The sequence below is a fragment of the Leopardus geoffroyi genome, chromosome A3 (genome assembly GCF_018350155.1).
Source record: "Leopardus geoffroyi isolate Oge1 chromosome A3, O.geoffroyi_Oge1_pat1.0, whole genome shotgun sequence".
NCBI classification, from domain to species: domain Eukaryota; kingdom Metazoa; phylum Chordata; class Mammalia; order Carnivora; family Felidae; genus Leopardus; species Leopardus geoffroyi.
Genome location: NC_059336.1, coordinates 124,096,750 through 124,168,412, shown reverse-complemented (window position 1 = coordinate 124,168,412; position 71,663 = coordinate 124,096,750). Strand labels below are relative to the sequence as shown.

Here is a 71,663-nt window from a genome sequence, read left to right as displayed (position 1 = left end):
CTCTGTCTCTCTCTGTCCCAAAAAAATAAATAAAAGTTGAAAAAAAAATTAAAAAAAAAAAACAAAAAACAAATTTGAGAAAGTTTTGAAATAAATGTGTGTCTTTCAGTGATAGCAGCATCAATATGCATTAAAAAGATAGTTAACATTTATTCAAAATAAGACATACTAAAGCTCCAGGCATTAATGTACAAACAGCCTCATGGACCTCTTGTTATAGCTCTGGGATATGATATAGAACCAGGCCCATAGGATAAGGACCACTGTTCTGCAGGAAATGAAGAACTGGCCTAATGTAGAGAGGTAGAAGCTGGAAAGAAATCATGGCCGGAAATGCCTGCCAGTGGTAATGGATATATCTGGAGGGCAAAAGAGAGTCATTAACTGAGATCCATGACAAATTTCTGTGTGTTATTTTATATTTGCATTTGAAAGTCATCATCCTGGGCTTTGACAGAGGGGTGTGTTCAATATAGAATTTCTGCTTTGCCTGAAACATTGGCTTATGGCTGTAAAAGTAACACATTGTCAATTGTCTATATTTTGGCCTTCACACTGCATTTCCTTCCCTGCTGTGACACAGTAACCAGCCACATACCTCCTCTCAGCCTGCTCTGTGCTCATCAAAAACATGCCTGTCTCTCTCTCAGAGCAATGACAACTCTACCGAGGCTGAGATCTGGCATTCAAGCCCCTCTGTCAGCCAGAGGTCTCCACCTGTGGAAAATGGCCACCAGACTTCCCAGGAGAAGTACAGAAAGTTCTGATTTGTTGAGCATCTTTGAATCATGGTGGCCCAGATCAGTGTTTGTTGTCATGGTGACAAGCTTCAGCCAGGACCCTCTGGGTATGGGGTGGCCAGGAGAGGGGTGGACAGAGAGCCCATAGACATGGCCTTTGGCAATTAAGACCGTGCCTCTTGAGGTTAGGCTTGAGTTCAAACCTCTATTGCATCCATTATTAACTATGTCTCTGGGCAATTTGCTTGACTTTATTGAGCCTCAGTTTCCTTATTCTAAAATGGGGATAATAACACCAACTTCAGATGATTGCAGTGAGCATTGAGTGAGAAAACGCCAGCAAAATGCTTCTCCCAATGATTGCTCTCTAGCATGTGCTTGGAAAACATTAGGTTTTTCAGTGTCAGCATTGCTTGTGCTATGTTTGCACGCTACCTGATTTTTAGTCTGGCGTAGGCAATGCATTGAGGCAAGGATAGCTTGTAGCATGCTTTAAATAGCATCTGGGAAGAATCTGTCACGTTTTGGAGATGCCAGCCAAAGAATATCTTATTTCTAGCCAAGAACCTTGTTTGTCCAGCTACAGAGTGTGGCTTATTTATCTGAGACAAAGTCACCCCAGCCCCGTTTTTCATATTTACTTCTCAAGAAGTGCAGCCAGAGGAGGAAATTAAGTTGTGGCTTGGTTGCAGCCCAAGATGCAGACATTTTCCTTTCTGATAGGCGCATCTGCCCTTCCAGTGGCCCCGTGAAACATGCAGGAACGGAGAATCACTTACGGTCACTGGAGGAATTGATACCCCTTGAAAGAGGGTTGAGAATAATGCAAATGTCACGTGATATCTGCTGCCGCAGAATGGAAGGAACAAACCAATTAACTGATGGAATGTGGAGCATCTAGGGGAGCTGTAGGGGCTCTGGAAGGCCACAGAAAGCAGCAGAGTGGGTCCCCATGTGCACAGGAGTCAGCTGCCAGTGCTAAGTTTGCTTAGAGCTAAAGCCAGTCCAGTGGCTTTTTGACTGGCTCTGGGTCATCCTTCCAAATTCTCAGTTTTCTTATTTTCTTTTTAGAATGGACACCCCCTCTTTGGACTCATAAGCTCCTACGTCAGGATCCAACACCAAGCCCAAATTCCTCCCTTTCTGGAATCTTAAGTTCCCACTGCCTTGTGGCTTTGCTGTTAGGCTGCCTTCTGGAGCAGCTGTGCCTGGATATGCCTCTTTTGTTGAATTGCCAGCTCAGCTGAGGACACCAAGTCCTACCAGACTTGTACTGAGTCCTTACCCGAGGCAGAAGTAGATTTTTAGGGGGTGCCTGGTGCATCAAGTGAAGGATCTTTGGGAAAGTGTGCAGCCATTGATTAGCAATGTCTACTGTGGGCAAGGGCATACACAGCATAGGATAATCAGGGACTAGTGACAATAAGTGATTGAAAAATGTTTGTAAATCAAATAGCTGAATGAAGAATAAACACAACAGACAAGTTGAAGTGTCTTCCTGAAATTCACATAGGCAGCTTGTTGTACAGCATGGACTGACAGCTTTCTTTGGATTGGCAGCTCTGAACTCCTCCTCCATGTATCATTTACTCTTGCCCTTGCCTTGAAACATGGCGGCTGTGGGAAGTCATCAATAAAAGTGGGAGAGGGGATAAAGGCCAGAGCTCTTTCTCCAGCGTCTCTTTGATCTGGTCAGAAACAGATGTACCTGGAGCCAGCCTGGGAAAGAGATAGACTCAACTGAAAAGATATAGACTTCTCTGGGGGTACACCTGGCTTTTTCTACCACTCAAACAAAATTTGATGGAACTTGCAACTGGGAATTGCTAGTCATGTGTATTCACCATCTAGAAATTATTTGTTAATCAATGAGTGTGCTTTTTTTTTTTGTATGTTGGATCACATCTGGAAATGATCTATCCCCATAAGGGGATATTGCCCATAAGGAAGATGATTAAAACTTCTGATTGTGCCCAAATGAGTATGGTAATGTTTAATAAGGACCTGGGTCTTGGGATGCCTGTGAGGCACATTCTGGAATCCTCATGGTTGGGACTTCAGTTGAGGCAAAGGGACCAAAGGGAGGATTTGGAAGGTGTTGGCTTAGTTTGTTTCCTAGCCTCGTGTGGGTGAGCAATCCCCTGCTCCCCACTTGCCTTCCACCTGTCTCTCTGGAGCCCAATTTCCCATTGCTTGATTCTCAAACACATCTCCAGCCTTGTTTCCCAGGGTGGAAGGAAGGCAGGGAGGACAATGTGGTTGTCACAGTGCTGGCAACTCAAAGGAATATGGCGAGAATCCCAGGATGTGGAGATTATCACTCATTCTCACTCTCAGAGAGTTATGATGATTTAGTCTTTATGACCCTAAAATTTCAGATGGCTCAGACAAAGTCATAGAACATGCCAGCTGCCTCAGGGCTGGTTGGCTGGACCTCTGTCCTGTAGAAGCCTGCACTGAGTAGGCAGGGCTGGGCCGTGCTAGCCAACTTCCCTCACGGAGGAGTGCAAATTGCAGGGTGAGAGAAAAGCCTAGGTGTAGCTTGGCTTGCTGTCCTGGGCAGTTTGCTACATGCGGTGACTTAGGAAGTCTGCCATGAGCCCCAGAGTTGGAAGAAAGGGCTCCTGCCTGGGCTCTCCTACCTTGTATTTCCCTGTAACCTCCATGTGGGTCTAGGGAACCTGGCTACTTGCGGGATTCCAAGGGCTGAGGAGAAGGGTTCTAGCTTCGCCCCTTAGCCAGGACAACAGCCTCACCAATTAGTCAATAGGTGGGCTCCATTTACCTCGGCATCTTCTTCCAACCGGGCAGCTCTCTGGGTCCCTCAGAGTTTTTCTGTCCTTTGGCCTCCCTCCAAAGAGACTAAGGACACTGAAGACTAGAAGGAGAAGGAGACTTTCTCAAGATCTCATGGGATTCTTGGGGCAGAACTATGACCTGAAAGAGAATTCCTGCCCATACCCCAGTTCCATATTTCCTGATACCCCTCTATCTGCCAGATGGAGATGAGTATTTTTCTTAGGCCCCCTGGACATTTGATAAATTAGATGGTGCCATGGCTTTTTCATCCCCACAAAAGTTATTGCCCTGGCATTGGAAGACAGCTGAATAAAGAGCTAGAAGCAGGAAGAACCTGAGAGAGAGAGAGAGAGCCAAGACCACAGTAACAACCAGCACCAATAGCCTTGGGAAGAGAAAGGAAGCAATGCTTACTCACCTTAGCAGATTGTGTGGCATGGGGCCCTCAGCCCAGGTTTATGTTTAGTTCTGCAGATTTCCTGTGAACCACTGAGTTCTCACTGGCCCAGGATGCCGTTCTTCTCAGCTGGTCTGAACATCTGGGGCTTTTCTTGGTGTGGCATGAACAAAACATTGTAAGGGGACTTAAGTAACAAACAAACAAAAACCCCAAACGAACCAGAAACAATATGGCTCTTGTCACTCATTAGAGAACACTAGCCAAATGATCACCTTGTTCTGGATATTGAGATCACAGGGTATGTAGTTCAGGCCTCAATGCAGTCATGTCAATGCTTTATGTTGTGTAAATTCTTAATGTTATTGAGGGGGTGCTGCTGAATTTTTCTAAGTGTGTTTTCCAGGGATGCAAGGTAATTGGGGAAATTGTAGGCGAGTCAAAGCAACATTTTGTGCTTGTTTTCTCCTCCTTGTGCTATTCCAAGTGCAGGAATGGGGGAGAGAGCAAAAAATCAATTCTGCTCAGCAGGCTTTGTAGCAGAGTTTTCTCCCACTGGCCATTCTTGAGACTCCCTCGTGTCCAGCTGGCTGTCAGGGACAGTGACTGTGGTCCAGCACATGGAGAGCCCCTGAGAACTGCAGAGTTGGGTGGTGAGGCTAGGGCAGACTCTCCCTATCCTAGAGAGGACTTGGGGGTCTGAGAGTAGCTCTAGGGTCTGCTCCATACTGGTCCTCCATCCAGTGAGGAAGGCGCTGTCAGCTTAACACCCATGGATTAGGCAACACTCTGTAAATCTCTCTCTTGGGCTGAGCATTTTTGGCCCATTTTGAGCTTTAACTTGATTTGGAAATTTGGTTTGGAGCCAACAGTGGGCCTTAGCCTGGACCTCAGGGCTACATATAGAATATCTGTCTCCTTGGGCTAGGGACAGCCGGTGTGCAGATGCTGCTTTCTCTGCTCAGAGTGGCTTGCAGCTGCATGGGGAAGTGGAGGTGAGTGGTGGGGATGACTCAATCCAGCTCCTTGGAGGCAGGAGCTATGCAGAAAACTGGCTCCCTGCCTTGACTCCTTCAGCTGATGTCCACCTGGAGAAAGCAGGCACAAGTATAGAGGTGATGGGTGGTGGGGGGAAGAACACATGAGGGTTCAGGAAAGGAAAGGGTCTGAGACAGATCTTGCCTTTGTTGAGCTGATTCTGCTGGAGACAAATACAATCAGTAGGTTTATGAGGCCATTACTCTGTGCCTGCTCCTGCCCTGGGTGTGAGGATGCCATGGGACATGACAGTGGCACACAGGGAGGGCACAGGGCTCTTTCAGGCTACAGGCAGGTGGGTGGCCCCCATTGGGAGTGGCTTGGTCCAGGGGTGGCACCTCTAGTGAACAACTGGAGAATAGAAATTTGCCTGGAAGGCTCCCCAAACAGCCCTGTTGGTCTTGGCAGTCAGGCCCTGTGCCTTCATCAGGGTCACCTCTGAAGTTCTCAGGGGCCACTCACACAGAATGAAACAGAGACAGCACATGGGCCACTAGAAGAGCACTTCCCCATGAGAGAGGACCCTTAGCCAAACTTTGGATGAAGTTCTTCAGGTTGTGTGATTTTTGTGTCAGGGCATCTTACTGAAGTGAGACACTCCCTGGAGAAACTCAAGCCTGGAACCTGTGCTGGGAGGGAGCGCTTTGTCCAGCAGAGACCACAGTTGCTGCTGTGCCCACCATACTCAGACACTGCAGGCCTTTCCTTGAAGGCTCAGTTGTTATCCTGGCCATGAGACATTAGATGTCTCTGGAAGGTATCCTGGCAAACAAATTTAAGTCAGAAGGGATATGAGAGGTTTGAAGACTCAAATACCTTGCAGAATAGAAGGGAAGTTTGCAGCCCCAGTAGAAGTCACAGAGGCCAATAACCAAAATGTCACTGTGTTACTTGGGAATAAGGGGACAGCCTTGTAGGCAGAGCTACTCCAGACAGAATCAAGAGACTTGTGTGTTCTGTTCTCTTCTAAAAGAGCAGCTGGCACATAGAAGGTGTTCACTAAGTGTTTGCTGGATGAACGAGTACAGCCCTTCTCCACTCCTGGGCCTGTCTCAGCACCATGTTGGCTCTGGCTGGAGTGGGGGGCAGGGAGCTAAGGGAGCCTCCAATTTGTGCTCAGGTCAAGAGGTGTAGGCTCACCTATACAGGAGCTCATTTGAGAGGAAAGTGCTGTGATGCATTCGTGGGGATTTCTATCACTATTACAGGAAGGCCATCCTCCCTGGGTGTCTCTGAGCACCCCATGGAGAGCATCAGGCCAAGTGGGGAATGCCCTGGACCCTCACCAAAGCCGATGCCAAGCTGGGGCTCACCTGGAGCCAGTGAAACCAAAGCCTCCTCATTCTCTTTGTGGCAAGAAGCTGAGTGTGTAGACTTACCAGAACCTTGAAGACTGCTGGCAATAGCACCTGCCTGCCTGTGACCAGGCTACTTCTCTTGTAGATGAGGTCATGTCTATCAATCAGAGCACTGGCGTGTGCTAAGAGCTGTAGGCCAGGCTGAAAAAACACTTGCTCTTGGCCCTCCTTCTCAAAGGGTCAGAGCAGTCATCTGACCATTGTCACTGAGCCCCTCTCTGCCTCCACAGATCAAGTTGCACTACCCTGGATTTCAAAGAAGGCAACATGGAGCAGGAAAGAGAATTCCAGAAGCAGAGGCTGGCAGTAAGCCTGGAAAGGGTATCCCTGGTAGCTACAGGTAGGCACCAAGAAGGATGAACCAGGGTATGTATGGGGGTGGTGCATCTGTTCGTGTGTGTATGTGTGTGTGTATGTGTGCATTCCTGCAGATGTGTGTGTGTGTGCATTCCTGCAGATGTGTGTATCTGTGTGTGTACATGTGCATGTGCCTGGTGTCTGTACATAGACACCTGGCAGAGGCCTGCTGTTAAAAGATAAACTGAGGCATATTAAACATTTTAAGGGTTTATGTGAGCAAAATCAATTCAAATTGGGCAGTGCCAAACCAGAAGTGCTTGTGAACATGCCGCTGACAGAACTAGTCACGAGACTTTTATAGAGAAGACCTGGAAGCAAAGTAAGGAAATTATTTGATTGGCTATAGCTGAAGTAGTTGCCTTGTTTGGGAAAGTCTCATTGCTTGTGATTGGTTGTCCTTAGGTTTTGATATCTTAAGCTTGAGGCATTCGTAGGCTGGTTGTGGTTTGCATATGTCAGCTGCTAAAGCATCATCACAACCACCTCCATCTGATGACTTCTGTGTTTAATTAATTTAACATAGGCATTTCTGAGTTTCCATGTCCCCTGTGCACAATGCATTGGGCCAGGTGTCAGTGTAAGGAATGTGCCCACCTGCCTGTGCATGTACATAGGTTACTGTCACCAAGGGGTGACACCCAGCCTGATGTGGGCACTGGCCAATCAGAAGGGACACTGTCAGTAACACAGCATGACTAGAGTTCAGGCGAGGCCCATGGATCCCTTTAGAAGGGGCTGCAAGGACTGGGACAGAGCGGGGAACAAATGGGGAGCTTGGGCCAGTGGCCATGTACCAACTGGTTCAGGTGTATTTCAATATTTTAATAACCAGTATAGTTTTCTTTGTGCTAATGGTTAGAACACCAGTTCTGCTGACACCAAAAATAAAGTTGGGTGAGTAATTAAGGAAATATGTTCTGGACATTAAAGGGAGTGACAGAATCAGATTTCCATGTTAGACACTGTTGGCTCTAGACAAGTTACTTAATGCCCCTGGAAAATTGGGACGACCATACATACCTACCTTTACGTAAGGTTGGTGTAAAGACAAAACGAGATAATGTCAACACAGTGTGCCTGCCACATAGAAGTTGTTAATACCACTGGTGTCATCATTGTTATTATGAAAATGACATCGTATATGTCACCAGATATGGTTTGGGAGACCATGTAGACCTGGATTTTAAGCCCACTTTTCTGTTTATAGCTTGCGAAAGTGAAGCTATTCAGCCTTTCTGAATCTCAGTTTCCCCACCTATAGTCCGCATAGAAACCACAATATGTTACTATGGGTTTGTTCTAAAACTATTAACACCGTTTTGCACAAAGTAAGTAATTAGAGATAAATTCCTGACGATGACGATGATGATGGTGGTGGTGGTGGTGGTAACAGGAGGGACCCCTCTGTAGTCGTCAGAACCCAAAGGCCTTTAGAAATCATCTGGTTCAACCGTTTCATTGTACAGATGGGAGTGTTGTGGTCTGCAGAAGTGTGACGTGTGACTGGCCTCAGGCCACCCTGGGGGTAGCAGCCTGAGGAACCAGCTGAGGCATCAGGCTAGTGGGCCTCTAGCTGGGAAGGCCTTCTTCACTTTGCTGAGCCCTGGGCTCTGACGCTGCCCCTTGGACCTTGCAAGATGGTGGTGCCACACACACCTTTCGTTATATAAAGTAAATGTGTGGATGTCTGCTCCCATTGTTCATGCACCCTCCCTGCAACCCAGGCTCCTAGTGACTTTGCGAAGAGGAGAAGAAGGAGGAGGGTGTCACTGGGCTCCTTCCCTGCTGGATGCAGCAGTGGCTTGGCTGGCTTGTGCAGGTGTGTCGGCTACACCGGCCCCATCACCTGCAAAACCTCCACTCATTATGAGGCCTGCGTAGATGCTGCCTTTAAATTAGTGGCAGAGGAAAAAACTAAGGTGAGGCCAGGCCTCCCCACATCTTGGGTGCTGAACGTTACAGAAACTTATGGCTACTTTTGGCGATTGACGAGGTAGGTAAAGGCTGCTGTCCCATGAGATGTTCAGATGGTTCTCAATGAGTAGCAAGTTTCTGAAATCAGATAATTGGATAATAAAAATAGCACGTACTTATACAACATTTCATTGTGTCAGACACTACTCTGAGCAACTGACACACAATGATATCTATCATGTTCACACGGACTCTCTGAAGTAGGTGCTATTATCATCCCCATGTTACATATGAGGAATGGAGATACAGTGACCTCAAAAGGCCACATCCCTGGCTCAGGAGGGAGCTGGAATGAGATCTGGGTGGCTGGACCCTGGAGTCTGTTTTTTTCCTGTGTCCTCTGTTAGAAGATGGGACTGGAGGACAAAGCTTCTTCTTTCCCCTGGGGGAGATCTGGGCTGAGTGCTGGGAAATTGTAAGCGTGGACATTTCTCCCAGCAGAGAGGAAAGCCCTGGAGCTCCACGGCGTGGCTGGGCTGCGCGGAAAGGCACTTGCTCTGCATTCCACGGCGGCCATGTGCAGTTGCTCGGAGAGCCTCTGGGGAGCATCATTAATCATGATGTGGCCCCTCATGGGGACCGGCTGAACCTCGCCCAGCCTCTCTCCTCTCACTTGCTAAATTCTCACTGAGAGAGGGGCCATGGCTTTCCTTTGGTGGGTAGGCTCCTAGCATTCTTGAAGGTTTGTAGTTGGGACCAATTCTGCCCCAAAGTTGATCTACAAGGTTTTGCTGCCCCACCCCCCGCCTCTGCCAAGGACCTGGGACCCAGTCACAGGCTACAGGGGGGACCAGATGTGTGAAAGCCAGGCTGGCCACACAGCCAGGAGAGGAGAGGGCTGATGGTTCAGAGGACTGGAAGGGCCCTGCAGGTTGGGGGTCTGGGGTCAGAGAAGACTTCCCGGAGGAAGAGGAAAGACAAGATGTGGCATGTCACTGGGAAAGGGGGCGGAGGCAGGCAAAGCCCTGGGAGCCACATTTGCTGAGCCCTTTTTCCTCATGTGTCAGGAGGGCTGAACACCACCCCCCAGTGCAGATTTATTTCTTCATCTCCTGTGCTCAGTTCACCCTGGCCTCTCTGTGTACCCCATGGGACAGGGCCCCAAAGCACATGGTAGGCAAGCTAAAGATAAGTAACCAGCTGGCTCCGCGCTGGGACCTTAGTGCCCGGCAGAGCACCTGGAGCAGTAGGCTGGACAAGCCTGGAGGGCTTCAGTGTGGCCTTCACCTTGTCCCGGGCAAGGCTCTCCTGAGACTGCAGAGCCTCTGGATTTGTGTCTAGGCGGGGACACTGGCCCGCCCTGGTGACGCTGCATCGTCCTTCAGGACCCCACCTGCAGCCTAGGCCTTAGGGAGCCCTCAGCCCCCTTCCCGCCCACCCCCTCCCACCACGTGGGATGGGGGAGATGCAGGGAGGTGTCAGCAGGACGTCTCAGCGCTGACCTGCATTGACCTCAGAGCAAGCACATGGCATTTCCTGGGAGCTAGGCCATGAAAATAAGAAGGCCTCTCCCTTCTCCCTAAGGAAAGACCACAGAAAATTCGGGGTGCCCTCTGTCCTCTTCCTCTTCAGAGTCTGTGAGTCCTGGGGGAGGGGCACCATCAGGAAGCACATATCCTAAGGGATTTTCAGTTTGATTTTCTGTCTGTGGGCAGCTGGAAAAGCCAGTGAGGCATTCCTGTCCCAGTGGGCGATGGATTCCCTTCTCTCTGGCCGAGAGCAGGCCTGAATCCAACCTGACGGTCCTGCCCCAGCCAGGGCGGTGACAGGGGGCGGGAGTGGCTAGATTCTCAGGGGTCCCTGGGCCTGAATCGTAACCTCTCCTGGGGCTGTTTTATATTCTCACCTCCAGGTTTTTATTTTGTTTAGAATCACTCACATTATACTTCAGCACTTAATTCAACAGCCATAGAAAATATTGCTCTTTTTACTTTTTTTCATCTTTTTGACCTAAGATCATGTTGGTGCCAATTTCCTTTAAAATAACTCATTACCTGCGGGCCATTGGCGTGAAATCCCAGCGGTAGCCCCCACTGACCCTCTCTCTGTAATTCCAAGGCCTCCCCTCGCTCACCCTCCCCTTGGGGAGCCTTGGCCTCTGTGTTTATACACTAATGTTTTTTCTCACACATTCATTGTGCGGCTTTCCTTAATTTGGTGTCCCACCGGGTGCCGGCGGGAGGCCACTCAAACATTATGTCAGTGATCTCAAAATTGAACCCCAGGGCTTTCTTCTGCCAGTGGCTGGAGCAGATGTGTGGCACACTTTATTAACTCAAGTACCCACGAGTTGAAAATTTCATTAGTTTGAGGGGAGGGCTAAGTCCCATCCAGAGACCTGGTCTGGACAGATTCTTTGTGTCAACCTGACCCCTAGCAAAACGGATTATTGTTCTAAGTGAGACAAGTGACCTAATGTTCTGCCTGTTACGCACACATGGTCTGTAACCTTTTAAAATATGAGTGTGGGAAAACAGCGCATTCTGCCACATCCCTGACCGCAAATTCCTGACAGGTGGCAGCCAGGCTCTTAGCAACCCACAAGGAGCCTGGAATTATCGAGGGGCCACAGTGGTTTCCTTAGGCCAGGTATGGGCCAGGTCAGGAGACGGACGGCTAGGGGGAAGGAGCCCATGGAGGCAGAACCTCGGCCTCCAGTGCCACCCTGTGACAGGCCAGGGCATGGCCTTAGCCTGGCGGTGGGCTGGGAAGGGCCCAGAAGCAGCCCACCTCCCATGCCCCCATGGCATGGGTCATGGGTCGGTTGTAGGCTAGGACCAGGGCTGGGAGCAGTAGCTTTCCAGTAGCACTGGCGGGGGTGGGGGTGGTTAGGGGGACGGAGAGGGGGTGTGGGGAGTTTTGCCGTGGAATACTGGAGACTGACTAATGGGGAAGCACTGGTTTGTCTCTTGTAAAAAAGATTTACCAAGGCTCCATGCCGAATGTTGGGTGCAGCCACATCCCTGCTGAGAATACTCCGTACAAACCCACCAGCCCCCCTGGGTCCCCTTCTCTCCCTCTGTTCTAAGTGACCTCATGTTCTGCCTGTTAGGCGCACATGGTCTGTAACCTTTCAAAACACCAGTGAAGGAGAATAGCATCTTCTGCCACATCCCTGACCACAAATCCCTGTCTGGTGGCAGCTGGGCTCTGTGGAGAGAAGGAAGGACATGCTCAGCTGAGTTCACCTCCTGAGGCCTCCACAGCGAGGTCCCCAGCTGGGGCCTGGGGAGGAAGGAGGGGTGCTCTGACTGTGGCCTGGGCGTATGCAATGGTAGGGGACCAAGGTGGGTGAATCACCAGCTTGGCCTGGGAGATACCATCTCCATGCAGTGTGTGGCTGGAGGAGAAAATCAGTGATAACCACAGGACTTGGGTAGGGCTCCCAAGGGAGGAAGGCCTGAAGAGGCTTCAAGAGACCAGAAGAATGGGCCAAGGAGGGTCCTGAGAAGGAAGCAGACAAGGTGTGGGTCTTGACCGGAGTTTTGGGGGGGGGTGCCAACAGGTGGCTAAGATTATCCACAGCACATTTTCTCTGGATTGTGCTTATGGTACAGACACGGCGCAGTTCTTGGGCTGAGAGAGATTTCCACTTAGGTCTCCGGTGGGGCCTGCTATGGAGATGTACCCTTTGATGATCCCAGCTCCTGTAGCTGCATAGGAGTGCCTGGAGACCTAGGGACACAGCCCCCAGGCCTGGGCTCGGCTCTCCCCAGAGTCTCTGTGACCTGGCCTCCCAGAGAGCTGAGGAGAGAGCCGCCCTGGCCCCTACCTTCTGACAGACACAAAGCAGAGCTGGTTGTAAAAACTTAATTAAATGAAATATTTTAACAAGAAATTCCAAGAACAGAATGCCCTTCTCGTCAGCAAGCCCTCACAGAAATAAAAGCTGACAGGAAGCGTGTGTTCTGTCCGACAAGAGAAAGTTTCTGCAAGAATCAAGATAGTGCAGGGAGTTGGCCTGAGCTGGACCAGCATGTGAGCCAGGCTCGTTCCTGAAGTCAGAGCCCACAAGGGGAAGGGTCACTGATCTGGGAAAGTATAGACTCCTGAGGATCCTTCTTCCATTCGACGTACCTTCACTGAGCATCTGTCACGTGCCAGGCGGTGTGCAAGCCTGAGTGTGCAGTGCTGTCAGCCCTCACCAGATGCTCCTATGCTTCTGAGAGAGGGATATTTTTATAAGATGAAGAACGGGAGTCTTGGATGTTATGTGACTTCTTAGCCTTGGGTCAGAGCTGGAATGAGAACCTGGTCCTCATGATTCTCAAGGTCCAGGCTCCTTTTGATGTGACTTGCCCTTTCTACCACAATGGAATTGCTGCCTGGCTAGAAGCAGGGCCACATCCAGGGCTGGGGAATGCCATCATGGCTTCCCTTGGGGGAGCACAACCAAAATCTGTCCCCAAAGTGGACAGAGGAACCTCATCCCCACTCTGAGGAGAGGGCCTGCAGACCAGAGTGACCCAGGCTGGGGCTGCTTGAAGTGTGGTGGCATCCCAGCCCGTGTCAGGTGGAGTGGGCCTCCGTTGTGGGCAGAGAGGTGATCAAGGCCAGAGCTGTCTGGTCTTAGAAGGCTTCCTTGAGAAAACCTTGACTATTTCCACAGAGGGTCAGGGAGGGTGTTTCAGGCACAGGGCAAGGAGTAAGAACCGCCGGAGGCAGGTGGCAAAGCATGATGCATAGCCAAGGGGGCGGGAGGAGCCTTCGCTGGAGGCGAGGGTGGAGCCTGAATCAGTGACTGACTCTCCAAGGAAAACTTGCTCTCATGTATGTGTCCGTGATGAGGAGGTGACAGTAAGCACCTCCTGCTCCTCTGTCAGTCTTGGCCTCTGTGAGGAAAATGCTCAATGCATGCATACCAAGCAACTTGCTTGATTGCCCTTGATTGGTTATTTCCCGGACTGGAAGTATTTCTGTAACAATTGAACCAAATCCTTCTTGCTACAAGGTGGGTTTACCACATATAGGCTTCCAGTAGCCTCAGTAGGACTTGGCTTGGTACCAACATGACTATGGGTGAAGCACACTCCATAAAAAATGTGAAATTGGCAACGAAGATTCATTTTAGGTACAATGGTTCACTGGAGAAGAGGAAACTGCTTTCCAAGAGCATTACCCACCAGGTTCTCATATATTGTAAATTTCAAATACACTTTGATTTATCAAAGTGAATACCCAAATCTTATTTAAGCTAGTAAATGTGTATGTAAACTGAGGCAAGGCTGTGACTGGCTCAGAAATCAGCTTACAACCTAGGTGACTTTTTTTTTTTTTTTTTGCAGCAGAAAATTCCTGCAAATTCTATCCTCTACCATCTCCCATCTGTTTTCTTTCTTTAGGCACAGAAAAGGAACAGGCAGAGAATGTTCTACCAGGAACTTGAATCCCCAGGACCCAACTCTTACAGCGAAACCAAAGACTTTACTAATTTCCCCTGAGCAGGGTTCTCATCCTGACCTCTTAGGAGGAAGCAAGTACACGGGGGCCTGCCTTTGCCAATCCACTTTGTCCCAGGAAAATTGTGTGCAGAGTTTTTGATAAGAAGATTCTTTAAAAAACATGGTAGGATGAGTCATTGCCTTGTTTTATTTGTGAAGAGTGAAAAAAATTATTTTATAGCTGGCTGCATGCACTTGGAACCTGCTGACCTAAAAGGAAGGAAAAATGTCTCCTAGTAAGAAAACTGCTTGTTTTTTTCTTAAGTGAAAATAGGTCAATGGGCCTGTTGGTTATAAAACATGACACCCCACCCCCTTCCTAGATATAACCACAGAAGAGTTGAATTATTTCTCTTTCCACAGTGACAAGAGTCTTCCTCTGCCAGGTAGGATAGACAGGGTTTGAGGACTTGGGGAAAGTTAAAGGGATGGACGGAGAGAGTGAGAGACCTAGACAGAAGCACGTGGCTCACAGGACAGCCATGTGTTAAGAAGCCTTCGGAAAGCATGTGAAATGGGGCCCAACTGGTTTATTCAGATGTTAAAGAGGGAGATCTTGAAGGCTGGGTAAGTTGGGCACATCCAGGCTGCCAACACTTGGTTGCAGAGTAAGTTTTAGGCTTGCATTCTGTGTATATAGGATTTGCTTAAAATAGGGCACACTGCGGTCATATTCAGGCCACAGTTTGTCAGTATGGGGAGGACCCTAAGGGCAGTGCCTCCAGTTCACAGAGGCAGTTAGGTCAGCAACAGAGATGGAGCAGGAGCCAGGCCCCCTGACAACCATGGAGGAACTTCTGAGTGGAGGTCTCCCCAGAAACCGCCAACTGCCCCACTGGCTGGATGGAGAACTGGGAGACTAGATTTCCACTGGGGCTTCCCAGGACATGGAGGGGTGGTCAGGAGGCAGGAGGCCAGTTCTTGGGGGGACAGGGGCAGTTCCAGGGCTGGGAGCAGTTGTAGAGGAAACAACGGGGCAGTTTTGCCTCACCACCACCCTGAGCAGCCACCGGCAGCTCAGCCTCCTTGGAGGACGTGGATAGTCTCTCTTTGAAGGACTCATGGATTCTAACTCCTTCCTCCCACCATCCAAACGCTTTTGTGAGAGGAAAATGTTAGAAATAAGCCCAATCAACCCTATCAAAGGAGGGACCCAGAGACTCATAACACACTGAAAGGAGGCTTTAATCAACATTCTTGCAAGAGTGGGTGTCAGGCACACCTGGGGCAGTTTCATCAGGCAGCCTATCTCCTAGCATGCAAGTTGCGCCCCTAGTTCCTCATTGGCTGAGTACTACAGAGGTTACAGCCTTACCCAGAGGTCCCTTATGCCCATGTAAGGCAAAAAAAGTGGTCTGACTGGAAGAGAAGTACATTCCCTGAGGCAACACAGAGACTTTCAGTCCCTCCTCCCTTTGTTCTTTGGCTCATGCTCATTGCAAAGCCCAAGAAAAACCAGCCCTCGGAAGAACCGGGAAGAGAAATGTCTAAGGGTTTGGGACTCCATTGTGGGGAATGGGGAGGGTTCGTACCTATTTCCAATAGGTTGTAAACCTATTGTTAGACAGAACAGCTTTTATTTGATATTTCTGAAAATGAATCATCTCCCTTATTTCTCACAGAAAAGCCTTCAGTGTCACTTCAGCGAGATGGTTAGTCAGTCTACAAACAGTGCATGCCAGTGCTGAGTGAGTTATTTCACAGGACTTCATAGAAGGGAATGATTGCTTCAGCACACTCGGTGGACCCCCAAGAAGGGCTGGGCCCATCTTCTCCCCAGCCAGTAAGCTAAAACTTAAACGAAAACTGACAAGGCCTTAGCGGAAGCCCATTGCAAATGGTCTGGTTGATTTCAGGGTTTGGTCTGGGGCAACAACATGGGGCAGCAAGAAATAAGAAACCAATGCAAGTACATGGCCCGGGTGTGCTTTAGAGATGATTGGAACAGCCTTTGAAGGCTAAGAGACATTGTTTACTGGGCCCTGAAGGATTTTCCCAGTATGCATAAAAGAAACAGCAATACAAGGAGATGAGAATCCAGTCCCTGGATCCTCAGGCCTTCACACTTGGCCATCACCAGCTTCCCTGGTTTTCCAGCTTGCAGATGACGGATCCTGGGACTGCTTGTTCTCCATTTACTATGTTCCCATAGTAAATTTCTCATAACCTGTTGGTTCCATTTTTCCTGGAGGACTCTAATATATGTTTCCTTTCCCCTGCCCCTCTCCACCAGGTATAACCTATCCTGAATTTGAGTTTATCATTCACTTTCTTCTGTTTTTAATGTTTATTTATTTTGAGAGAGAGAGAAAGAGAGTGCATGAATGAGAAGGATAGGGTCAGTGAGAGAGGGAGAGAGAGGATCCCAAGCAGGCTTCATGCTGTCATCACAGAGCCCAAGTGCGGGGCTCGATCCCACAAACTGTGAGATCATGACCTGAGCTGAAATCAAGAGTCAAACGCTTAACTGACTGAGTCACTCAGGTGCCCCTATTATTAACTTTCTTTAAAACTATAATCCTAGAAAACAAATTATGTGGTTTTAGTTGATTTAACTTTATTAAAGGGGTATTGTGCTGTGTTTAATCTCCTGAGACTTACCTTTCATTCCATATTGTATCTGCAAAATCCTTTTAAATAGTTGTGTATAATTATAACTACACATCATTCATTTTTACTTCTGCCAATAGGACACTATTAATTTATCCACTCTCTGTGTGCCAGCCACTTGATATACATTATCTCATTTAATCTCCATTACATCCCTCTGAATGAGAGGAAACCACTTTCTACTACTGCTCTGAATAGCTCAACCTGTTCTTCCATTTTAAAGGTGAAACTAGAAAAACCAAGTAACTTTCTTGAGGTTACAGAACTCATGAATGGTAAAGCCTGAATTTGGCTCCAGTGCTTAGGCTTTGTGTGAAAAGAGGGAAATACAGGCTGCCCCAGGATTCTCTGATTCAGCTGAGTAGAGCTATAGGCAACACTTTACCCTATTCTTGCTGTTGTTTCTATGATCATCTAGTACATCATGGAATTCCAGAATGTTCTAATGACCACAGGGCCCAGCCAACCAGCACAGCCCCACTATAAATGGCTCCTGGAGCTGTTCTGGCCTCCCCACTGCTCTAGAGGGACATACATGTCAGCCTGAGTGGATCCCACTTGATGGAAAAGCAGAGAAGCAGTGGAGTTCACTTGGGGAGCCAGGGGGAGTTGGTGAAGTTGGGTGGTTTGCTGATTACCCTTCCCCTAGTTTAGAGTCTAAACTCTAAATACCTCTTCTTAGTGCAGCTTAGTGCATGCTGCATAGCCACAGCCCTAGCCATAGCTTAAAAACAAGGGTGAGGACATGAATCTACAGGTCATGGACCAGGCCACCTCCAAGGCCTGAGTTGTTCCTCTCACCTGAAACTGGGCCTCAGTGGTGCTAGTTGAGGGTGTAAAATTGACGCAAAGGTCAGATCTTAGTGCATTAGTGTCCCTGGTATCACTGACCTGAAGCACTGCTCAGACCTAAAGAAGGTATGAGCCAGTTTGTATAGGAGGAGAAGGGCAGGGCCCTCTCCTCACAGAAACATGTGTATCTACCCTACCAACTTTTATGAGGAATTGGAATGTTTTTTTGTTGGTGACCCCCCAACCAACCCACCAACAAATGGAGTGCTATGAAGGGAGTTGTAGCTGACCTCTTAATGTGAAACAGCAAGACAGAGAGATGAGCTAAGAGGTAGGGTCTGTTTCTGCACGTTTATCTCTGGTTATTAGACATTTTTAGAGGGAACATCTGTTTGTCCACTCTGGTTCCCATATTGCAGGCTTTATTTGAGGGCCAGCTTGGTCCCTTCTCTGACTTAATGGGGACTAAGTCATCAATTAGGGCCAGGAAGGGGACCTAGAATAAGAAGTCAAGGGGGCTTTGCTCAGCTCACCAATAAAGGGCCATTGGGCTCTTCAACTAACCAGTCTTCAAGTGAAAAGCAAAAAAAAAAAAAAAAAAATGGAGTTAGCTTTAAATGCATCTGGTGGGGCCCACTCCCAGTTAACCCATTAATTACAATATTGTGGGGACAGCATGACTACTCCAAGCAGATACTGGGAGTCAAACTAAAGCACACAGCTTGATCATGCTTCCAAAGTTCCAGGGCCTCAGGCTGGGCTCCATTATTTCACTTCTCCTTTGGTTTGAAAGGTTGGTTTTACAGAAAGAATATCTGTGTTTATAGTAGGATTTTCCACATCATCTGATAGCATTTTTGTTTGTTTTTTGAGAGAAGGAGAAAGAATGCTCTCATGTGTGCTCGAAGGGGGGAGGGGCAGAGGCAGAGGGAGAGAGAGAAAATCATAAGCACACTCCACACGTAGTGTGGAGCTTGACCCAAGGATCAATTTCAGGAGTGTGAGATCATGACCTGAGCTCAAATCAAGAGTTGGATGCTTTACCAACTGAGCCACCCAGGCATCTTCATAGTATGTTTTTAAAAGATTATTACTCCATAAGTACAGAGTTTCTATTTGGGATGATGAAAAAGTTTTGGAAAGAGTGATAGCTGTGCAACATTGTGAATGTAATTAATGCTACTGAGTGTACACTTAAAAATGGTTAAAATGGCAACTTTCATGTTACATATATTTCACCACAATTAAAAAATTGCAGTAAAATATTTCATTCTTCCATAGTTTGGCTATTGTTGAAAGCGTTGCTATAAACATTGGGGTACATGTGCCTAAATGCCCACCAACTGATGAATGGATAAAGAAGATGTAGTTTATTATATACAATGGAATACTACTTGGCAATGAGAAGAATGAAATCTGGCCATTTGCAGCAACGTGGATGGAACTGGAGGGTATTATGCTAAGTGAAATAAGTCAGGCAGAGAAAGACAGATACCATATGTTTTCACTCATATGTGGATCCTGAGAAACTTAACAGAAGACCATGGGGGAGGGGAAGGGGGAAAAAGTTACAGAGAGGGAGAGGGGCAAACTATAAGAGACTCTTAAATACTGAGAACAAACTGAGGGTTGATGGGGTGGGGCAGAGGGGAAAGTGGGTGATGGGCATTGAGGAGAGCACCTGTTGGGATGAGCACTGGGTGTTTTATGGAAACCAATTTGACAAAAGATTACATTTCATAAAAAATATTTAATTCTTTTTTTTTCTTCTCACAATAAATTTAAATTACTTCTTCAGAAAAAAGTTAGATGTATATGTTGGTTCAGTCTCAAGCTAATACCTAATTAATTGCACAAGAAAAACAAACTCTGTTTTCTTGTTAAGTTTCTAAAGATACCTATAAGGTCATAAAATTAATACAATATTCAGTTAAAATTCTCCTTTGTTGCTATTCCTTTGAATATTGTCTCTCTTGCCCACATCTGCAGCTTAATATCCTGCTAGTTATTTCTGCTTAGGCACACCACTGCAACTTGAAAGTTACCACAGTTGCTTTCCAGCTGTGATAGTCTATGAGTCCATGCCTTACACCAATAATCTGCCCCCAACACATTCCTCCTGTTTCTATTGATGCCCCATGGCTCCTACAGATCATGCAGTTTCAAAACTGCATGATCCTTCTTCTTCTGGTGTCCCCTGTACCCCTTGGTACCCTCTTGGTTCCAGAGATTTGCCAAGGCAGCTCCCTTTCTTATAGCTTTTGAACCCATCCCTTCTGTTCTAAACAATGAGCCCCTTGGTTCTATCAATTAGGACTTCATGATGCTTCTCATATTCTATCCTTTCTCACCATTCCTAGAAACTATGACTTGGGTAACTAAGGCACTCAGCATCTTTCATTTGGACCCTGGCACAGCTTCATATCCGTGTTCATCCCATTACAATTTATCTTGCGTGAATTATCCTATCAGTTTTCTTAAATCACAACTCCTATCACCCTTCCTGCTCCAAAACTCTCATTGGATGCCCTTGTCCAGCAAACAAGTTACCACCTTTAACTCTGGCTTTTGAGCTCTCTGCAATACTGCCAATCTTGCCTTTCCAATCCCGCCTCCCCTTACTTTTCCTGTGCTCTGGCCACTAGATGATCCAGTGTCTCTCAAACACACCCACCTATTCTTTTTTTCCTCATGTTTTTATTCATGTAGAATACCCTCTCTCCCTTATCACTTGTCAATGTATCTTCAAGATTCATTCCAACATTCTCCATGAAAACTTCTTGATTCTCCTTCTTTCTTATTATAGACCCTCGTAGTTGCTTTGTTTATACCCATCAGGAGAGAACACATTCCACCTATGATTGATAAATGGACAGATATCTAGGAACTGCATCTTAATGACCTGTATCTCCTCTCTAGATCCTTTGTGCTTAGCGTATAGAAGCATTTAATGAATGTTTATTGAACCGGATAGGTCTCCTTCCCTCTATTCTAGCTCCTTGCCATAAACGCATTTACATTGTCACCTAATAATCATAGCACTTCTTATCTGTACAACATTAAAGGTTGCAAAGCTCTTTCATATCTATTATTTCAACTGACTTTTATGAATAGCCTTTCAAAGACAGGTAGGATAAATACTAGCCTTACTTTGTAGTTAAGAAAATAGGCTCACAGAGGGGAAATAAGTTGTACAAAGCTATAAGCAAATAAGGAATGTAGCCAGTAATTGAACCCAGAGGTGTATCCTGATTTGTAGTAGAAGACCAAAGAAGAAACAAAGCAAAGTCCAAGCCCTCCCAAGTATCTCTTATTCCACCTTTATGGATGGCATAATGAAGATATTCTAAGCCACCCAGGAGTACCTCATAAAGGGATACCAGTCAGGGAACTGAATAGGTCGCATTGTGCGATTACATGGTCATTTTGAATTTGTGTTTTTTCTTTCTCTCATGCCCTAGATACAGATATTGTTACATGAATACCAGATACCTTGGATTCCTTCTTCCCCCTCCAATTTAAGCCATAAGTCAAGACCACCTTTCAGTCTGAACTCTTAGTACATTCTTGCTACTCAGTACATTCTTGCTCATCAGGGAAACTCTCCTAGGACTATGCCTAGGACCGCTCATGTGATGCTCTGGGACCTGGGCCTAATTTTCCTCCTGCTATCACATTTGGAACTGAGCCTTCATTTACCCACTCATCAATTCTCTCAACTATCTGTCCATTCATCCATCCATCCATCCATCCATCCACCTGTCCACCCATCAGATGGACATCCATTGAATCAATGCCATCCATTGATTGACTATCCAACAGACTTTCCCTGAGTACAAGATTCATCACTACCATATATTCTACCTCTTTAGGACTCTTTCTGGCTCCTCAGTTCCAAAGAATCCTGTTAAGACAGAAATACGCGAATGTGTTTTTCTTTTACAGGTAATGCTTGTGTATTTTAACAGTGACCTTCATGAAGGGAATGTGAAAGCTTTATGAAATATGGTGGAGGTTGAAGGCGTTTTTGGATGTAGAGGGTCTTTTCCAAACAAACCTCATATAGGACTTGGAGGGGCTAGTAATCTCCAATTTCCTACTCCCCAAAGGTCACACCCTTCTTTTGTTATTCAACACTGTTGAAAGGAAAGGTATCCCAAAGATATTAGTGATGGTAGATATTAGATATTCCCAAAGATATTAGTGATACATAGGTTCTTTGTAGCTTTCCCTTAATAGATCTCAGCTTGGATGCTCTGCCTGGGGGTTGCCAGTGTTTAAAAATAGAGCTTGAGATAAGTGGATGTGGCAGGAGAAATCCTTGGGTTTTGATTATACTTTGGATTGTTAGATATTAAATGTGGAGAAATGAGGAAATTCAAGAACATAAATGTATGCTTGATCCCAGAAATATTAGGAGTACATATCCCCATGCCCCCTTTTCCACACTTACTTTCTGTGCCTTGAATGGATCCTGGCTAAGCTGCAGGGAGACATCTGAGGTCCCTATTATCATGAAGCCCTGGGGGCCAGGACTTCCTAGTCATCCTTTGTCAATTTCTGGCAGGCTAAGTGAAATAAAAAGCCTGTTGGTTGATCTCAGCCTAGCAGAGAGGCTTGCCTGGAAAGAGCAGACTGTGGGTGAGGAAGACTGTGCGGCACATGAAGACAAATGAGATGCTTCTTGGGATCAAATTATGTGAAAGCTTTTGCAAATAGTTTTTCCTTTTCAGTTGGCAAATACAATTCCTGATATCAGTTACCTTTTTATTTTTTAGGTGGCAAAATATTTCTCTCCTCAAATTCTCCCTTCCCCTTTTATTCTATTACTCTAAACTCAGTATGTATTCTTTGACAGGTTTTGAAATGCCAGACATTTGCTATCTTTCAATATGATTGAGCCAAATTGAGTGCTATGATACACAATAAAGAATTCATTTATTTGTTTTCCCTCCCCCAAGTTTAGTAAAACAACTCAGATACTGATTTTCTTTAACTTGCAAAAAAAAAGTTATTTCCCAGAGTTCAGAGACCTTTAGCGGTCTGACGCCAGCTTCAATGCAGACCCAGTTCATGTGTGCTTCTGCTTATAGTCAGCTGCTTGCCACGAGGCTGGCTCACTGTATAGTTATATTAATACATACAGTTTGAGTTTTCCCCCTACTATATTAAAGTTTAATAGGAATGGAAGAATAAATGAGAATTGCATAAGAAATTAAAAGGTGATAGTAAATTCTCCTGGAGAAACCTTTATGGAGGGGATCATGTTATTGACTGTGGCCGATTGTAGCTCTTTCAGTAATTCAGTGATATATCTCAGAAACATGTGGTATGTTTGAGTGGACAGGTCAATCAATCTTTTGGACTCAGTAATGAATTTTTCATAGTAATCAGAGAGTTGGTCTGAAAAATCCTGTAGTTTATATCTGAACTGCTGGTGGTAATCAGAAATGATTTCCTTCATTGCAGTGGCCTGGCTTTTAATTATTTCCTGAGCACTGGTAGAAAGCTCTGCAATCTTCTCTTTCCCTTTTCCATCTGCATCAGTAAGGATGCTAAGGTATTCCTGGATATCTTTCTGCACAAACTGCTCAACTTGATTTGAGAGTTGGGAAATCAAACCAGCAGTACTGATAGTGTATTTGGAATGGAAGTCCATAAGGACATCCACTAGGTTCTTGATCAAGCTGATGATATTTTCTTCAAGTTCATAATACCTTGATGTCCAGCTGACCACAGTTGGATCAACATATTCTTTGTGAAGATCCTTTATGAGCTGATGGAGCTGTTGTAACTGTTGAGAAGCTTCCTGGAGTTGGTTTTGAACAAGTTCATTAAACTTGTCAAAGTTAATTTTCAGGAATGTAAAAGCAGTTGGAATATATTTTTTGAAGATTCTATTGATCACGTGTTGAATATCATTAATGAGATAAGTAAATTTCTTTCCCTTTAAGCGTTGAATTTCTTCTTCTATCTCTTGGAAAGCTCTTTCTAAATATCTCTGAAGATGACTTAGCATCTCTGTAGTCTTGATAGACTGAAGGTTATTAAGTGCATCCTGGATCTTTTGTGATAAAGATTTCAACAGGTTCCCAAACTCCAAGACAACATCTCTTAGTTTATAGCTCTCTGAATTAAAAGGAAATTTAATCTCTACATCCTTGATTAGCTCAGATTTCTCCATCAGGTCTTGGAAATAGGAAAACAGTATTTCTAACCCACTATGGATTTTTGAATATACCTGTGACAGCACCTGCCCTACTTCCCTCATGACCATAGTGAAGAGTTCATCTCTAGAGTATGTCCCAGCTTTTCCTGGGAGCTGGAATCTGGTGAACTTTAGGAAGGCAATCAATGAGTCAACCTGATGACTGACTATGTCTTTGTATTTCTGAGTAACTTCCATTAATCTGTCAAACACCTTATTCTGGAGTCCCTGGAAATCAGCTTGGCCCTCCTGAGCCAACAGTTCACAGTACAGATCCTGGGCCTTGTCCTTCCACTGCTGGTAGGTTCTAGTGGTGGCCCTGGCTACCCTCTGGAGCCCCATATCCACCTCATCAGTTTGCCTCATGGTGCTTTGATAGGCCCACTCAGCACTGTTCTGCAGACTTCTTCTCAATTTTAAAGAAGCATCTCTCAGATTGAGTCCTGTGTACTCCTGGTGATACTTGTTGGCATAGTCATAAAGGACCCCGGTGGCCTTGGGCACATTGTCTTTGAGAGAGCTTAGTAGTTCAGACACTGCCTCTTCTTCCCAGATGACTTTGATCTGACTTTTATCATCAGATTCCTGGTACCGCCACTCAGTTTTGAATATGTTGAGTTTTTTATCCAGAGAGGACTAAAACCAGAAAAAAAAAAAGGATGATAAAAAGATGTTTTCAATTATCCTGATTACATAATATACTATAGTGAAACTTCATTAGCAGTTAAAAGTAAAGATTAGAGGATCTTTCATATTCTGAAGGGGGTTTATCTTTAATATGTCAGTTCATGTGTTTGTCTTATGGTTAAACAAGTTCACTGCTGTTAATTCCTCTTTATCATATGCCTCAAAAAGAATAAAATTATGCATGGCATTTACATAGTAACACTTAACATTAAGGCTTTCTTAGAACTGAAGATTATAAAAGGAGGAGGAGGGAGGGGAGGAAAAGGAGGAAAACGGGGAGGAGGGGGAGGGGAAGGGGGAAGAGGAGGAAAAAGTGGAGAAAGAGACAGGAGAAGTAGAAAAAAGGAAAAATCCCAGAGCTCATCTAGCAGAGCCCTAGAATACCAGTATCAGGAGCCATTCATTCTCCAAACTTATGACAAACTTTAGCAGTAGAACCTGATTGCTTCTTCTTTACTAATAGCATCTTTGATTTGGCCCAGCAGAGCTTGTAGAGTATATCAGAGAAATTTGGCATATCTCAACTAACACTTCTATTGTGGGGAAGAATTCTGAAGCCTCAGATACTTTGGAAACCACTATTTGAAAAATGTATTCAGCACATGGCAGACTTTGCTCATGATTTAGGTGATGAGACATAACCTCATCTTTCTTTTTTTTTTTAATTTAACGTTTATTTATTTTTGAGAGAGAGACACACACACAATGTGAGCAGGAGAGGGGCAGAGAGAGAGGGAGACACAGAATCTGAAGTAGGCTTCAGGCCTGCTGTCAGCACAGAGCCTGATGTGAGGCTCAAACTCACTAACCACAAGATTGTGACTTAAGCCAAAGTTGGATGCTTAACTGACAGAGCCATCCAGGTGCTCCATAACCTCATCTTTATAAATTTGCCGAAAACTAATAAAATAATTGTGGAAATAGGATTGTGTGTGCATCTAATTATAATCAATAAAATCATTGTAATACATTCTGGAGAATAGTTTCTCAGAGAAAAAGTTGAACCTGCTCATTGCTTGGTTTCATCTACTTTGGGAAAGCCTGGAGAGGCTTTCTGATCTGCCCAAATTCTCTACTCACTCTTGGGGTGAGTAATCCATTAGATGGGACTCACCTGAGGGCGGTAATACAAGTTCCATTTTAAGGTATTGTTATTGCCTTCCAAGTCCAAGGCCACAGTGCCTATGGCTGGGGAGGACACTGAGGAGGAGAGGCTATTCTTATTTAGTTGGTAGTGCAGATGGACATCAGTGAATGTTGGGCTGGTGATGTCGAGGCGAATGTCTTCTTTCCAGTCCCTGAAAGGAGAAAAGCAGATGTGCCATCATGAAAGGGGTATGGACATGGAAAAAATCAGAATGATTTGAAAAGGCATGAGATTTCCACAGAAGTTCCATACCAAAGTCCTCGATATTTGTTATCTTCTTTATATTCCGCACTGATGTCATGGTGTGTGAATGTTCCCTTTGTCCTATAGAATAACACACCATCTTCAATTTTGTGTGTTCCCACAACTGTAGAGGAGAGATGTTATATTTCGTTAGATTAGTAACCGCAGGACATAAGTATTTTCATTGTAAAAGCCAGGAGAATTCTATCTTAACTATATGCTTTACATATTTGAAACATGCAGCCCACATTTAAGAAAAAAATAGAAGGAGATATTATTGGTCCTAAAAAATCATCATAGAAAAAAATATACTTTCTTTGAATCTATTCCCCTTGAATGCCAGTAGGTTTTCTACAGGGTGGTTTTTACGTGTGGGGTATGTATCTTTCTCTCTTTTTAAAATTTTGCTATGGAGAGTAATTGTGCTTCCGGTCACATACAATATGTTCTTATTTATTCACAACTCTCATTGCAAATATATACCATCTATAAGAGGAGTCAGGACATTTTCTTACCATTTAGATCATATTCCAGGAACTGAATGGTTGAACTGCACGTGGAATTCAGGAATGTTTCAACGTATTCTACTTTGTTTTTCAAACCAGTGCTCCAAGTAGCATTATACAGGGGAGAGGCCACTCCAAAATGTGCAGTCAGTGCTCCAAAGGAGGGTATGAAAATTCCAGCAGGTACAGAGAACTTGATGGAAGGAATCTCAATAGTCTGCTCAGGCATGGTAATAACTGGCAACTCAAAGTCTGCAATCTTGCTGGCCACCTCATTTAGATACTCAACAGCACTGCCAACTGAAATACTTTTTGGAAGGGTGAATTGGGACACAGTTAACTGAGATGCAGGTATAGTTATTTCAAAAAAGGGAACTGAGGCATCTTCTGGTTCAGAATATTTTGTTAACACATCAACTTTGGGGAATTTCACTTTGGGTAGTGTTGGTATACTGAGGGCAAATGGCAAAGTGCTTAGCTTCTTGTAGATTTTTATTTCACTGAAATCAAATGTGTAGGATGGAACCTGAAGATCAGTAAATGGGACTTGGAATGTAGGTATGACAAGACCTGAACTTAGGCCATTTAATTTCAGTCTGGGAACAATGAATTTATCAGCCAATTCTTGCACAGGGACAGAGAAATGATAGCCATTGGGGTTTTTGGTGTACACGAGAGAAGTCGAAGCATGAAGATACTGTTTTCTATCAATGCTGGTGGTTACACCTAGCTTTAGGAGGTCCCATAAGCTCTTGTCATAAACTGGTAGGGCAATGTCTTTGAGGAACCACAGAGACACTTTTAAGGAACTTGCAATGTCAAGGCGTGCTTCTTCTTGGTCATTGGAAAGGTGTACATTGTTCTGGAAAAACCCAGAATGAATCTGGACCTCACTTTTCCAGCTGACCTTCTGATGCTCAGAGTTAGCATTCAGGGACACATCCTGGCCAAGGTAATTGATATCAAGGAGGGAATTGGGCTGACTTGCATGGACCTGAACAAGGGCTGACATTTTCCATGGGGAGAGTTCTAGGGTGGCTTTGCTTGTATGCTCTCCAGATGTTAAAAAGAAGCCCTCTAGCTGTAAATGGTTTTTCGTACTGTGTTCCCAGATGGCATAGATGCGTCGGATAGTGGCTTCTCCAGCAAAATTTTCTTTTACTTCAAGGTTCCAGATACCATCGACTTTGGACGCCCCTTGCAGCTTCGCTAAAGACCTAGTACTCTTGGAATTCAAGTAAGTGCTGGCCTCACTGGCAATAGTTCCTGAATATTCCCGTGAAAGGACTGAACCCTTGATGTCTCCTTTGGTAGATGACTCAACGGAAAAGTAAGAGGTAAGGCTTTCTAAAATGAGCTTGTGGTCAACTGCCCCAGTAGCAGTAGAGTAAAGTTTGGGAGAATTGAAATCATATGTTAACTCAATGGATGAAGAGATAGTAGGCTTTGACTTGGTATTTCCATTAAGTTCTTGTTTGAAATTCATTTTCAAAATGGGAATTTGGACTTTTGCAGATGTTGTCACTGATGCTTCCGTGCTTTTCTTGGTCAGACTAATAGTACTGTCATGATTGCCTTCCATGAATTTATTACTCAGAGACAAAGCTGTGGCTAGCTTTAAGCCTCTTTTCCTTGTCAAACTAGAGGTGCCCTCTAATTTGTACTGCAGTGTGTCAGTGACGGAAGAAGAGGAAGTAACAAAATGAGCAACAATATCTGACTGGTTATAAAGTCCAGCATTGGCATTCAGTGTGATGACACTTGACTTAAAGGAAAAGTCATAGGTAATATTGCCCATGGCTGGAATTAAAATATTGTTTGGGGTACTCACTGCCTGGAAATCTTTTACATAAAAAGGGATTGGGATGGAATGCTTGTCTTTGTTTTTCTTATACTGAGCCTTTACACTTAAATCAAACGATTGCTTTGTTGTCTTCAAGAATTCCTTCAAGCCTGTTTTTTCCCATAAGGAGAAATCTTTCACCTGAGGGGTGGTGAGCACTGTGTAAGGTAGAGTCATTTCAGGAATTGTTAGAGGAATGTTCAGAAAATCCAGATTGGCTTCTCCATTTATTCCTACGTGGGCCTCAATGCTGTTCTCATTGTTTCCAGCAGAGAAGTTTTGATGGTACTTATACTGATTGAACCTGGCACTTGCTTGCCAGCTTGCTTGCTGGGCACTAGGACTCAAAAACAGTGCATAATTATTCAGGAAGTCTACCTTCCCTATCAATTTTAATGGAAAACTAACTTTCAAATTCCCTTCATTGTTTGTGGATGCAGTAATCTCAAATGGCTGTGCTGTAAAGAAAAGAGAATTTTTCAAAGTTCCAATAACTTTTCCATTTAAATGAGCGTCATGGTTACCAGTTATCTCTGCCTTCCTTTCTCCAAGCAATGCTGTGCCTTTAGCAGCTAGAACACTGCGGCCCACATGCTGGGATTCAACCTGTGACTGGATTTCAAATTTAGAAAAGTCGAGGAAGCCAGATTCATAAACCAAGTTTTGGCTTAATCTTAGATGCTTGCTACTGATCTTATTAGACAATCCAAAGGATGTGATGGGTCCTTCCACAGTAAAGCTAACTTGTGATTCATGTGCTCCTTCATCTGAGAATGTCTGGTGGGCCCATTTCCATGACCCTATTCCAGAAGAAGTCCATGCTACGTGTCCAGCTTCCAACAGGGTTTTGATTTCATTACGCAGCTCAGCCTGGCTGGAGAAGTCCAATTTGGGGATGTTCAATTTGTGGAAGTACTTTGTGTTGCTGTCCAAAGTAAGCTGATTGTTTATCCTGACAAGCACACCATTACTAAATTCCAGCATATTTTTTTCTGTGTGTAAACCCGCCACTGTATTTGATTTTCCCTCAACAGCATTTCCAAAAAACAGCACTTCACTCTCATGCTCTGTTTTTATGTACTTGCTGGAGAACCTCATGGATTGCTTCATAACCAGTGGATTAATATTAGAGTCTGAAAGCTGTCCATTGGCTTGAAAATCAAAATTGAGAACTTCTAATTTGGACTCTCCTTTGGCAGTGATGGAAGCTGCGATCTCCGCCTTGTTCCCTGAAGTAGATGCATTCTGAATGTTGGCATTTGCATCTAGTATGAAAAGGGGAGATTGGATTTTCAAAATGCCATGCAGCTTGCCAAAAGAAGGGACTTCAACTGTGTGTGACAGGTGGGGAAGCTGAAATTCTGGTATGTGAAGGTCAGGAATTTGATAATTTTTTAAATCAAGATTTGGGATTATGAATTCTGGAACTGTAATTTCTGGAAAATAGAAGTCTGGCACAGTGATTCCAGCAAGAATGGTGTCCAACCCCTTCAGGTCCCTCAGGTATATTTCCGGAACTGGCCACTGCAGCTCACTGGACAGCATCTGGTCAATGGTTCTGATGATCTTAACTTTTATTTCTACCAAGTCAATGGTAAAAGAAGGAACATGGAATGTATTAAGGACAGTAAACTCTGGTGTGGCAAACCTGGATGGGATTTTTATATCTTTCAAACTTTTGAAGTTGATCTGAACTGATGGAATCTTCAAATCTGTCAGGGGGACTATGATGTCAGGAGTCTGATACGTAGCTTCCTGAAGAGCACGGAGACTGACTTCAAAGGCAGGGATGGTCCCAAAGATGGTCTGGATTTCAGGAATAGTGAACCCTCGTTCTACCAATGCTTTCAGGTTTCCAGCCCAGTCTTGGAGAGAATACTGTTCTGCAAAGTCAGTAAGGTTCTTAGCAGCGAGACTCCACCAATCAGAAATATAAGTGACAAGTGTGCTGTAAACCTGGCCAACCAGGGACAGGTATCGCTGAACTTCCTGCTGAATGTCCATTTGATACACTCTGTCTCGTATATCTTCCAGAGTCTCTTGGAATTTGGCTTTCATGGAAGTTAAAAATACTGCACTTAAAGCCTCCTGTAACCAATCAAAGAATAAGGTTATTTGGATGTCCTTTGTGTTTTCCAGATGGACGGAGACCATGGCCTTGATGTCCTCCACAAACAGTGTTAGTGCTATACCTTTCTCTGAAAGTGCCAGGGCCTGGATTTCACCATTGATTCTCTGAGTCACTTCGCGGATTTTGTTATTGGTTTCATCTACAAACTGGTGATAATCAAATGACCTTAATTTCTTTATCAACATGTCAAGGAATCTGTTTACTTCTTCAATGATTTTTTTAAAAGACAGTGCTTTAAGTTGCTTGATAGCATCATCAATAAGCCTAACCAATTTCTCAAAGTGATCTTTTATGTTAACTTGTTGTAAGACATTACTTAGCTTCTCAACAGTCTCCTTCAACTGATAAGTATGGGCCAACTGTACTGATGTATCCATTAAAACCTGGATGTGTTGGTCTATTTTATACATCTTAATTAACTTATGGACCTTGGCTCCAAAAGCATTGATTTTGTCAACTACTACAAAATCTTCCATGAGATGGATAACATAGTATTTGATGTGCTCAATAATTTCTTTTACTCTTTGAAATGGAATTGTAGTTCTCAACTTATGTAAAAGAACTCTAACATCCATAGCCTCAACCTGTTGTTTTAACTGTTCAGCAAGGTGCCGCATGTCTACATTCTGAATCTGTGTCTTGAGCTGTTGCAATTTTTCTTGCATCTGGATTCTGATTTGATACCTAGTATCCGCATTTTGAATCCAAGATGCAGGACTACTTCCAATTCTGTTAAAATCAATCTTTTCAATAAACAAATATACATCATGGATTGTTTTTACTAAATTTTCATGGATATGGTAATGTTCATCAAGAGTTTTTAATTTTTCAATGATTCGATCAATAATATCAGCAATAGCTGTTTTAAAATCATGTAAATCATAATTATCTTTAATATACTGATCAAATTGTATCACATATGTTTGTAGTTGAGATAGTTTTTCATTGAGGTTGATTTTGGTATTGTTCAATGCAATTTGTAGATCATTTTCTGTCATTCTGTAATTTTTTGTGAAAGCACTTAGTTTTTCCTTGGCACTCGCAACTTGACTCTCCCAGTTGAATGCATTCAGATAATCATTAACTTGCTGTGGGAGTTTGTCTAAGGCTTCTCTGTATTTCGTCATAAATTGATCAATATTGATGACTTTCAATTCTCTCTGTATGGTTTCCAGTGCCATTATAATGACCATTCGTTTCTTCTCAAAATATTCTGGCAAGATTTTAAAGAATGGGAGGTTGATGGTGTGAACATCTTGATTCTTATCATATTTTACAAAAGCAACAACAGTGAATTCCTGAGGCTGGTCAATAGCATCCCTCATCCCTAAAGCATCGATTATGTTGGTGGCTTCACTGAGGAAAAACGGCACTTGAATTGAGAAGTCTAGCATGGCAAAGTCAGCCAGGGCTTGTCCTCTAAGCTCCACACCAACTTTGTCTTTCGTATTGTAAGCATCGAAGTCCTGGCTGTATTCATTTTTGTTCAGCTGGGTCTTGAGTTTCCAGGTGGCTGTCTGCTCAGCCGGCGTGAGCAGGGCACTGACTTTGTGATCAAGAGAAGCACTGATGCTGCTCTTCAATGGAAGATGGTGATTTGTGGATCCTTTGTAATCATGAGAGACAGTAAGGGCCAGAGGTTCTGCTTTCAACAGGAATTTGCTATACAGCTGACCAGTATGCTCTCCCCAGAAACTCAGTTTTCCATTGCCATTTGTATGTGCGTCGATGGTCATTGTAAATGGCGCCATTGCAGAGTGAAAAACGTTGCTGAAATGGAGTGAGTCAGAATTGTAGTTTGTACTGATGTCAATGGCTGAAGCCAGCCCAGCGATGTTTGTGTTGAGCCGGTGGCTGAACTCTGTACCCTGCACCTTAGCTACGGTGTCTGTCTTATAACTTGCGGATAAGTCAGCATAAGAAATGGTGTAGATGTGTTTTATTTCATTATTTTGGTAGACTCCTTTTATGTTCCCACCCACATTCAGCTTCAGGGGCTCTAGTCGTAATTTCCCACTGTTGGTTAGGTCCAGAGCGCTGAATTTCAGGTCATTGTTTAAAGTAGTTACAAGAGAATAGGGCTGTAGCTGTAAGTTAAAATTTTGCTTATAAAACTTGTCAGAGCTATAAATGTTGTCAAGTTTTGAAGAGAAGTCCAGTGACAACCCTGCAATGTTCAGGTTGTTCGTGTGGTCAAGCTTCATTTCAGCATAAGAGCCCATCATGTCATTTGAAAGCTTCAGTCCCTCCTGGCTGATTTTGAAGTTAAAGATATTTTTGCTGTCAAGACCCAAAATCATGGCCTGATAAACACTTCCCAAGGACACCTCTGTGAGGGCAGCTTTTCCATCTAGGCTGAATTTTGCATTGTGTTCCCTGAAGCGGCCATTCGTTGTTAGTCTCACAGACGCTCCAGAGGGGCCAAGTGCCGCATTCAGCTCATTCTCCAGCACCAGTGGACTATACCTCAAGTTACTTGTTGCACTGGTAGACATTCCATCTCGGGTAATCCTTAGTGTTGCTTTGTGAACACCACTATTACTTTTGTCAGTGCCCAAAATATCAGCATTTAATTCAAGGCCATGGGAATTGAATGTTCCAGAAAGTAGGGTGAAGAATCTCAATGACTTGTAATCAGCCTGATACTCAGAACGTAGCAATGCATTTTGTTCAGAGAAGGTGAGATCTATTTTGTTAGAAGTGGCAAAGTCCTCGTACTTCCCATCTGTGTCAGATTTCATAGTCAGCTCATAGTTCTCATATTTTAGGGAAGCAGTATTTTTAATGATGCCACCTTGCAGATTCGAGGTGGAGGTTAAGGAGACAATTCCATCCTCATATCTTCCTGTTATCTGGTTGGTGCCCTGGAGGTAGGAGGAGTTAAACCTCAGGTTGGACTCTCCACTTAACTGGCCAGTGGTAGAATCCTTCTGATAAGATAGATCATATGTGCCTTTGGCATGGAATGAAGAGACTCTGAGCTGCCCATCAATCTTGACTTCCTTGACATACAAATGATGTTTCCTTTTTGAGTCCACATGTACTGAAGCAGACATCTGAGGACCCCAGGCACTAGAAGCATAAAATGTTAGCAAGCTTTTTGAGACTGGATTGTTTCTAATTTTTTCTGTGTGGCTGAATACCATCTTTGAATCCAGAAATTTGTGGTGTAGAGACCCATCATATGACAATGTGAATGTATTCTTGTGGTCATATGTTGTTTCTCCAGATCCTGACATAAAAATTAAAACACATTAGTTACATTAAGTAATAAAATTTCCAGAGCAATTTCTATGTTCGGAGTCTTTCAATAATAAAGTCCCCCTCCCCCCAACCAAAATAAATAAACTTCCACTGATCTGGGTTAGTTGTACAAGTCTCCTCCATTGATAACACAAGTATAAAATCTGAAAGCAAAAGACTTCCCTGACCACCGCAGATCTTGTTGGGTTCCCTTATCAAGGGCTTCTCTGTGCCTTATACTTATCCACTATACCCTATCATGGCACCTCCTACGTTGAATTTTCATTGCCAAGTTAGCTATCTGCTTTCTCTGTTACTGCCCTAGTAGGATACTTGGTACATATTATATGCTTAATAAATACTTCTATTAGATGAATGAATAAATAGGCTCCCAAGTAGCAAGGAAAACATCTGTAAGAAAGCCCAAGTCTTTTCCTTCCCAGAGGAGGCTATCCCGCCAGAGCCTGTGATGAATTAGCCCGACCACGGCTCACCTTGCACACTGTAGGAAAGCAAGTCAACCACAGAGTCAGCCTTCATGTAGTACTGAGTCTGAAGCCTCAAATGGTTGGTGCTGGTGTTGCCGCCAGTGTAGGAGGCAGACCAGTTGTACAAATTGCTGTAGATACTCGTAGAGAGGTCTAGAACACCCAAGAGAGGTACTCGCAGTTGATACGACTTGGGAATGGTAAAAGTGGGGACTTGGAATTCCTGAGATGGCAGGTAGAATTCCACCGACTTGAAGTTGATGGCTGGTGTCCGAATAGCCTCTAACATCTTTAGATCTTTGGAGGATTTGCCACCAAAAGGCAAAGGAATCTCGATTTTCACACTATTCTTGTTCAATGTGTATTTGACCCGGCCATCACTGAAATGAACAATAAGGACAATGTCTGTAACAGTCAGGCATCAAGAATTCAAAGTTCTCTGCCATCTGACCTTCCAAGCAATGGTGCACTTTTCTTCCTGCTACTCCCTGTGCCCGGAATCGTGCCTTTTACCTCTCTGCTCATCAAACACTCAAATCCATTCAAAATCCTTCCAAGAGTCAGTCCTTTACATCAGTCTCAAAGAACATGCCACAATTCTGCCTACATAGCCAGTACGTTTTTGTTCATTTGTCAGTGTCTACATGGTGTCTTCTGGGAGGAAGGATGATACCTTAACTGGTTTTTATCTTTTCACTGCACCTCGTCTAGTATCTTACACACATGTGACGCTTGATACTTCATATTTGCTAAACTGAAATGAGGAAGCTGGATATGTGGAAGGTGCAGGTGTGGAAAGCAGTGATAGGGGGTTACAGTTTTAGCTTCCGCTGAGTGATGATGACACATCTGTGTTTTTGACTCCCTGAGTCACAGGGATGTTATCTGTGTCGTGAGGCTAACGGTACCCTTTCTGCTGACCTCACAGAGCTGGCACAAGAAACCTAAAAGCACTTTGTAATATTCTCAATACTATGCTTCTACATATGTATATGTACTATGTATTATGCATATGCATATGTACTCTGCTCCTGGACTATTATAAGTTATCCTAAAGGACAAGAGCAGAATTTAAATGTTGTAAGCAATGAACTGTTGATAGCATGACTCCAACAGGGACTAGCACTGCCTATCTGGGACCCCAATCCTCAGTGGGAGGATGCTTAATAAGCCTTGTCCATTTCTAAGGTCACACGGGCCTATCTTCTGTACAGCACAAAGAAGACTGTTGGTCAGAAATACTAGCAGTGAAAGAAGAGAGTCCTGGGTCGTCTGAAGCTGACAATTTTTCCTCTTATCTTTAGTAGACTTTGGTAGACTTCAGCTGTTTTACACTTACTTGGCCTATTTAATTTTGCTGCTCAGCCATAGACTATGGAAAGGCCCACGTGACACAGATCACTTCTTACCTTTTGTTTCATTTTTAAAGTGTTTTTATTTATTTTGAGAGAGACAGAGAGAGAGAGAGAGAGAGAGAGAGAACAAGCAGGAGGGCCAGAGAGAGAGGGAGAGAGAGAGAATCCCAAGCAGGTTCTGCACTGACAGCATGGAACCTGATATGGGGCTCAAACTCATGAACCATAAGATAATGACCTGAGCTAAAACCAAGAGTTGGATGCTTAACTAAGTGAGCCACCCAGGCACCCCCAGATCACTTGTTTTCTTAACCCTGAAGATCATACAGAGAATAGTCAATCTAGAAAAGACTACAGTGTTTTTAGCTCCTGCTCTTTTTTTTTTTTTTTTTTTTCTGTCATGAAATAAAGCAAAGCATCCCATGTATTTTTGGAAATAGAGAAGTGGACAAAGCAGTTTGGAACTGACTTCCCCACAAGGATGGGGCTATATTGCGAAAATGAATATCCCCTCGGGACACTGCCTTCCTGCAATGCTCCAGGGCTGTTCTGACCCTTAAGAGCTCCACAGCCATCCTGAAGTCAGCAATTTCTCTAGCCACTCTCAAATCCCCACAACCAATTATGAGCATATCTTGATCTGGAACAAAGGGAGTTCACTTACAACGGAGGAAAATTAGATGGCTTTCAAATCCAGGTTGCAGCGAGTAAAACCTCTTTGGGTGAATATACCAGAACCCCCCAGTTACTTCCTTAGGTTCTTTCCGACTGGATTGGTGTTCACATCAGATCCCATGTTCAATAATGCAAAAATGCCACAGTGCTTATGCTACAATTATTAATCTCCTTAAGATGCTTAAATTATTTCCCTTAAAAATGTAAATTTATAAACAGTCTAAGTTACGCTAAGTGAAATCTTTCATTTACTTTTCATGGTTCAAGAAAATTTTTTTTTTTTTTTACCTTTTCAAGAAGAGGTTTTCTGGGATGTGGAAGTTTGGCAATCCCATTTTCTGGAGGTACAATTCTTTTAGGCCACTGAGGTGATCTTGCAAGTTCTGAGCATAAGGAAGACTCCCAGATGCCTTCTGTAGCCATGTATTTGTTGCCTATGAAACAATAGAAGTTTTTAGAGCAATGGGTATGGGTGCATGGGCCTCCAAGTACAATTAACATTAGGTGATAATCCATATTTGACACATCAATCATTAAGCAGGATGATGCACTGAAGGTGAAAAGCAAATCACAGAAAATTGTGAATTTTGGCTGTTAGTCATTGATCTCTTCCTGTATTTTATAAAAAGAATATATAACATAGTCAAACTCCTAGCCAGGGTCCTAAAGCTTCCTTTGATATTATACGCATAGTAAACTCTTCTGCCTAGTAGTATTCATTAGGGATTTATCACACACAGCCTGGTGTAACTGGGTAACTAAACACCCGTGAGTGTTTCTTCGCTCCTCAGGAATTCTCTGGGGTAGGAAGCATACCTTATCCATCTCTGGATACCCTCTTTCACCTAACTCAGGGTTGAGTATGTAATTAGTCCTTATAACCATGTATTTATTGACTGACTGATTTGTACTCACAACTATTAATTTGGAACCCATGTGCCGGAAAGTCATGTCTGTTTGAGGAACTCTGTGATCCAAGAGACTATTGGCATACATATGCAAGCTTTTAGGATAATCAGAGAGGTCCAGGGGGAAGTTAGAAGCTGCTTTTTGGGTATCCACGTTGGTGCCTGTGTTCCATTCAAATTCAATCTTCTCTTCATCTGAAAATGCACGTATGAAACAGTTGTCAGTGGTACTAGGTCAGCCCCTAACCCATGTCCAGGTGCTCTCTGGAAGTACCCATGGCGAGAGGAAGGACATACCATAACGCCATGCCAGCTTCTTGGAAATTGTTGAGCCATAAGCTGTAGCAGACGAGTCCATTTGGAAGAGTAGTTTTGTGGGAGACCACTGGGTGAGGATTTCACTTCTGGCTTCTGCTTGCAGACGGGGTATGGAAATAACACCTTTGATTTTGCCTTCTTCATTTCTGTCGTAGCTATTGGGAAAAAAAAAATCATTTGATGTCAATGACTACCCATGCCAAAGAGACACACGGGATCAAACAGAAGAACCATTTGTGGCGATAAAAAGGAGATACATGAATGCCCCCCAAAATGAACTCATTAACTTCTGAGGCCGACTTCAGCACAAATTCAGGACTTTCCAGGAAGGTATGGGGGAAAGACAAGATTTTCGAAACCTGGTTGAATCCTGATGTACCATTTACTAGCTCTGTGGCTTTGGCCACATTATTTAACTCCCCTGCGCACCATTTTCTTATCTATTAAACAGGGAAACTCAGACCTATGTTGCAGTTTATTATGAGAACTGAGATAATTCCTTTAGCACAGTGTCTGATGAATAGTAAATGCCCAATGAATGGTAGGAAGATCCAACTGGACATTGTACAGAGGGTCAGAATGCTGAGGGCTCTATCTGCCCCTTGGAGCACAGACTGGGGACACCCCAGGTTTGGTCAGTTTTAAAGCTCAAAAGGAAGAAAGGAAAGAACCAAGACTTCAAATCAGGTCACCCTGAGCCTTCAGACCTTATGTGGCTGGTAAGAGTGACCTCAGTGATTTTCTTGTTCTGGATGTCCAAAGTGAGCTTGTAAGACTTTTTTTCCATAGCAGATTCATCACGAACTCTGAGGACTGTCCCAAGGTCAACATCAAAATCTGGAATTTGGATTTCACTAGACAAAGTCATACTCTGCCGGTTATATCTGAACATCATAGTAGCCTCGGACTGCTTCACACCTGAAAGGGTGTACAAGAGAATCAAGACATGTGCATTCAAAGCTATGTTTAGGAAGGAAGGGGAGGAAAAGGCAGAGAAACGCTAAGCATTCAGTGTGCTTCAATGAGGACACCGTTCAGGATTTTACGGGTGTTCGTGCATTTGTTCAGTCTGCGAATATTTATTGATTGCCTGTCACGTGCTTGGCACTGCCCTTGGCACTGGGGAGACCTTGCCCTCATGGAGCTTACATTCTGGTGGGGGGTGTCCAGACAGTCAGGAAGCACATTATTTATGGCAGATGGTGATATGTGGCAATAAGGTGATATGTGGGCAGAGACCAGACTGAAGAGAAGGGCTGAGCTATGCCATGTTCTGGTGGGACCTGGAATGCAAAGGCCCTGACATGGGAGACACTTGGTGTGGTCAGAGAACAACAAAGGCTCGAGTCCTTCTGAGTCAGCAGACATGACATCTCTGTGTGACCCTCCACCTGTGTCTTCCTGGCTCCTTGCCACCCCTGCCCTGCCTTCCCCTCTCCCAGACTTCTTCCTTTGTCACGAGATTCCTAGGTTTTCTTTAACTCCCAGGTGTGTTCTTTTTACATTTCTGTAACATTGTTACATGACATGTTTTTCAGCATGCACCCCCTTCCTGTGGGTTTTGTTTTTCTCACTTGATTTTGTGACATACCATTTCTACATTACAAAGTCTTCTAAAGTGAACATTTAAGTTCGCCCCATCCCCTAAGACCTGCTCCTCCACCAGCCTTTTCTATCTCAGTAAATGGCAACCCCATTCTTCAGTTGCTTAGGCCAAAAAACTTAAGAGTCATCCCAACTCAATTTTTTCTCTTACAGTCAATACCACATCAGCAAATCCTGAGAAGCCTGATCTTCACAATATGCCCAGAATCCGACTACTTCTTAGATCTCCTCTGCCACGGCTCTAATCCAACATCTCTGGCTTGGATTATTGCCAGAACCTAAATACTAGTTTCTCTGTCCCTGTCCCCCTAAAGTCTTTCCTCAATATAAACATAAATCAATTCATGCAAACTCTCTAGTGGCTTTGTATTTCACTCAGAGTAAAAGCCAATGTCCTTACCATGGCCTACAAGACCATCCCTGCCCTACCTCTCCCTTTCTCTGTGACCTCATCTTCTACCATTTTCCTCCCTGATCTCTCTGCTTCAGTCATACCAGCTTCCTTCCTTTTCTTCAAAGGGCCTTTGCACTGGCTAACCCCCAGCCTGTAACATTCTTTCCATATGGCTTATCCCCTTACTTCCTTCAAGTCTCTTTTTTATTCTCTTTCACCAGTGCTACTTTCCCTTCTCATTTCAAATGGCACCGTCTTCCCCCATCCTTCTTTCTCCCTGCCACTCCCAGACATTCCCTACACCCTCTTATGCTCTATTTTTTTCTCTAGCACCCATATGGCATTCTGAATATTTATTTGTTTGGCTTCTTGCCGTAAACTGCATGAGGACAGAGACTTTAGCACCGCTGTTTATTGTTCCAGCCTCAGCTTGTAGACAGGCCTGACACTTTTCAGGCATCAGTAAATATTTGTTAACCACATTAAAATTAAATAAGTTGTCCTTGTGAGTCCTGGACCTGAGGCTGAGGCAGAGATGTGGGAGCCCTTTCTAGATACTCGCCTTCGGTCTGAGTTACAAACTTCAGGGTGTCCACCAAGATTCCGCCCTCTCTCTGCAGTTCGTAGGTTGCACTGGCAGAATACTGTTCTACTTCTCCAGTGGGCTTCAGTTCCAGAGCAAACCTAAAGGTGTTACAGTGTGTATGGTGCATAATGTTAGAGCTTTCAGCAATGAGATTAAAGACCCCCAAACAATTTAGCCTCTATTTCAACAAACAAAAAAAAAATTTTTCCTTATTTTAACATTGGCTCTTGTCCCTAACTAATGATGACCCTTCTGATCCCTTTCAGTCCCTCCAAAAGCCAAGGTTAGGGAAGACCCCCAGGGTGTTTGGACAAACAGAGCCGGAGCTGGCCGGTTGTGTTAGCAAAGCTGAGGACAAGTAGAAGTGCCGAGAGTTGAAGGCAAGGAGCCCTTAAGCATGGCCAGGGCTTTGAACACACCAGTGGGCTCCAGGAAAAGTTGTGCTAACGTGTCTCGAGGCTCAGAAATATGGACATTGAATTAGGAGAAAATTGGAATCTGTGCTGTGATCCCATTATCTAATGCATAAGGGAGAAAAAGGGGACACCATCTACAAAGAGAGGCTTTTAAAGGAGTATCTCTCACTGGTAATGCTACAGCTCCCTTGAAGGAGTGTGATGGAATCACTTTGTTAATTTTTGAGCTGAGACCTCCTTAGGGGTTGTGACTGCTTACCTTCCTGCCCCACCCTTCCTCACCTATGGAGAAACTCCATCCTACACTCAAAATTTAGTAGGAATACAAGTACACTTCAGGTGCGTTGGGACAGAGGACCACTATCGTAACTAATCAAAAGGTGGTGCAAACCCCTAAAGCTGGTGGCACAGCCTCTTAGAACACACAGCAGGTTTCCCCTTTCCTGCCAGGTGGCCACAACGTAGGAGGTGAGCAGAAGCTGGGTGGGACATCAATCATCTCTGACCTGGTGCCCCCGGGCAGCAGACAGTAGGAGGTGGCTTCTGGGGAACTGGCGTTGGAGTAAGAGCCCGAGGTGCAGTAGTCCAGGCCAGTAAAGAGAGGCTTGCAAGTCGACCAGGACTGCCTGTTCTCAGTGAGAGGTGGAACCTCTTGTGTTTTGGTGGTAGAGACCAAATGCAACGTGTTACTGGTGAAGAAAGCACAAACCCTAGTTACCTTCAAGTCATGAGTTGAAGTGAACATCACGGATTCTCTCAGTGCTAATATTTGCCCCCTTAACCTGCTTTCTCTCTCCTCTCTGTCCATACCCACCCCAAATTATTTGATTTACAGAAACAACTAACAGTATGAACATCAGCAAGGCTAACAAACACAGTGACTTTTCCATTACAGACATTGTACAAGTCGTTTACTTTTGTTAGCTGTGATCCCTACAACAGTAGACATCAGGAGGCGCCTTCTTTTACAGAGGAAACAGAGACTCAGAGATGTTAAATAATGATCACTGGGACCTAAACTCAGGTCTTTTCCCATGAAAAGAAGGCTAGAAGGAACTCTTACTATACTGGCTTCTTTCCATTTCTTTCCCACATGAAACCTGTCCAGGTTACCTCTCCCATTGCGTGAATGCACGCCTGGGCACACACACTCACTCACACCCCTTTCTTTCCCTGCTAGCCCCTTCTTGTCTACCTCCCAGTCAAGAAACCTGTCTGCCTTTGTGGTCTCCATCCTTTCAAAACGCTTCTCACTGAACTGTTACCGTGCGTCTGGGATTGCTTCCATCAGCATCGCCAATCACCGTCTTGCTTCCAACTCCAATAGACACTTTTAGGCATTATTTTCCTTGATCTCCCAGAAGTATTTAGTAGAGCTTCTCACTTCTGGCCAGATTAAGACTTTAGCCACCCTTCTCTCAAGTATGTATTTGAACACGTTAGGAAGTGTGACAAAGTTCAACAATGTCCCGATTTCTCCAAGGATGCTTTCTTTGACATATCATGTTCTTTCCTCAGTATTGTGTCCTCCTTTTAGGGGTGCCCTAAAATCTAGCTTTTCTGGGGGACCGGAGCCCTGAGTGCCAGCTTTGGCTGCCAATGGGGCGATCCACCCTGGTGGCCACTTCTGGGCTTCTATGACCCTTTACGGCCTTGGTGCTTCTGTCTCTGGCCACTCCTTCTCACACTTTGCTGTTCCCCTCTCACTTCACACGTTAACATTTCCCACATTTCTGTGCTAGTCCCTCACGTCTTACCCTACACCAATCACTGTTTGACCTCAACAACCTCTATCTGCAGGTGCTAAATCAGTATCTGTAGCTCCAGCCTGCTTACCAAGCTCAGACCCATTGGTCCCACTGCCACTGGAGATTCTAACTGGTTGTCTCACAGGACTTCAAATGTAGCATATCCCAAACTGAATTTGTCAGCTTCCTCCAAACCAGCTGCTTTCCCTATTTCATTGAAAGACACCCCCACTGCCTTTTCCTCTTTCTTTTTCCTCAACCCCACATCTGGTCAATCACCAAGTGCTCGTTTCCACCTCCTGAGACTTTCTGGAGTAGGCTCACTCCTCTCCGCACCCTCCCTGGCACTCTTGTGCAGTCTGCAACCTGTTCTCACCCACACGTGGGTGTGACAGATTCCAGCCAGTCTCTCTGACTCCAGTCATGCTTCCTTTCCATCCCTGTCCCACTCTGGAGTCAGAGGAGGTCTCCTAAAACACCAAACTTGCTTGATTTATGCTCCCATTTTAAACTCCTTTGCCTTCACAAGAGTCCAGCACCCTTCAGATGGCTGAGAAGGCTGACCCTTGCCAGCCTCTGTCACCTCCCTCCCTGTCCCCTGTGCACTTCACCACACTGAGTTTTGCGTTTCTTGCAGCTCCTGAACCACATTCTTGTTCCTTCGGGCTGTTCTCTTCTCTTGGCCTGGTAACACCTATTCCTTTCTCTTTTTTCTGCATATCTCTGACATGGTCTTCATGTCGATTTCTTCAGAAAGCTTTCCCTGAGTGGCCCAGGCTATCTCATACAGAACTTCATGTCCTTCTGTGCTTCCTCTCAGGCCTCCGTTTATTCTTAGGGTTTGCTTCCCTGCATGTCCTATCTGTGAACTTTAAGTGCTAGAAGGTCAGGGACCTTGTGTATCTCATTTAACATGCTTCGTATAGAGTTGGCACTTAAATACCATTTTTACTATTTTTGAATTGACAAATTAATGTGTCCAAGATATAGAAACTAAGGCAAATCAATGTTTGAGGATATCATCAAAAATGGAGCTCTCCAAATACGCTGCCTCCCATAGTCATGAGATTAAGACTTTCCTGCTTTATCCGCTGAGCTAGTTACCACAGATCAGTATGTCCTCTGGTATTTTTCCTGTGAAAAAATGTTCATTTCCCAAGGATGATTTTTCTAGAGTTTGTGTTTCTTCTTCTCAAAACAAACAAATAAACAATAACAAAAATCACTAATAAGAAGTGATTAATTAGCAAGTCCTAAATCTCAGTTTGGTAAAATGTGGACAGTTGAGGAAACTGTAATTATGTAATGAGTCTAGGCTAGGTTAAAAGTAGGTAATTCACTACATTCTCTCCCCCCCACACCCCACGGCCACAGGGCCTTGAATTATGTTGGGCAGCCAAGCCCTACAGATCCAGCCGCAACCTTCTCTCTTACACTGGCTAATCAGAGCTGGAAAGAGAATTACCTGCCACTGAACAGCCTGATTGGCCTCGTAGGAGACGGAACCGTGAACTTCAGCTGCCCGGCTTTCATGGCAACTTGCACACCCAGGCCTGTCTCGTGGAAGAAGTTGGTGTTCATTTGGATCCCCGTCCTTGAAAAGTCTGGGATGATGATGCCCATATTTGTCACAAACTCCACGGACACAGAGGGCTTTGCCATCAGCTCTGCCTGCATCTTTAAGTCAGAAAACGACCTGTTCAGGTTCATTAAACACCTCAGGCCCCTGGCATCAGATCAAGCGCCCTTCCCCACCCATGTGCTAATATCTCTGGATAGCTCACACCTTAGGAAACATTATTGTGATTTCTTTTTTTTTTTTAATGTTTGTTTGTTTGTTTGCTTAGAGAGCCCATGCATACATGCCAGAGGGGCAGACAGAGAGACAGGGAGAGAGAATACCAAGCAGGTCCCCTTCTGTCAGTACGAAGCCTGATGCGGGGCTCGAGCCCATGAACTGTGAAATCATGACCTGAGCTGAAATCAAGAGTCAGAGGCTTAACCAATGGAGCCATCCAGGCACCCCTACTGTGATTTCTTTGGAGGAAGAAAAGCCACGTTCTCAGTTCCCTAGAGCCAGACACTGATACCCAGCACTAGGAAGTGCCCCAGTTAACTTTAAGCATAACAGGATGAAAAGATGACAGGAATCCTCATTTATTGAGAGAATAGCAGTCTCCTTACTGCCAGGAGCTAGCAAGGTGGCGCCTCCTAGTGGAATCCTAAAGTTCATAAAAATGAGTAGGGCGATTACAATGATGATGTACTTCATCTTCAACTAGACACATTTTAAAATTGTACAAGAAACCCACCCCTGAGGAAAAGAATGATCTAAGGAATCAAAACAATGAACAGGATCTTACATTGGCTACTTCCAGCTTCATTCCACCCCTGATTCCGGGAGTGATGACTCCAGAGGAGGAGATTTGCAATTGTAACCCAAGTCCGGTGGGGAGTTCAAAGGCGTTGTCCATGAAGATGTAGTGAAGAAACAAGTCGCTCCTTAAACCTTTCTTGATGGCCTCTCCAATCTGTGGGTCCAACGGGGTACAGTAACTACAAGTAAGCCTCATCAAACTGGGGTTTGTGAAATGTGACTTCCCACATATCACACAATAATTGTTTGTTATCCAGAAGGGACAGACTAGCATATTTTGATTATCTGAGTATTTGATAAAATTAATGATTATTAGTTTTGACAGGCTGGGATATAAGAAATTTCCCTGGAAAGATACCATGTCATTTTGAACTAGTGGTTTGGAGACCCTTGAGAATATTGCTGTGCCTCAGAGCTTTATGTGCTTTAAGTAGCCTTGAATGGCATGGCTTAATTCCAGTTATTTGGAGTCTCAACATAAATGAGGTTTTATGTAAGTGTAATATATTATGATAAAACCATTTCTTTTTGAAACCAATGAGCTATTGACATGATAGACATAATAGTATGTATTAGTTTTTTTTTAAAATGACATTTCTAGAAAATAACTTGTGGTCTGTTTTCTTAAAGCCAACATTGTTATTTATCAAATACCAGGGAATATATTTGGATATTTTCTACCTTATTAATAAATTAATAATAGTGGAAACTATAGCTCATATTTAGATAGTGGACTACAGTTTGTCAAATACATTCCTTCATCATTATAATTTGAATATTAAAAGGAACCTGTAACATAGATATAGGGAGGTAACACTTAATATTTTTTTCCAGATGAACAAATGAATGCTCTAAAAGATATACCTAACGTTACAAATGGCCTAGTTTCTAAATGTTACCAATTATTTGCAGTCTAAGAATCTTCCTCTCTGAAATTCAAGGCAATTGAATTGCTTCTTTGAAGGAAGTACCAGCACTTTCTCTGGTTTGTGGGACAGGATTGTAAGGAGTCTGGGAGATCTAAAAGGAGCACTGGCTAATCTCATTGCCCTATCACGGGGCCTGGCCGACTTACCACCTGGGGGATCCCCTGCAGAGTGCGAACACCATTCAGCAGCAGCTTTCCCAGGAGCTGGAGGTCATGGAGCCTGACAAAGCCAAGCTCCTCTCCCAGGATGCGGAGGTAGGCTCTAGCTTCTGGGAATTCTCTGGATTTCAAATCTTTGATCAGCTTCTCAATATTGAGCATAATTCCATTGACCATGTCCTGGGATTTTAACAACAAAATGTCTAATGAGATGTCAGCATTGTCAGACATTTAGAGTCCTGATGTGGGGCCCATCTGCTGCTGCCATGATGGGCTAAACACAAGTATTCAAGGTGGGGATCTAGGGAAGCCACTGAAATCAGACTCCCACCTTTTACTGAAAAATAGATAGCTCCTCCAAACTGAGATGAAAAACAACAACAATGACCCTGAGGTCTTACCACGGATAGCAATGCTTCCACACTGTTCTTAATTTGAATAATGCAGGCATAGGAAGATGTCAGGATTCATAGGGCTAACCAGGAGTAGAAGATTGTCTATCCCTCACCCCTTCCCAGCTTACCCCTTTCTCCTCTGATAAGGGATGAATACTAGGGGTTTCTTGAGAAAATGCAGCTGCTGTATAAATTGGCCAAATGCTTTAAAAACACACCATCCTAGACAAGTTCTTCTTAGAGTTAAGAAGAATTCTATAGATTGATGCTTAGTCATTGAGAAAGAAGAGAGTGTTGATAGACCCAGAACACAGCAAAGAGCCTCAGCCTCAGGTGGAGGTAGTTAAATTACAAGGTGGAGGTGGGGCCATCTGTGAACATCTAGGAGTAAATTATTGCCCTGTCTTTCAAACTGAAATGTGCATACATGTCACCTAGGGAATGTCCTTAAGATGTAGGTTCAGATTCAGTAGATCCTGGTGAGGCCTCAGAACCTGCATTTCTAACACGTTCTGATGTGATGCAATTGCCTGAACCACACTTTGGGTAAGGCAAAAAATTAAAGAATAAGAAACTCCAGGTTATTCAATCTGCTTTCTACTCCTTAAGTGGGGTCTTATGCTGGCTTCAAAGTGGTTTGCTCCCACTAGCTAGTACACTGATATGAGTAAGAGCCAAAAAAAGCAGTTAATTATGAAAATATGAATTCAAAAATTGTAATAGTATCTGCTTATTGATCAATCAGTACCAGTCAGGCACTCTGCTTAGCATTTTACATACTTTACTTCATTTAGTTTAAAAAATTTTTTTTTTTTTTCAACGTTTATTTATTTTTGGGACAGAGAGAGACAGAGCATGAACGGGGGAGGGGCAGAGAGAGAGGGAGACACAGAATCGGAAACAGGCTCCAGGCTCTGAGCCATCAGCCCAGAGCCCGACGCGGGGCTCGAACTTGCAGACCGCGAGATCGTGACCTGGCTGAAGTCGGACACTTAACCGACTGCGCCACCCAGGCACCCCAACTTCATTTAGTTTTTAAATCACCCTGGGAGGCATGGATTATTAGCACACTCTGGGGATGTAGAAACAGACATAATATCAAACAGCTTTTCTAGGTATGCAGTTTGAAGACAGTGTGGTGAGAATTCAAACCCATGCCCCCGAGTTTACACTCTTAATCATCATGTGAGAGCGCCTCTAATGAGTCTGGCCGCTGGGCACACTGAATATCCAGGAGGCTTATAATTACAGAGGACATAGTCCTTATCCCCATAGGACTGGTTAATAACAGTCGTAACTGTCACCTCAGCTAGACAGTTCCTTGATGACTTCTAGGCTTGGATAAAATGTTTTCACATTGAGACCGAAAGCCTTCCTTGAGGGAGTACTTAACAAAAACATACCTGCTCACGTTTATCATCTTTGGTATAGCCAAAATGGTCCACCAAGACCTTGGAGACATGATCAGGAACTTGGCCATCAACCCAGTACAAAGCCTTGTTGACACTGTCTGGGAAAAATCCTTGCTTTCCAAAAAGAGCTTCCAATGTTGGCTCAAAGCCTTTTCCTTCCAAACCAATCTGAGAAAGAAAATCAGGCAAGAAAATGCCATCAGGTTTCTTTGTTGTATGTCAGCCTCTAATTCCTCTCTTTATGTCCATTTAATTAAACAAGTATTTAATGAATACTACAGGGTAGGAGCTGAACTTAGCACTCCATAGGAGTTGTGGTATTTAATTCTTACTAGAATCTTGAAAGGCAGAACTTATTATTTGCCCTTTTCCAGAAGAGGCAGCTAAAGTTCAGAGAGGATAAATAATTAAACAAAAGATTCGGAGTGAGAATGAATTTGGGGTTTGAGCCAGATCAGTCTGATTACACAGCCCATGCGTTTTCTTGGGTTTTGGTTCTAAGGACTTCTCTGAGACATCTGCATTTCCGTTAATACTACAGAGTCATGCCTCAGGTGACCTCTAGCTGGAAGGCAGGGGGACAAGGGAGGTGGGAATGAAGAAGCCCTCAAACAGTTGGTATGAATGAACTGCCTGAATATAATTCCTCCCCAGGCTGCCTCACGGCTCCCTCAACTTCCTATTTGTGGTGTTGTATACAACAGGAGAGAGGACGTAAGCCTCTTCTTAGTATCACACATACCTCAAAGAGGTCCGCTGGAGAAAATCCAAAGACAGTGAGGGTTGTTTTCAGCATGCTTTCTTTAGGAAGGTAATTATTTGGATCAAATATAAGATTTCCTTCAATTTTGGCTGAGACCGGGTCAAGTGATGGAAGGGAAACAGATTTGGAGAGGTGGTAGTTCCGGGAAAATTTTGTGAAGTCCATGATGGTTGGGAGTTGAGATCCTTTCAAAGCATCTTCCACTAAGCTTTTCAAGCTAGATGGAAAGAAGGAGTGTTATTTTTAGCTTACATGTCATATTACTAATCCATTGTCTGTCCCACCCCAAGGAAATAGGGCTTGCCAATTGCTACTAAAAGATTTGGGTTTCATTTGCTCAAGAGCTTGGCTCAGGTCTGATGCACTTTTGCATGAATGTTGCCCAGGAGAAAGAACACTCCATAAGGGTAGGCAGTGGCCTTTCGGAATGAGGTTTAGAATTCTAGCACTTTGTTTCAGATGGGGGAACATTACTCTTACTTACTCTTTGATATACAGTTCTTCTGAGTTTAAGATGTTGGTGATGTGGGAAGCCACAAAGTTCTTCACTTGTTCATTCTGTTCCCATGGGAGAAACTGGACAATTTGATTAATATCTGACTGGGAAGGGCTCCTCATCAGCATGAGATAGGCAGCCAGTCGCTTATCCCCTGGAGAGGCATCACTGAGGAAAACCTGAAGAAGGACTTCCCGGACCTGTAGCCAAAAAAGGAGACTATTACCACTGTCCTTTGGTCAGAACACAGAACATGCCTGGCAAACACTGGTGGGGTCTGCTAGCGGTTTATTACATGCAAGTCGAATTTCTTTCTAATAACTTTTCAAATGCTGGTACTGAATCTTCTCACCAGTATCCCTCAGAACAACAAGCTCCAAGGAAGGGTCTCAGAAGACTCGTGTCAAATGCATGTTGCATTCAACTATATTAACATACTCAAGTTGTGACTTGATGAAGGGATGCTACTAGGTGAAAGTAAAGTTGTTTTAACACAAATTATTTCAGTGTGGGAATAAAGGGGGGAAGGGGTAGTGAGAGTGTGGGGTAAATAAATAAGGCATTTTCCAAAACTCTGGAGTCATTTCCACCCAAAGTAGGGCCAGGTCGACAATCCTAGTTTGGGAAGACTGGGGAAATCAGGCATGTTTTCCTAAGATGAGTGACGGTTGATCTGGTAGGGGGGAAGCATGGAGCTAAAGTCTCATATTCTGAGTGCTAGAGTAGCAGCATGGTCCAATATTTCTCTCTTGTCCACAGTCAGGTCAATAGGCTTGCTGAAATTGGCAATTAGAAAGCAGTAAAATAAAGTAAGCTGAATGATGAGATTTAGAATCTCATTCCAAGTCCTTGTTAATCTGAATAAACTTTTTACGTTTAGACATCCTCTGTGAACTTAACCTCATCTTTAAGTTCCATTTTCCGCAGGGCCTGGATGGCAGCCTTCTGAATCAGCAGTGATGGCTCTGAACTTTGGATACATTTCAGGATCGAAGACGTGAGTCTTGGGGATACTGTCTCCATGGTTCTGCCAGTATTTCCAATGACCTGCATTGAAAAGAAATGAGGAGGAATCAGGGTGCAGAAAGAGAAGTAGGGGGTATCCAGGAAAATGCTTCTGAAATGATGTATATTATACAAAAGACCAAAAGTACCCTCAGAATCAAGTAGGTGTGATCTTCATTCCCAGTGCAGTCATCGCGAATCTGTTCCAACAGGTAATCAGCAATGTCCAGCAGGGCCTGGGTCACCACAGGGTTTGTCTCATGATAGCTACGGAATAAGAGTTAGGACTCAGCAAGCATAGCTAGGTTTACCTTAACAAACTTGTGTGTGCAGATTTCTTATTTCGGGGCTTTACTCTCAAAACGGCCAGTGGAAAAACAGTGTACGCATAAGAGTCTGGAAGTGGAGGGTAGGGTATGACCTTAGTACAGAGATGTAGGGTCTTCCTCAACTCCTGCGAGGAGGGCCAGTGTGAAACTCACTTGTTGACCACGTGACCCAGAGCATATAAAGTGGTCCGGCTCTGCTGCTCCTTTGCTGTGCTGAAGATCTCCTGCAGCCTCTCGGCCGAGGGCTCTGGCATCAGGGCCACCAGGTAGGTCACAACATCTGTCAGAAGGGGGTTGGCCTTCTCACTTCTCAGCCACTGGAGGATGTGAGTGTAACACTGGGGCTGTCCACACTGAATCAAAGCTTGTAAGGTGACGGGGCTGAGAAAGAAAGAGCAGAGGATTACGTAGATCACCTTTAGGCAGCTCCATTATCCTTGGCTCATGATGCTCCTCTGTCAGGAGTGCCCTGATCTCCTGTATTCACTCTCCAAATCTGACCATCTTCCGAAATCCAACTTGTATCCCGGGAACCAGGAAGCCTTCCCTATAAGCACTATCCCCTGGGGAAGCACCATGGAGGAAAGTCTGAAGAAGGACCCCAGATTTATCACCAAAAGAGGACAGTTATCCCCGTCCTTCGTTCAAAACATAGAACATGCCAGGCAGACACTGGCATGGCCTCATTTTGGTCCTCAGTCCCTCCTCTGACATTCCCAGCACTTAGAGCCAGTGCCTTGAAGTATAGAGAAATCACGGTATTACTTTGTTTGCCTGAATTCTCTCTCCACTAGCCTAGGCTTCCAGAGGGCACAGATGTCTTTTTCTCTCAAACTTTCCAAGGTGCTCACCATAGAATGAGGGATTAGATTAGTAGATATCCATCAAAATGTGCGAAGTATTTCCCTCCTATATTAACACACAAATGCATATCTGCCTTGAATGCAGTGTGTGTGTGTGTGTGTGGCCCATGGAAGTCTAAGCATGTTAGCTGATATTTCTCTATCCAGCAAACATTAACTGATTGACTAGTTGATTAGCTGGATTGATATTTTAATGGCCCCTGAGGTTTTCTGCTTAGCCAACGTTTGCAAGTTCAGCCAGATACCATAGGTCATACGAAAGATATGGTTGCAACCATTAAAGAAATACCTGGACACCTGGATCAGCTTTGGCAAGAGGGATGTGATTGCCTCATTGTTGAGGCCTCTCAGCTCAGTAACCAGTTTATTGAAGAGGTTAGCTCTCTGGGCATTCTGGTCAGAGACGTGTAATGTTTGCAGTTCCTGGAGAGTCTTCACAATGGCCTCGGCCTGCTTTGGGGGTGATGTGGATTTGGTGATCTCAAAGGCCAGACCCACCTCCTCGGTACCTGGGAGGAGGAAAGCGTCAAAGGGATTCCTGCTTATCTACATTTCAACCACCTCTTGGTCTACTAGAAACTAGAAAGTAGGGAGGTATCAGAAAAGAAGAAAAGAAAACTATACTGTACTCGATGCCTATTATGTATCTGTCTCTATGCTAGGTATCTGACTTCAATGTCTTTTACTTTAATGCATTTGCTCATCATACTATCCATATGCGTTGCTATTATTCTTCAATTTAAAGATAAGGAAACTAAGATCCATAGATGAGCAACTCACCTTGCCTAAGACCTCTCTGAGTGTAAGAGCCAGAGCCGTAATTGAATCTCAGCTTGTCTGAATTTGATATCAGATTACCTCTTTACTGGAAGGAAACAGAGGAGGTGCTACGGCTGAGGCTAGACCCACTGGTGCTCACCTGCCATCTTTTCCAGAGGGATCAGCTTATGACCCTCTGTGTCTCCTCCATCACCCTGCTCTGACCCATGCCAGCATATGTGTTAATGTGGGAAATGTGGGGGAATAACAAGGGAAATGTGGTACCATGGAAAGAGTCCTGACTTAGACTAGACCTGGGGGCTCATTTTGCATCACTTCTAATATTCAGAGACCTTGAGTACATCACAGACCTCTCCGTGTGCCATTTTCCCCTCTGTAGAGTGGGTATGAAAGTCCACATAGCTACTACCATAGGTTATGCATTCCCTCATTGAGAACAATGAGGGAATGCATAAGACAGATTTAAATACAAGACAAATGCAGGGCTAGAGTTGGACTAGAGATCGCTAAGGTTCCTTCCTACTCTAAAGATGGATTCCTGACCCCAAACGCCCTCTCCCACTTCCCTACCTCATCCAGGTTCCAGGCCTAATTACTGGGTGTATAAAGTTGTCAGATCTACCAAAGGTAGACTTAGGAGGCCAATTTCCTATTTCTGAAAATCTGGGTAGCTTTGGGACACTTCTCCTTTTCTTTTGTCCCATCACCACTTGACATTCTGAAAGGAATATGCTTGCTCACTAGAGCGGCCCAGAGCCAGAACACCAAAGCCCACTGGACTCATTAGTCAGCAGACATTTCCTAGGACCCAGCAAGAAGCTAAGCCATGATACATGGTGTTTCTTGGGCAGACTTCCCAGCCCTGGCAACTGTGTGCACCTAAAATCTTACCTTCATCAAAGAAGCGGCTGTTGATCTTAGGTGTTTCTTCAAGTTTCAATGTCTGTGTAACCTGTGCCATCATCCCATACTTATTCCTGGTAACAAAGGAAGTACATCATGTCATGGATGGTCAGCTCCTCAGAGCGCACTATTCTTTTCATGTTGAGTGTTTCCCCCGTCTTATTTCTACCCAAATCCTGCCTATTTTTCAAACCATTAAATACAGCCTCTTTGATCCCCTCACCTGCCAATGAACACCACCTACCTCCACCTGGACATGCTAGCTGTCTTTCTTTCAGAAGGACATCTGTACCTTACACCTGTCACCAGTCTGGAGTGCCCAGAGTATAGGGACTAATTTGTGCCTTGAAATTCCTGTGGATTACCCTCAGCACAATGCCAAGAATAAAGCAATTACTCAGTAAATACAAGTTGATGGATCAGGTTTCAAAATGGATTGGTATATCCAAGTCTCTGGTCCCCATCTCAAATCCTCCATAAAACTGTTCTAACTCTTAAAAGTCTGGTTCTCAGATACGTTTTGTTGATATCAAATTATTTTGCCTGCCTAAGATTTTCCTGCTGAATTGTCTGTTTGCTTGAAAATGGTGACAGGGATGGGCTGTGCTCTGTAGCTCCTCATAGCCTCCTCCAGGCACAGCCTCACCTACAACAGGGCACCCAACAAGCACTCATCTCACACCGACTCCATAAGTGATGAATCAGGGTGCAGAAGGTAACCTACTTGTAGGAAAAAGGCAGGAACACGTGTTGCTCCTTACAGATGGCTTCTGACACATGCTTCTTCTTGGGGTCCAGAGTGTACTGGCAGGACTGGTTGCTGCTAATCAGAGTTGACAAGGGGCCGATCTGTGAATGGGATCCGGAAAAGCATTTTGATCAGTTCCTGAGGCTTGAACCTGATTCTTCTGCAAGGGACATTTACCTTCGAGGAAGATGGGAGATGGGAGTTCTGCACCACTAGATAAACTCAGTGAAAGAAGGGAACTTGGTACTTGATATTGAGACAAAAGGATGCAGCAACTTGGCATATGCCAAGCTGAGTCAAGCTCTACTCTTCTTATTCCACCCCAATGGACCTCTCATCCTGTACAAAGGGTATATAACCTGGTATTGTATGCATACTCACCCACTGCCAATTAACACTCGACAAACTACTGCTTCTTAAGTTTTCTTTGCCTAGAAGCCTGTCCTTAAGGCTCTCTTGCACTTTTACATCCTTTGTATCTTTCAGGTTCATGCTCCACATCCTCCACGAATCTTTGGGTCTAGACTGATTGATGCTTGCCCACCATTTCTTCTAAGTGGATCTACCAACAGCTCTGCCCAGTGAGCTGTTTGAATAGTTGCTTCTCCTTCCTGGTTGGAGTTAGGATTGCTTGTCTGTACTGCTCAGTGTATAACTTTATTAAGTACGCCATTTATTGTCCTTTATTGGCGTGTGTAGGAATCTTGTTCCTGTATTAGACTGTAAGTACCCTGAGGGGAAAATCCATGGTTCATCTGCTGCTGTCTCTGACCCTCAGTGCTGCCTAGAGTAAGTCTGAGCATACAGCAGGTGCTCAAGATAAGCCAGTGCCTTGGCCTCTTTTGATTATGGCCCTTGTCGTCATCAGATGCCCTATTTTTGGCCCCAAGGACAATGACCAGGAACACTGCCAAGCATGGCAGTGATTGCTCAAGACCTTCCAATTTACTGAGATAGGCTGTGATTCACGTCCCGCAAGATATTACAAGGCATTGGGCAAGCTCTGGTAATGTGGTGCTGCATGAGCCCTGTTGAGGTGACAGCAGGGAAGGTTAATACTAAGGGGGTGGCCTAGACAAGAAGCAGAGGGGCCAGGTATTGATCAGGGTTGTATATGGGATGAAAGGAAATGACACTAGAATGGTCTTGGTAATGTCACTCCATGGGAGTGAGGGAGAGGAGAGCAGAACACAGGTCTTGGGGCTTCCTCAGAGGTCAGATGCCTAGAGGTGGGGGGACATCCAGTTCTCTTACAGGAAAGAGTGGCAAGTGGCTTTGCTGCCCTACATTAAGCCCTAGAACCTTCTCATGGATGGACAGTCATTATTCTCCATCGATGGCAGAAGGTGTGGTGCCAGTGACAGAATAACGGCAAGAAAGACAGAGCTCTGGGCTGACAGTCAGGAACCTGATTCTCGTCTTGACTTAATTAATAACAGGCCATGTGGCCTCTATCAGTCCTTTCCTGGTTTGGTCCTCAGTTTCCTGCTGAAATCTATATGAAGATGAGGCTGGGTTGGATCTTCTCTGAGATTCATACCTGCTCTAACATTCCAGAATTTTAATAACCAAGAGGACTGTGCTCAGTGCAGGAGCGATGTGGGTGTGAAACTTACCATGCCTTTGATGAGAGCAAGTGGGCTAACTCCTGTGCTAATGGGCTTGAAGCGATCACACTTCTCCAGGTTTCTTTCGATGGAGATTCCTGTTGCCACATTTGCCTTCTTTGTTTTAACAGTTAAGTCACTGGAACAGTTTCCATACACAGTATCCTATGGGAGCAGAAGAGACAACAGGTTTATCAGATGGATGTGCGAAAGCAGCCTTAGGTGCTTCAGAGGGGGTGGGAAAGGAGCCTTGGAGAAAAGGCAGGAGCCATATGGACAGGGAGGGGACTTTCTTCCTCTTAGGCAGAGTGTGGGCATTGCTGCTGCCTGGATGGCCAGAGGCAGAGTAAGAAAGCCAGTTAAGAGTGGTTCTGGTTCTGATGCACTCCAGCCTGGCCTCCCAGGACCCAGCTAACTCTGACTTTTTATTCTGTGCTCTCAGAGCATTTTCTCTATTGCTCATTTACGGCATGTATTCCAATCTGCCTTGTATTTAATGTATCTTGGTTTTCTCCCCAGACCACGAGAACTCCCTGAGGAAAGGCTTCTGCAGGATGCAGAAGTATTCTCCAAGTGTGGTATAGCATAGAACTTAGAACTCAGTAAGGGCTCAGAAATGTTCCCAGGACTCAAGTAAATTGAATTGTCTCTCAGATTGAAACTTGAAATTCTTAAGAGAGGCTGGCAACAGATTCAATTATTTTCTGTGTTGAAAACACACACAGGCTTTACTTTGTGACACCTGGTGGGGATAGAAAAAAATCAAACAAAAGAGTAGGGAGGCCAGGACTCCTCAAATACTGCTTTCAAATGAAGCCAACTTGCTCAGCCTGTTCACGAGGATCCACCAGTGAGCCCAGGAGAGAGGGGGAGCCTTGGGTACTGTGTAGCAAGCCATGGAGCCACATGAATAACCCACTCTATGTACACAGTGGGACCCGGCTCAAATATGTGAAGAGGAGTTCAAAGGGCCACTATTATCCACTCTCTGAGCTCTCACCAGAAACAACACTTGCTCATCCTCTTCTGTCTCTGGAGGAACCAGGAGGGCAGAAATGATGCCCCTTTTGATGTTCAGGATATGTTTAGGCTCCTCCTTCTCTGGGTAAAGTAAAACTTGCTTCCCTTCAGGAATGGCCAGCCTGAGTTCGTACCTGTTCCAGAGAGAGTGTGGTCACAGAAGTGTCTTTTCTCCACTGTGAGCCTGTTGGACGTAAGCTGGATCACTTTGCAGCCTCCTTTTTTTTTTTTTTTTTTTTTTACTTACCGTTTTTTTCATTTTGCATCTTTTCTTTACAAATGTACCTACACATATACACGCATTTTTCAAAAAAGTATAGAGATATGTGTATATTTTTGGCATTCTTTTACTTCTTTACCTGTTTTCGCTTGACTCACGCATCCCGTTATCTGTTTGCCACCCACATCAGTCTCTGCTGACGTGCTCTTCACGGAACAACCCGCTGGGTATTTCATTCCTATCTCCACACGCAGGCAATCCCATACAGAGGTGTGGGGGTGGAAGCATTTGCACATAAAGATTTTTTTCATTGCTTGTTTTATACAAACGACATTGTGTTTTCCACATTTTTCTTTCTTGCTTTTCTCAATTATACTCCATAGAAATCCTTTGACTCGTTTGGTAAAGCTCTAACAGATTTTTTTTTTAAAAAGCTATAGAGCATTCCCATTTTATGGTTATATATAATTTATTCAGACATTCTCCTACTTAGTGGCATTCACTTTATTTCTGGATCTTTTTTCCCCCACACGAACAACACTGAAATAAACATCCTTATGCATATACTACTGCTTTTCTTTTCACGGGCTAGAATCCCAGAGTTTTGAAATTGCTGTGTCAAAGGCAATAAGTATTTTTAATTATAATAGCTATTGACTATCGGCTCTCATTTCTACCACCAATGCATATGTACACTTTTCCTCGGAGGCCTGCCAGCAACAAGTGCTGTAGTTGTTTTAAACTTCTGTAGTCTTATGGGCATAAGGTGATAAATACCTTGTTGTTACCTTAATTACACTTCCTGACTACTAGCGAATTTGAGCTTCTACTCATACGTTTGTTGGATAGTCACTCGTATGTGGTCTCAGATCGTGTCTGAAGCCCATGTCAACTATGATCTTAGGGACTTCCCTCTGGGGACTCCCTTTTGGGGATTCAGGGCTGCACCTTTTCTAGTTAAGTCAGCAGGAAGAGAAGGGGGCCAGGCACATCTCCTACAGCTCGACATCCTCACTGACAGTTTCAGACATAGCCGTGTGGGCTTGGAAAGCCTTGTGGTGATCAAGAGCAGGAGTCCCTTTTGTTCGGAGAAAGATAAGGACCAAAAAGTAACTCCTAGTCCCTCCTGTCACTGCATCCCTCTCCCTCATACACATTTAGGTCTTAGAAAAACTATTGGTGGGAGTCAGAAGCCTCAAGGCTTACTCTGCAGAGGAAGGACTGGCTTTCATGTCTAATGTGTAACAAATCGAAGATGGGCAGAGAGCTCCTGGTGCTACCAGATCAACGAAACTCTATCACTGCTTGTATTTATTTGCACACACTTAGGACACCATCAGCTGTGATTTGGACTGGAGGCAGGGGTGATGTTCAAAATATTTAACAACTGGTGTCACATAGACATTGATCAGTCAGAAGACACGCCAGCTGTAAACACCAGGAATGGCCTGGTCAGCGTGCACCAGCAGAACGCTCTAGACTGGAGGCTGAGCTTGGTCTCCGTGCTGAACAGACCCTGCACCACCATGAGTAGCCACACCAACAAATCCTGCTGGACCCCCTCTTCCCCAACGAAGAGCACTAGGTTCCTGTCTCGTTTAATTCTTTAAACAAAAATTCGCTTACTTAAATCAACCATCTCAGCCTTATCATCTCAAGGAGTTTTAAAGCATGAGATTATTTGAGAAACACAGTTAAATGATAATTAGGGGAACTTCACTAGGGGAGGGTAAATAATGCTTCCTCTTTCTGATTTTTGTGACAACTTAGCAATTCCCTGATCCGGGGTGAATACATAAAATACTTATTCTCACACACATGCCTCCTATAAACACATAGAGTCATCCCTCGCTGGACACACACACACATGCAACACACACACGTGTATGCACGATACATGCAGCGACTCCCAGAGTCAGAAGTTTACACAAGCCCGTGCCTTACTTGGACATGGCAGCAGCAAACTCCTCAGAGTTGCTGGTCTTGTGCAGCAACGGCTTCCCCCTAGCGTTGAAGCCATACCCCTCCTTCAGCGCGCACTGGCTCGTCTTGAGGATGAAGCTACACAGTTGGGGCACCTCCAGTTCAACCTGGGAAGAGGATAGCAGCACCTGAAGACTCTCCACCAAGAATGTGAGCCCCTCCACAGCCCAGGCCTTACTCTTTAATCAGGACACTACGGGAAATACACTGGGGACTGTGATACCTGCTCCCCACACCACGTGGGTCTTTAACATGCCTTCTGGGTCCCCCATGAATCAACAGACTTAGTCCGATTTTGGGTCTTTTTTGCATTCTGAGGTACCAAGTTTTTTAAGTCTGCCCCTGTGCATGTAAAGAAGGACGTATTTTTGTATTGGTTCTAAAGAGGCATGACTGGTTAGAGGGAATGAAGCCTGGGAGCAAGAGGAAGACCAACAGAAAGCAGGAAGCAGGCTATCATTGGTTTCAACACCAAATGTTTCCTTAATATCACCACCCCCACCCTCCCGCCTCAGACCCCATTGTTTGTATTTATCTATTAGGGCCTCTTCAGAGCTTCTCGTAGAGCTGGCGTTTATGGAGATCCCTAGTTGTCATCTAGCACTGTTAAACAATTTTCTGCAATGATGGAAATGTTCTATATTTGTGCTGTCTGACATAAAAGCTGCTAGCCATGGGCACTTGAAATGTGGCTAGGGTAACTAAGAAACTGAATTTTAAGTTTTACTCAATTTAAATAGCCACGTGTGGCTAATGGCTACCTTAGTCGACAGCACAGACTACGGGGCCCTAGAAAGAAGACGTCAATGTCTCAGCCTGACTTTTCTTCCCCAACACAAATCCCAATAGTGGCCCTTAGGTCCATTCCACATCAACATGGGCATGAATACAGTCATCTGAACCACAGGTAAAATTTTATTCAAGAACAAACTGCATGTTTAATCTTTTCTTTTTTTCTTTTTCCTTTTAGCAAAGACACTGTTTGGCTTAGAGTATCAAAACTACACTCCAGAATGCTTTCCTGAGATGCCCATCTCCCTTGGCTCACCCACTGGGCTTCTCTCATCATGTTAAACCCACCGTCCTGCAATGCTGATATTCTAGATATGTATTCCAATGGCATCTTGCAAACGAGTGGAAAAATAAATCTGGTTGGCAAAATTTTCTGTGGCAGACAACTCAGCAAAGTGGCTGACTTTCAAACTGAGGGCCAGTCCCTGCACTTTGAGGTCACAGCAGTCCTAGCATAAGCTGGGTTTGCCCAGCCGTGGATTCCGTGCCTCTGGCTGCTCCTCCTCTCCCTCCATACCTTACAGTTGATCCTGGTGGTACTTCTTGCGTCAGCAGCCCCAGGAACACCACTGGAACTCTCAGCCTCATAGTTGTACACATACTTCCGGAGGTGCTTGAATCGAGTTGCTCCTTCTAAAATGGGGAGAAATAGGTCAACTACATAGCAGATAACTCCCCCAAGGATAGTCAACTCTGGGAAGAGAGGGGCAGTGGCCCAGATCATAAAAAATGGTAATTAAACTAAAATTATTATTTTCAAGTTTATTTATTTATTTTGAGAGCGAGAGAGAGACAGAAGGGGGGGGGCAGGGGCAGAGGGAGAGAGAATCCCAAGCAGGAACTCAGGAACCATGAGATCATGGCCTGAGCTGAATCAAGAGTCATAGACTCAACCAACTGAGCCACCCAGGTACCCCTAGACTCAAATTATTTTTAATTGACTGCATTATATTTACTTTCCCTTTACAGATTTAACTTCCCCACTGTGTTTCATTGAGGATAATGTTTACATTTGATGGTATTTTGGATGTATCCTCTGAGGTGCAAGGAGGGGAGTGTTAAACAATGGGGCTCAGAAAGTCTACAAGAGAGACCAGCAAATACCTCTAATACCTTTTCAGCTTGAAAATACCACAATTCTGTGGCTCTTTTTTTGGTTCTCACAAATCCATGAGGCAGAGTTCATTAAGTTTTAGGAGTATCTGTCTTAAGAAAACCTCAAGGAGGAATATCTGGAGGTTTCCATTGTGCTGGAGAGGAATTTGCCTAACAATTTAAGAAAAAGGACATTTGGGGCATGAGCACAGATGCAGTGACGCAAGATGAACACAAGATGGCAGTGCTGCCCCATCGGACGCCAGCCTCCCGCTCTCAGGAAACCACTGAGTACCACTGCAAGGCCAGCTCCTTTGACCCCGAGAGGTCAGGTAAATATGAAGGACTGGGGGGCTGGCTTCTGCACAAAGGTTAAAGTCAGCATTTCCTCACCCTCATATGTTTCGAATTAATGATTAGCCACCGATAAACAGATGGTGATGTCTCTTTAAAGTGTCCACGGGCCCACAGCGTGGCAGTTCCTTCCCCACCGTGCCCTAGGCCATGCTTTTGGGACAGAATAGAACAGCAAGAAGAGAATTGAGCTCCTTTGGAAGTGGGCAGAGGCCCCAGGAACTGGCTTCCTGGGGCTCAGAGCAGTGCACACCCATCCCAACATCCCAGCATTTTAGTGAGCTGGCGTGCAGCAGGGTGGGCTGGGGGGTGGGGGTGCCCTTCCCTGCCCAGTGGGGAAGCGCCTTACTTGGGCAGCCGGGGCTGACGTTTTCCAGCACCTCGTCTTCTGTAAGAAAAGGAGAAAGACATTGGTGGTCTCTCCCGTCTTCCGATGATGGGCCCCAGCGTCTCACCGGGAGGGGCACCGCAGGGGTCTTCCAGCTTTTAGAGGAGAAGCGGCTTCTGGAGAACCCGCTCCCCAGCCCGTGCTCTCCCCGCCCCCCCACCGTGCTGCGCGAGGATGAGGCCCCGCCGGCCCTTTTCCGGGTCCCCGGCGCCGCAGACCCGCGCGCCCGCACGCCGGCCCGCCCCACTCACGCGCCCAGGCGCCGGCGGCCGCCAGCAGCAGCAGCAGCAGCAGCGCGGGCCTCGGGGGGCCCATTCCGACGGGGCGGGCGGCTCCCTCGCTGCGCCTCGCGTGGGCCGGCGGGCTGACTGGCTGGCTGGCTCCTCAGGGACGGGCACCCGCAGGCAGCCGCCCCGCACCCGAGCTAGGAATGCGCGGCCAGCGCCCGCGGCCCATTTATACCGGGCCGCCCGCCCAGGCCGCAGCGCCCTGGCTTCGAGAGCGCGCCGGGAGAATTGCAAAAGGTCCAAAGGGCAGCCGGGCCTGTTTGCTTTTGCACACCGGGCTCGCCTGGCCTCTGAGCTCCAGGAGGGGCCGGCTGGGGGCCTGAGCCCAGACCCAGCCAGGGCCACGGCAGGCCTCTATTCCGGCCTGCTTAGAGTGGGGCCCTGGGGCGGGGGTGCTTGGCGCCTGAGAGGTCTGCCCCGGCCCAGCGGGGACTTCAGGAGATGACCGGGCACGTGGACAGAGCCCACCCCTGCTCCCTGCCCCCTGCTCTGATTTTGTAGCTATTTCCAGAGACAGTCCGTAACAGACTCTTGGTTGGGACGTTTTCCTTTCTTTTTCATTTTGGTGGACTTTGTCCTGGCAGGGTGCCCCTAATGTTCATCAGTACTGTGGCTGTGCGTCACCTGCCTGGGATTCAGCCCACTGAGACGGAGCAGAGGGAGAGGGGAAGGAGGCCTGGTGAGGGACTGACTGGGTGTTCTGAGGAACCCGGTCTCATTCACAGCAAGCGTCAAGTGCCCAAATCTTGGAGAAACCCTGTGAGGTGCCCACCCCACCAACACTCTCCTGCCCCACCCCCACCATCTTCTTGGAAAATTGAGGAGAGGAGGCTTTTCCCTACATGCACCAGCTCCTGAGTTTCCTCTCCAGTGAGGAGAGGCCGGGGGGTGGATGGACAGGGCGTGTTGCCCCTACACACCCCAGAGCCTTCTCCACACATCCTTCCCTTCTTCCCACAGGAGACGTTGGCCAAGGTGCGCTTCCTCTCCCAGCTGTGGGGAATGCCGCACCGCATGGCTACTCAGCAGCACTGGCTGTACTGACCCAGAAGCCATCCTAAAGCGGGGTGGATGGGCTGGCATAGTGGGGGGATGGACCGACGACTGAGACTGGCCTGTCCACAAGGCACCTCCAGTCTGCCTGGGGTGACGAGATGCACGGACTGCAGGTAGACTGTCAGGAGTGTGAAAGTGCGTGGGGTGTAACTGCTGGATGGGTGCAGGGCGGGGGTGAGAGTGAGGGGCCTGAGCACCAAGGCCCGACAGAGGACTACTGGATGCATGAGCATGTGCTGCTCAGGCTAGCGCTCATGGTGGCGAGCTGGCGCTTGTGTACATTCAAGTGGAACAAACTACTTGTGAAGTGTTGAGGTCTTCTGGTGGTGAGAAGGATGGTTCCAGAAGGGTTCCTTCTGGAACAACAACGTTTGCCTTGTTGTCCCCAGCACTCGGGGCCACATTTCTCCTCATTCCTGTTTTGTTGTCTTTAGCCAGGAACTCCTTGGGCAGCTAAACTCCCTGCAGGGGTCAGCTGCTTTGCATCTGTGCTCTGTTAATATGGTTAAAAGTCTCAGCTGGCCATGCCTGCACCTCCGAATTGTGGAAAGTCTGGAGAAAGGATCCATCCCCAACCCCATTTCTCTGAGCATTTGATCAGAACTGTTTTGTGACTGACCTTCCACCGGGAGCTGGTGTTAGTATTTCTGGAAGTGGGTTTTCACTTTAAAGAGGATGGGTGAAATTTTTAGGTCTTAAGAACCAAAAGGAGGTGAGAGATGAAGTCAGTGTACTACTGTCAGTGTCCACAGACCACATCAGTTTTGTGATTTGGGAATCAAAAATGGATCTGGTATCTTGGATGCAGAGAAAAATCGTGGGGTGTTTAGATGCTTCTGAGCTGTCATCCTCTCCAAAGAAGGAAGCCCAAGACTTGGAAACATGGGGGGTCAACTTCTTTATTTCCCCCATTTCCTCTGGAAAGTCACCCTGGGCGGGGCTTCATCCTCTGACAGGGTCCAGTGCACAAGCATCATCAAGCAAATGTTGAATCATCGAGTTGACTTGACTACACTGGCAGCAATACTAGGAGGATTCATATGTAGATTTTTCTTAAGTTACAAATTCACGCAGATCTTTTGTCAAAAGCTATTTGAAAACGCAGCATTCATTGTGATCACGGATATCACCCTTCATTCCTTTCCTTTGGGTAAAACATTTCTCAGTTCCCTCTCCTAAACAAGTTCTAAGTTTCAAAGGATATCTGCTAGTTTTTGTGGAGACCTCAGCTGGAATTAGGATTCAGGAAGTCTTATGGTATAAACTGTGCTCATGAACAGAAAAGATGCTGGTCCAGAAAGGTCAGCTGATAGGAAGGAAAACAGTGCATTAGACTCAACAAGTCCAGAGATTGAGTCCTAGCTTTCTTGTGAAGTTTGTAACCTTGGGCAAGTGACTCTGTTAAATCATCCCTAAAATAGGATTAAAAATATCTATGTTCCTCCTAGGAATTTTTGAGAGAAGTAAATGAAACAATTATGTAAATAATTGCACTGATAGCATGATGCCGGGCCAAAAGAAAAAAAAAAGAGTGACTTATTTATTAATGTGTGTATTAAAGTGGAAGTATATTTGTAGCATACCTATTGAACTAGTTAACTAAGATGTATACAGAATCAGGGATTAATAGAACAAAAATAGGAAATGAGGGCTGAGGAAAAGCACACAACAGGGCCTTCAGGAGGGCTATGCATAGCTGTGACCAAGCATCCCTATGTCTCTTGATGACTCCTTACATTTCTGAGTGTTTGAAATCACTGCCCTTTCTGAGGCAAATGGAGGCCTTCCTACAGCAGGTAGACTAGTGACTCTAGCAGAGACACATTCTGGTGTCATAAAGATTAATCCCAGCCAGTGGCTGTGATTTATCAGCTCATGAATGCAGAGTCCCTTTGGGTGAACCATCAGTCTGAGTAGACACAGAGCTCTGGGTTGCCATTAGAAAGCCACCTGACCAGTGGAATTTCAAGGAATTAGATAATGTTGAATTTTCCAGTTGTAGTCTCTAGAAGTGAAACTATGCATTCTGTTTATGTGCAGGTGACCAGAAAAGTCCTGGCCAAGTTTAGGGCACTATGGAAGTTATTAAAGAGCCCCCAGAAACTTAATATTTTGAGTTCAGTGCAGTTTACATACTGGTATAGATGTTCAGTATGTAATTTGATGAATACTAATGAATGAATCTGTGCCATTCAGTTATACCCCTCATCGCTTCTAGGATATTTATGTACAGTGACCATGATGCCAAATAAATCTTCTCAGTGACACAAAACAAGGAAATACAATCTGATACAAATTATTCTCAGCTATGCTGTTCAAAAAACTCATCTGGAAAGTAGGGACCAGTATTGACAATGACTAATTAGCCTATCTCTTTTCTGCCTCTGACTGCATTGTAATTGCAACTGATGCCCAGAAGTTGGAAAGTAAACCTTAAGAGTTGTGGATGGAACCATGCATGCCCAGTATGGTCTGTACACGTATGTGCACACACACCATGCACACCCCCCCCCCCCACCTCACACACACAAATGAGAAATGTCAAGAAAAACATGGTTGCATTTAGGTGGATGGGATAGGTAGAAGGTAATGGGATGGGCCAGTGTCAACCGAATGAAGGCATTACTGATGGCTGATTAACCTCCTGTTAGGAAGCAAAAAAGAATTTTTCTCACTCCCTTATTCTGCTATCCAAGAGATAAGGTCAAAATGTTGAGTAGCATTTCTCCCCAAGGGAGGGAACTCAGATGTCAGCACTGTTCTACCTGCCGTGAGGCTCTGTGCGTATGAACTACCACTTCCTTGAAGATGCACATCTCATCCAATCACCTTCCAGGGCAGGCTGCTGCCCTACCTACTTGGAGGAAGCTTTCTCTGGGTCCAGCCCAGTTGGACCTCACGGCTTCTAACCCTGCTCTCTTCTCAGTTTCTTTTGCGAACAACCTGTCATGTAGAGCCTTCATACAAACCTTCTGTTGTTGCCCTGAACTTATATTTTTCTCTGATAATATGATTTTAATTTTTCATGTGTTAACCTATTACCTTGCCAACTAGAGAGATAAGCTAGGAGGGCAGGAACTGTGTGTGGTTTTCACCTTTGTATTCCTTGTCTTTCCTGCTCACCAACACCTTGTAGGAGGCTGGGCAGGTGCTAGCTAGGGAATACATACTAGGATTATAATGTGAGATGGTACTTGTGAGGCAGGTGTTTTTTTTTTGTTTTTTTGTTTTTTTTTTGTTTTTTTTTTTTTGAATGCATGAACTTCATTTTTAGTCCTGGGTGCTGCCTGCGTGTGTCTATATCTTAATTCAGAATGTGTGGTGCATTTGAATCAGTATGAGAGAAGTGAAGCAGGATCATGGGACCGTCTCAAAAACTGTCTGTCCTTTACCTGTGTGATGAGTGGACAGGACTAGGTGACCTCTTAGGCCCACTACAGCTCTGACTAATTTGATTCTGTGAAGACTCTGCAACTTAAAAAAAATAATTTATAAGTTACACTGGGCTCACACCTCATGATTAGGGGCTGGAGCTGAGGATTCGGAATCATTGAGAAGGATGGATTTTCTGAGAGGCCACCTACCTCTGTAAAGACTTGCATTCTTGTGTCTGAGAAATAGAATGCTCCACTCATTTCAAACAGATTTCCAGCTAAGAGAGTGCATGCCTTCCTAGAGGGACTGGGCAGTTCTCAGGGAGTGCTTCCTGGTGTCTGACCTTAGTCTTCGTCTTTGGTCAGATAAGCTTACCTTGACCTCAGATAAGCTTCCTTAGATATACCTTAGCTTGTTCTTTGAGAGGCTTCTTGCTGACTTTTGTCAATTACTTTTTACTGACCTGTTTTTTTTCCCTTGAGTTTTCTTTATGTTCTCACAGGACTAAGGACTGGAATATACTGCCCTCACAAGGCTGAGGCCAGTGCTGATGGCAAACAGATGGCTCACTGGCTAGCTGCACCTCACCATTGCCACCTCACCATGAGCCATTGGTTCTCAAGTGTTTATGGAGGTCATAAGTAGTATGTCCTCTGAGAGCTTACAGATGAGGAGAAGGCATGAATAACATCCCAGCTAACAACTAGTGTATATAAAGTGCCCAGTGTGTGGTCTGTGGGTCTCAGAGGTCCTGACTTGAGCTGAATCTTGGATGGTGGGCAGGATTTGGTAATTGGACTGTGTGGCACCATTGAAAGAACAGTGGCAGGAAGCTGAGATTATGATGTCCTGAGGGTTGGTAACCCAGACAGACAGCTGAGTCCATGGAGAAGGCTGGGGGTAGATGGGGGAGGGCCAGGAACTAAGCTTTCTGGCTAATTCAATCTTTGATTTAACTGCAGGTTACTATACAAACTTCACAGTATATATTTGGCATTAAATATAGTACATATGCCATTCAAACCCTAGGTTGCATAGAAGGCTGTGAGTATTGGGATGAGTTCTCCTTGTCCAGAGCTCTAAAGGGAAGTGGAGGGGCAGGGATTCACAGACTGTTAGACACAAAGATCTTAAAAGACTGACTCTAGATACATAGAGAAACTGAGGCCCAGACACCTGTGGTGGTGGCTGTAGTTTCTAAGACAAGGGCAGAGGTAGGGCAAGATTATAAACTATAATATTCATTCTACTCTAATTGCATTAAATCTATGTTGACTACATAAAATTGCTTGGAGATTGTTTTATACAGATGAATCTTTGATATCAGTGTATGTTTCCTTATAATCTACTGCCCATTAAAAGTGGAAAACTTAATTGATTTTTTTGTGGATTTGTATTCAGAATAAATATTGTTATGTAACTAATTATATAGAATCGTAGAGATTTGGGGGCTTAAAGGGCCATTAAGGTCATTGAATCCTACTCATCTCCCAATATAGGTGTCCCAATAGTCTGAGAATTCCTGGGCACTCATCAGGAGACTGCCTGAAGAGTGCAATTTTGTGAGATTAGATAATGCTCTAGTCTGCCAAACAATTTAAGAGTCCTAAAAGAGAAGCTTCCCAGCCTGCTTATCTACAGATGGTCGGATGGTCCTGTGCATGGACAACAATGCTCTGTAGCCCTATCTCATGTCTCTTGTGTTTATGTCCCCTGTCTAGGTCACAGACCATCCATTGCAGGGAAAGCTCTCTGAGAAGAGTGACAATCTGGGGATAGATGCTGCTCTGACACTGTCATACCAATTCTGAAGTCAAAACCAAGTAATTACCAGATTGTCTGATGTCTTCACCTTACCTCCTTCCTCTCTATTAGTGCAGGGAGTGGAGGTGGGGGACTCAGGCCAGCCCCAAAACTCAGTCTACTTTGGTTTCTTGGTCTCCAAAACAGAAAGTAGGTAAAAGTATGTGCCATTTAGTATCTGGGGTTCCTTGTCTTTCTTTCTTTCTTTCTTTCTTTCTTTCTTTCTTTCTTTCTTTCTTTCTTTCTTTCTTTCTTTTTCTTCTTTCTCTTTCTTTCTTAAGTGGGGGCACTTAGCCTTAATAAAGTTACTTTAAAATAAATAATGATCACCTCCAGTGTTCTGAGAGCTATCCTAGAAGGGGACTTCTTTAATAGCTTTACTAAGACAAAATTCATATCATAAAATACACACTCATTTTAGGAGTATAGTTCAGTCATTTTTAGTATATTCACAGAGTTGTACAACCTTTACCACAATACATTTTTAGATGTTTTTATCACCTCAAAAATAAATCCCACACCAGTTTGCCAACACTCCCTCAAATCTGCATTTCCCCAGCCCTGGGCAGCCACAGATCTATTTCCTGTCTCTAGATTTGCTTATACTTGACACTTTATACATATAATCATAAAATGGGTGGTCCTTTTTGACTGGCATCTCTTCACCCACCGTAAGGTTTCCAAGGGTCATCCATATTGTAACATTCCATTCCTTTTCATTGCTAAATAATATTCCATTGGATGGATATACCACAGCTTATTTATCTATTCATCAATTGGCGGACATTTGTGTTGTTTCCACTTAGGGGCTATTATGAATAGTGCTGCTATGAACATTTGTGTATTAGTTTTGCATGACATATCTTTTCATTTCCCTCAGGTAAGAGTAGAATTGCTGAGTCATATAGTTAACTCTACTTGAAGGACAGTCAGACTTCAGACTTTTCCAAAGTAACTGCACCATTGTGCATTCCCACCACCAGTATCTGAAGGTTCCAATTTCTCTGCATCTTTGCCAACACTTATTTTTATCTGTCTTTTTGGTTAGAGTCATCCTAGTGGGTATGAAGCAGTATCTCGTTGTGGTTTTGATTGGTATTTCCATTACGGGTAATGATGTTGGGCATTTTTTCATGTTCTTATTGGTAATTTGAGAAATGTCCTTTAGAGAAATGTCTATTCAAATCCTTTGGGCTTTGAACTTTTTAATTGAGTTGTTTTGACTTTTTGTTTGTTAAGTTGCAAGAGTTCTTCATATACTCCAGATGTAAGTCTCTTATCAGATATAGTATTTATAAACATATTCTCTCATTCTGTGGGTGCCTTTCACTTTTTGATGGTTGAAGTACAGACGTTTTAAATTATGATGAAGTCAAATTTATTTTTCTTCTGTTGCTTGTTTTTTGGTGTCATACCTAAAAAATGTTACTTAAAACAAGGTGAAGAAAATGAACTTTTATATTTTCTCCTAAAATGTTTATAGTTTTAGGTTTTCTTTTTATACCTGTGATCCATTTAGAGGTTTTTTTTTTGCATGTAGAAGATTCCTTTTGAGCCTTATTTTTAGAAATGTCTAGGTTCTGTGAGCTTGTACATGGCCCTGACTAACCTTTCCTGCTACCTGCTCATGGGGCATTATCTGTTCCCCGGGAAGATGACATCAGTCCTATTGCTCAATGAGCAGAATCAGTCCCTTATCAGAGTACTGCTCCTCCCTGGTGCTTTCCAAGCAGTGACCAGTCACCTGGGACTGAGAACCACAGTCCCTGAGGGGATAGACCCTGAGTCCTTGTTTTTTCAGTAGGAAAAAAAGATGTTTTTGGTCTCTGAGGCTGAAATCCAAAGCTCCTTGTGGAGTCCCAAATGCCACAATGCTGTGATAGCTGTCTTTGCTTTTTCTGCAGAAAGGATCCAGTGAAATGAAGTTTTTGTTTGCACCCGAAACAGTTCAACATGTTCTACAAGGAAACATAGTAATAAACTAGTATTAAATAAAAGTAGTATTAAATAAAACTAGTAATAAATAAATAAAAGAAGTGACATAATGAACCTTAGAATGGTTACTCTGGGGGTGAGAAGGAGAAGAACAGGAGTTGAGAGTGGGGGCAGGGAGTTAGAAGGGGGACTATTTAGGAGTGTCTTGGTGGCTCATTTGGCTGGGCATCCGACTTCGGCTCAGGTCATGGTCTCAAGGTTAGTGAGTTCGAGCCCTGCATCAGGCTCTATGCTGACAGCTTGGAGACTGGAGTGTGCTTCAGATTCTGTCTCTCCCTCTCTCTCTCTGACCCTCCCCCACTCACTCTCTCTCTCTCTCTCTCTCAAAAATAAACATTAAAAAAATTAAAAAAAAAGAAAGCTGGCAAATTATAGGTTCTCTGCCCCTTTCTTAAAAAAAAAAAAAAAAAAAAAAAAGAAGAGGGACTATTCAAACAAATATACCAACAGACCAGTGATAACAGTATGCCAGACACTGAGGGGGGGAGAATGGTCCTCTCTCTGCTCCTGAGTGCAAACAAAATGATAGTTATATAAGTATAAATATTTTTTTAAACTCCAATATTTATCAAGCACCAAAAATGTACCAATCCTTGTGATAGTGAACTTTCATAAATTATCTCATTTAATTTCCAAAAGAAAAAAAATCTTCAAAGCAGATATTTTAACCACCAATCTTACAAATAAATAAGGAAGCCAGAGCTAAATTCCATACAACTCACCGGGTTCTAATGTCTGCATTATGCAAGTTGGGGCCAATTACGAATGTGTAAGAGGATGGAATAAACCAAGGTTGCATCTCGGTGACTCTGGTCATACACACAGAAGTTGCCTTCTAACTGGGGAAGGAAGCTAGTGTCTTACTAAGAAGAGCTGCATTCCACATTGCTTTGAGGGTTTGTTAAGGGCTTTGGTATTCATTATTTCTTTTAACTCTTCTGATTGTCCTGTGCATTTTATGCTGTATGTCACAGGTGAGGTATCTGAAGCTGCCTGGAGTTAAATGACTTTCCAGGATCACCTGGCTGATAACTAGCTGAACTAGAACTCAGGTTTTCTTACTTCCAATCCCAAGTAGTTTGTACGCCATCATCTTGAATCTCAGTGAGAAGATTAGGAAATCCAGAACTCTTTATGGCATTTGTTCGAGAATTAAGGCAGGGGTTATTGAGCCTCAGCTGTCTCCCAGAGAGGATGCTCAGAGAAGCAACATGAAAATACCGTAGCACTCAAGGCCGGAGCTGGAGATGGGGCTGAGTGGCATTTCCTAAGGTAGGCTTTTGATAACATTCAGATTTCTGAAGAAATGTGCTTGTGGGGAAGCACAGACATGCGGAAACACCTGCGGTCACTGCTCTTTGGATGCGATTTTAATGTAAACGCTGTTTATTGCAATTTCCCTCTTCTACATGCCTTTTCCCCAAGTAGATACATGAGAAGCTGGCTCACATACCTTACTTCTTTTCCATATTGGTTCTGTACGTACATAATGGTGTTTGCATGGCTAATCCTCCTGGATCACCCTCCAGAATGTGAGACACTGCATCACACCCTGAAAATCCTCTGAGAATGACTCAGTGTGAAACAATGTGTCTGTTCTCTCCTTCCAGACCAGGTCTTGGGACTTGAGTCCCTCAGGGGAATGGCTGATAGCATTCTCTATCACTGGCTGACCCATGAGCACAGTTAAAGGTCATCCTTATAAGTTACTTTGGAGAAGTCCAATATAAAATGGTAAATTGAGGCAATTAATTCAAATTAATCTATTCCTCTTGACTCTTACACTTTTTTTAACCTGAACATTTTAGTTGAAAATGGTGATGGATGTCTGAATTATCCAGATAATTACTTAATTCTCACTTCGTTAATGCCAAAGCTGTGTCTTCTTGTTAGAGGGCAGATGAACTACTCCCTTACTGCTCAGAGAAGCTAGAACCTTCCTGAAAGGAGGGAGGTAGACAGGTGAGGAGTTTTATGACTAGAGCAGCTTCTGAGTTCATCCCACTGATGACCCCCATCTATTGCTCTTCTCAGCTGGCTGCTGTGCTTCCATCCCAGTGCTCCCCTGCCTTATCATTCTTGCATGGGTGGAGAAGAGGTGCTCCTATGTGTGTCTCCTCCCACATGCCCTCACCTTACTTGGGTCCCTCTCAGTGCTCTCACTACCTTGCCCTGGTCACCAAGCCTTAGCCCTCATTTCCACTTTGTCTCCAGGTTGTCTGTTCTATTCCTCCTCCTTCTTCATATTTTCTTTATCACATCCACCATTTTCGTACTCCATTATCTCTGAATGAATGATTGTTTTGAGCTATTTTGTGGCCTGTGATGCTGGCACATGTGGAATATACCAAAATGATTCCCCAAATAGCCTGAGTATTAATTTTGATAGGGCTTCGATAACAAAGTACCACAGACTGGGTGGCTTAAGCCACAGGAATTTATTTTTTCACAATGCTGGAGACCAGAAGTCCAAGATCAGGGTGTTTGCAGAGTTGGCATCTTTTGAGGGCTTTCTCCTTG

At 44.6% G+C, this 71,663-nt stretch overlaps 1 protein-coding gene and 1 long non-coding RNA gene across 2 annotated transcripts; one reads left to right on the top strand and one right to left on the bottom strand.

The window, feature by feature from the left end:
• Window positions 1-22,423: 22,423 nt before the first annotated feature.
• On the bottom strand, window positions 22,424-61,070 carry APOB (apolipoprotein B). The gene is made up of 29 exons (XM_045447603.1): window positions 60,879-61,070; window positions 60,589-60,627; window positions 59,308-59,423; window positions 57,960-58,105; window positions 55,776-55,929; window positions 54,785-54,940; window positions 53,145-53,269; window positions 52,409-52,494; window positions 51,027-51,246; window positions 50,028-50,255; window positions 49,695-49,812; window positions 49,441-49,587; window positions 48,529-48,740; window positions 48,024-48,261; window positions 47,273-47,449; window positions 45,463-45,654; window positions 44,374-44,541; window positions 43,476-43,687; window positions 40,769-40,951; window positions 39,823-39,944; window positions 37,969-38,179; window positions 37,241-37,416; window positions 36,951-37,138; window positions 36,324-36,469; window positions 34,012-34,385; window positions 26,310-33,506; window positions 25,804-25,918; window positions 25,519-25,702; window positions 22,424-24,353 (listed from the first exon to the last, which is right to left on the bottom strand). The coding sequence occupies exons 1-29, from the start codon at window positions 60,940-60,942 to the stop codon at window positions 22,725-22,727; spliced, it is 13,323 nt and encodes a 4,440-aa protein (XP_045303559.1). The 5' UTR covers window positions 60,943-61,070; the 3' UTR covers window positions 22,424-22,724.
• LOC123581485 lies at window positions 55,875-59,159 on the top strand. Its single transcript, XR_006703756.1, has 2 exons — window positions 55,875-55,988; window positions 58,969-59,159. It is a non-coding gene; the product is annotated as an uncharacterized LOC123581485 (long non-coding RNA).
• Window positions 61,071-71,663: the final 10,593 nt, after the last annotated feature.

Coding starts and splice junctions, on each gene's coding strand:
- APOB (XM_045447603.1), bottom strand. CDS start 60,942: ATGGGCCCCCCGAGGCCCGCGCTGCTGCTGCTGCTGCTGCTGGCGGCC. Junction 50,256..51,026: donor AAGCTGATCCAGGTGTCCAG/GTATTTCTTTAA, acceptor TTTCTTTCTCAG/CCCCGTCACCTTACAAGCTT. Junction 24,354..25,518: donor ACTTGTATTACCGCCCTCAG/GTGAGTCCCATC, acceptor TTCTGGTTTTAG/TCCTCTCTGGATAAAAAACT.